This window comes from Haliotis cracherodii, unplaced genomic scaffold (genome assembly GCF_022045235.1).
Source record: "Haliotis cracherodii isolate W230 unplaced genomic scaffold, xgHalCrac1.p SCAF_14, whole genome shotgun sequence".
Taxonomy (NCBI): Eukaryota; Metazoa; Mollusca; class Gastropoda; order Lepetellida; family Haliotidae; genus Haliotis; species Haliotis cracherodii.
In genome coordinates, this window is record NW_027266269.1 from 38,107,028 (window position 1) to 38,158,741 (window position 51,714).

The window sequence follows — 51,714 nt, forward strand, 5'->3', positions numbered from 1 at the left end:
ATGGAAAACGTGTTTTGTTCCATGGGAAGCATGCAGAATAGGGCTATAAAAGACAGACTTTTAAAAGCCACATCACTTGTTGCTGCAGACGTAAAGGGTACTGACACAATAAATGCCAAGATTAACAGCAGAGGAACGTGAACGTGCCTTGGGCATGCTTTAAGTTGGTACGTCAAGTAGAGTCGTTGCACAATGGTTTCAATGCCATCATTCAACAGTACTCAGGCTACTGAGCAGATACCAGCAGACAAGAACCACCAGAGATCGACCACATCCGGGCCAGCGCCGTTTAACTACACCACGTCAGGATCGCCATATTGTTCGTCGGCATCTTCGTGATCGTACACTTTCGGCTACCAGGACTGCAGCAACCATACAAGGCCGACGGAATTGATCAGTGCTGACACCGTACGTCGACGTCTCCGCTCAGCAGGGCTACGTGCTCGACGTCCATATGTTGGACCCATACTCACTGATCGACATCGAAATGAACGTCTGCGTTGGGCCAAAAGGCATCGTCATTGGAGATTGCGGCAGTGGCATGGTGTGCTCTTCTCTGATGAGTCCGTTTTCATTTACGGAATGCTGACGGTTGACTGCGAGTGTGGCGTCGACTTGGAGAACGTTATCACAATGACTGCGCTGTACAGACAGATCGATGGGGGGGGGGGGGGAGGGAGTGTCATGGTGTGGGGCGGCATTAGTCATAACCATCGAACAGAGCTCCATGTTTGTCGTGGGAGAGTTAATGCCCTTTACTGCAGGAATAACATATTGGCAAATACGTCATCCCATTCTTTCATCAGCACCAGGATATGCACACCATCCAGCAAGATAATGCAAGAGCGCACACAGCACGTGTTTCAACACAGTACCTAGCGAACAATGTGCCTCTGCTTCCATGGCCAGCCCTGTCACCCGATCTATCGCCAATTGAACATCTATGGGATTACCTGGGTCAACGCCTCTCACGTCGTCCGCAAGTACAGAACCTGAGAGAACTTGAAGATACACTACGTCAAGAGTGGAATGCCCCAGAACACTATTCGCAGACTTATTCGATCAATGAGAAGACGTTGCATGGCCTGTGTTGCTGTCAATGGCGGACATACCAGATATTGACTTTTCATTTTAACCCTATGTGTCTTCCTTACACTGATGACGTAATTGTAATTACTGTGTGGTATTACTGTTTCCTTTGTCGTCTTTCTTAATAATCCATCTATGTCTGTTCTAATCAAAATCGGTCATTGCTCAAGTTGTTTTTGTAATATTTCAAGATTTATTGCTGGTGCGTTTTCAATGCTGTTCAGTATATTTAATGACATTAACCTTAGACATTGTTTACACAACTATGACCTCTCTCGTTTCCATAGCTTTGACGAGATGAAATGGGGTTTAACGCCCAAGATAATTGCACTCATTAAGCGGCATGCATGCATGTGTGTGCGGGCGTGTGTGTGTGGCTGATTGTACTAGTCCGGACTAATTTTATAAGGCCGATTTTATAAGGCTAACCCACTGAAATACCATGCCGCAGTTTAACATGAATACTCCACTCAGACACAGTACACTGACTCCGACCCGAACAGTCCTTGTTTTACTCCCTTAATGCCGAGCGCCAGACAAGTTAGCAAGAAGTACCATCTTTTAACGTCTTTTGGTACGACGCGGGTGGGGATCGAACCCCGGACCTTCCGCTGTCCCGCTGGACGCACTGCCACCACTAGACCACGGAGGCGGTTCGATCCAATATATGTCAACGATACCTATTCAAAAGTGGAAGTGCAATTTTAGAGTGTTTACTGCAGTGTCCATAACATGAGGTTTTATTTAAAACACACGCCCTTTTCCAACAGAGAAATCCTTATTAAAATTCCGAGATGGGACGACAAAACACGCCATGAAATATTCATGACCTTTTTCTTAAAATTATTCTCTTAAAATACATTTCTATTTATAGTGGTTCGTTCAGTTCACAGCGAAAAAGTTAAGGAGAATATTTAACGGTCAGATTAAGGCAAGCGGTAGATAAAAAGGTTAAGAGTGCAATATACATGAATATTTCACACACATTCATAACAATGTATGGAAGAGTAATGATGTAGACGCCCACGTTATAGGAACGTTATCTTGGATTAGTACCACACAATTCTAACTTCAAATCACCTGTACTTTACTTATTAACTTTCCTTCACGAAAGATAACGTGGCTCAAACTATCTAGATTAATGTTTTCCATTTAAAAACGGTCCTTTCATAAATGCCAATATCTGCGTGAGAACGTCGTTGTGGCTTCATGAGTAGGCGGCATCAGGTCATGTCCTGTTCGGGGAGACCCGTGAACATCCGGGGTAGAATTGGTCTTCAGCAACCCATGCTTGCCGTAAAAGGCGACTAACGGGATCGGGTGGTCAGGCTTGGTGACTTGGTTGACGACGCATGCCATCGTATCCAAATTAAGTGAATCGATGCTCATGATTTCAATCACTGGATTGTCTGGTCCAGACTCGATTTTTTACAGATCGCCGTCATATAGCTGGAATATTGCTGAGTGTGGCGTTACACAACAAACAAACAAAATCATGTTCGAGGACAGTGCCACAGATGGTAGATGTTCACATGAGTACGGTTTAGAACCCATGACCATCAGATCCTTTCCGGTCAGGGGACGCAACTCGTGTAAACAAACGGCTGCAATCAATATGAATGCCACTGACCAAAAATAGGTATGCGGAAAAATGGCCTCAAAACTTATCTCGCCCGTCGAACCTTTCATTCGATATAAAAAACATGTAACATAGACACTTTTTTACGATACTTTGCAGTCTAAAATGACTCGGTGTTATTCCATGACATTATTCTTTGATGACCCTGGTAGAGTATCCGGGGACTGTATTATTCCGTGTTAGTCGTAAGTGGCAACTGTTGATGATCTGGTTTTAGGGCTGGGTGATATGGCTCGGTGTGTGTCACCGTGACCTGGTGGCGTTGATCAGTCACTGGTTTATCTGGTTCAGACTGGGTACACACTAAGTGACACAGATGGAACAGAACGTGATAAATGTGAAGCTACATTCAACCACACACTCATCAGTAACTGGTGGATGGGCTGTGTAGTTGTGAGAATTTGACAGTAAATGAATACAAATATGATTGAATGTAACGTGCACATGCACGCACGCACGCACGCACGCATGCACGCACGCACGCACACAAACACACGTGGACTTTGTGCACGCGTAAGTACATTTCAGGTAATTGTTCCAAAATGCACGATAAATAATATAATGAAAAGTAACGCTAATCGTTTCCTCAAACATACGTGCCATATACGCATACAACATAACAATATTGTAAGAAAAAGAAAAGCGCAACTCATTTAGCCGAATCAACTTTTCTGGTGTTGAAAAGGTAACAACAAACACGTCACGTTAAGGTTTCATAAGGGCAGTTTATTTACACAAGACAACACACATGTATATAATTAATACAGGAAAAGACATATGGAATTCTTGTAGCGTTGACACCAACTCCTTGACACACGGTCAGGTCATGTGACGGCTAGTCCACGTAGACCTCCTCGGGGCTGAAACAAGACAGATAACGTCAGCCTGTCGTAAATATCGCACTTTGTCTTGCAACTCCGACAATTACCAGTACTGCGGTATTCCTTTGCTTGTTTGTTGTTTAACGCTGCACTCAGCAACATTCCTGCTATATGACGGCGGTGTGTATATATTCGCGTCTGGACCAGACAAGCCAGTGATTGACATCATGAGCATCGATCTTCGCAGTTGGGGATATCACAGCATACATCTGCGAGCCTGACCACCCGAACCCGTTAATCGCCTCTAACAACAAGCAAAGTCGCCTTTTACGGCAAGCATGTGTTGCTGAGGACCTATTCCGCCCCGGATCTTCACGGGCCGACACGCCTGTGGTCTTGAGTTCACTCAAGCGACTGTCTCCATTGGCTTTTATTTCGCATCAAAATCGACATAATATTAAACCGAAAATTGCTAAGATGGACATGGAACCTTTAACTGTTTTTTCTTCCGCTTGCTGACATTGTGGGCTTTCACGTAGATTGCATTATGGGGACTTACGGGACTTAAATGATCTGCATGTAAATTGATCTTCCTATCTCGACAGGGGCGGTCTGGTAGCCTAGTGGTTAAAGCGTTTGCTCGTCACGCCGAAGACCCGGGTTCTATACCCATCAAGGCCTTCTAAGGTTACCGTTATATACTATAAATTAGGTCGGTCTGTTGGAGAATTACCCAGATTTGAAAACATTACGAAAATGTACCATTCGTGAGTCTAGCTCGGTGAAAAAAGATCACGACGGCTTACAAATATCAGCCCCTGTGCCTGGTAAATATGTGATCCATTTCCTCACAAACGACCCAAGCAGCCGGGGTAGGATGTCACGTGACAAGGCAGATCACACATGGTGGCCAACCGCTTCTTTCACGAGAGGCACGAGGTGCTTGAGCTGCACCTTGACCCGGAATCTCCAATGGGATTTTTCGTTCAGAAACTGCTTGCCTCATTCATGTGCGAATGTCGGCAATTACTTTTCTGTATGACGGTCAATATGTCTATTTAGTGAATGAAGGCAATGTATTTTCTATTGATACTTGCATCAAAACTTCCCATGATATGTCTCAGCTATTTTGACCTATATCAGCGGATAATCAAGACTAGTTATTCTTCATAAGCTCTGTAGCATGTACATGTATCTATGCTGAATCAATAACAATAGAACTGTTTGGGCCGAGACATTAAAACTGCCACCCACTGTGTTGCAAAACGAATATATTTCTAAAACCCTTTTTTCTTTACTTATAAGCAACCGAATCTCAGCAGACATAGACATATCGTTTTCATTAGACTCAACAAAACCAGTAAATGCACCATCATGTCATATTTTCTGGTTCATCAATCACTTGATTGTCTGATTTGTTTACAGGCTGCCGTCACATGGGAGGGGTACTGTTGTGAAGCCTCAGGACACAAATACTCACCTTTGAGGCAAACTCTGTGACTGGCGGGTGCTACCGATACGGAGCGACATGCCGACCCTTTTCGCGAACACCTGGAGTCATCACTGATTTTCAGTCAATTCATATGATTCTAACAGCTATTTAGCTCTTAACACCAAATGGAATGTGTTTCGGCGGATATTCAAGACTGCTCCTTCTGTTGCATTTAAATTGTTTATATCTGAAATGATGACACACCTACTGAAAGTTATGTCAGCAGTGCCTCACTTCCTACTTACTAAGCCTCGCAGATGAAGTTGAGCTGAGCCTGACAGTTGTGGTCGTTCCACATGAAGTTCCTTTCAGGTTTGGCGTTGATGTGGGCGCAGTTCTCAGCCTGGTCGTAGTTGTTGGGCTGACCTTGGATCCAGGGTGTGAAGGTCGTGTTTTGGTTGAACGTCATCAGACGCCAGTCACCCTCAGTTGACATATCGCTCAGGTCAATCCAGAACTGCTCGTAGTAATCTGGAACAAGAACATTACACACTATGTGGCAACACGCACCTGTCAGCTCAATGTGCGAGGAAAATCTGAAGGAAGCAGTAGAGACGGGTATCATTTTATCACTGACCACCCGATCCCTTTAGTCGCCTCTTACGACAAGTATAGTCGCCTTTTAGGGCAAACACAAGTTGCTGAAGACCAAAAATAGCCCGGATCTTCACGGGTACCACTTTGTTAAGCTCAGCACAATAGGCTTTGAGAGTCAATCTTTCATTTGGAGCTACACTATCGGATTTGGCCAGGAAGTCCAGGAACAGCCACATCTGACTTCTCACATATACCGCTTCATTATTATGCGTTAAAAAGGTTCCTCATGTGCTTTTAATGCTGTCCGAGAATATGTATTTAACATTATTTAGCCTCTACGTTATTGGAAAGGTATGGGAAGGAATTTCAAATCGTGAAACATTACAACCAAACGAATATGAAAGGAAGGAACAAGATGTAAACTGTTTGGATGGGGCAGGTATGGAGGCGTCAGGGACCCTGAGCGTGGGCTTCACTTACCACTGTACTTCGTCTTGAGGATGTCGGCCACTGAGTCCTGTTCAAACTGGCTGGTGATGTCGGCCAGGTGGGACCTCAGCACCGTGCACCACATCTGTAGCGGAACGTGTTGGCATTAGGGGCCGGCCATCTGACATTCCTGGGTGGATGGTTGGGTGAGGGACTGGGGTATATATACTTTAGGAGTAAGTCACAGCGGTAGCGGAATATGTTGGCATTAGGGGCCGGCCATCTGACATTCCTGGGTGGATGGTTGGGTGAGGGACTGGGGTATATATACTTTAGGAGTAAGTCACAGCGGTAGCGGAATATGTTGGCATTAGGGGCCGGCCATCTGACATTCCTGGGTGGATGGTGGGGTGGGATGTATGTACCAAAGAACTTTGTGAGTCTCCTCTGGAGAACGACCGCAATATTGAGACATCCCACGTAAACATTTCGAAAAAGTACAGTAAAATAACCAATGACGTATAATCACGGATGTGCGTTTGAAGAATATTTTAATAACGCGACTACAACATAACGTAACAATAAACAATCAAGAACCTCGGAATGAATATGGACTCCTGGTTAATATTTATGTGTGTCTTACATATGTGTCTTTGTTTGTTCTTACATACGTGGGTCGGTGAGGTAGCGGAGTGGTTAAAGTGTTGCCTCGCCACCTAGATACCCAGGTTCAATTCCCACCCTAGTGTTATGTGTGGAGACCATTTCTGGCGTAATATTGCTGAGAGCGGCGTAAGTCCCACCCACTCACTCTAACATAAGCGATCATTCGTTCTCTCACAGTGTCAGTACACGGCATCATCTGCGGGGATATAATTCAAGAAACTATCACACATCATTCATGTCAGTTGTTTCTTTAAAGTGCAGTGTATACATGTATACTATTGTCCTAACAAATAAGAGAACACTTTGATTCTTTATTGCGAGAATTTTACAAAGCAATAACTCTGCTACAAACAGACCAATGGGGAATGAACCCTGGCGTGACCCACTGTGCTAACCCTGTAAAATGTTAAGAACGATGAAACACGAGACTTACGTAGGCCTGGGCCCAAGACGTCTGCAGCTTGACGACTTTGTAGCAGGACTTCTCGCCATTACCCAGCTCCCAGTCCTGGCGACACTGGCGGACTGCAGACATACAATGTTGCGACAATAGGAAGGTAGAATACAGGTGTTTTTTTGTGAGAACATCGTCGCATGTACATTCGTGGTTAGAATAGGAAGCAAGCAGCATGCGCTTGTCGTGAAAATTATGATCCAAACGGATATGCATGTCTCCTTGACAGATGGCGTGTAATCGTTGCTTATGAAAGCGTTCACTGGATTGTCTGGTCCTGGCTCGATTATGTACAGGTCGTCACACAGGTGGAATATTACTGTGTGTGGCGTTAAACACCGACCAACAACAAAAAACAAAGGAACTGAGCTTCAACTTTTCTGGATAACTTGTATATTGATGCCACTCACACAGTTTTTTACAGTCTCTCTATGTCCACGACATTGCCGATGCGATATAGCGCAGTGCATGCACGTAGTTCGGCTGCTTTTACTCATGCCGGTTTTATAGTGCTAGACCTCTGCTGTACCATGTCACAGTTTAACATGGTTCCCCTACCATACGGACTCCGCACCAACAAATCATTGTTGTGTCCCCATAATGTTTGTTTGTTTGTTGTCTAACGCCGCACTCAGTAATATTCCAGCTATATGACGGCGTTCTGTAAGTAAACGAGTCTGGACCAGACAATCAAGTGATTGACACCTTGAGCATCGATCCATACAATCGGGTTGCTGAAGACCTATTCTATCCTGGATCTTCATGGGTCGACCCCATAATGGCGAGCGCCATGCAGGGTAACAACAAGTACCATCTTTTAACGTCGTTTGTTATGACGCGGCCGGGGATCGAACCACCGACCTACCGATGTGAGAGCAGACGCCTTACCCACTGCACAACGGAGGCGACGACACTGTTATGGTTTTGTTTGTTTGTGTGTTGTTTAACGCCTCACTCAGCAATATTCCTGCTATATGACGGCGGTCTGTAAATAATCAAGTCTGGACCAGACAATACAGTGAATGACACCATGAACATCGATCAACGTAATTGGGATATGATAACATGTATCAACCAAGTAAGGGAGCCTGACCACCCGATCCCGTTAGTCGCCTCTTACGACAAATATAGTCGACTTTTACGGCAAACATAGTCGGCTTTTACGGCAAACATAGTCGGCTTTTACGGCAAACATAGTCGACTTTTACGGCAAACATAGTCGGCTTTTACGGCAAACATAGTCGGCTTTTACAGCAAACATAGTCGGCTTTTACGGCAAACATAGTCGGCTTTTACGGCAAACATAGTCGGCTTTTACGGCAAACATAGTCGGCTTTTACGGCAAACATAGTCGACTTTTACGGCAAACATAGTCGACTTTTACGGCAAACATAGTCGGCTTTTACGGCAAACATAGTCGGCTTTTACGGCAAACATAGTCAACTTTTACGGCAAACATAGTCGACTTTTACGGCAAACATAGTCGGCTTTTACGGCAAACATAGTCGGCTTTTACGGCAAACATAGTCGACTTTTACGGCAAACATAGTCGACTTTTACGGCAAACATAGTCGGCTTTTACGGCAAACATAGTCGGCTTTTACGGCAAACATAGTCGGCTTTTACGCAAAACACAGTTGGCTTTTACGGCACGCATGGGCTGCTGAAGTATGGTACAACAGGAGTACCATGAGATTCGAGTTGTAATAATGACTCACCGAGGGAGTCACAGAGACCGAGGCTGAACAGAGCGCAGAGAATCACGGCAGTCTTCATGTTGGATGATCACAAGTCGGGAACCGGCAATGTGGAGACGCGGGTCTCTGTTGTTTATATACCCGGCACATGCGGGATATTAGCTGATTATATAAACAGTAAAATGCACAGTTGGCGTAATCAGAATACATAGATATCGCATTTCCTTATCCTCTTATAAAAATGATCGTTTGCCTTAAACCTGAACATAAATCATTTTTCATGCAATGGCAGATTAAACTGTTAGCACAGGTATTTTATATGGGTCGTGAAGCCGGGGCGATTTCCTTCCACAGCAAATCATCAGGGTTAAATATTTGATTGAGTGCTGAATAAACTGAAAAAAGGAGCGGAAGATCAAACTATAAGAATATAACAAATATAAGTTTTTTTCAAAAATAACGTGAAAAATGCAACATATCAAGAGTGAGGGGAAACACAATCAAGTGCATGACTTTTGCGTGGTAAGATTTCAGTCGGGGAATACCTTGACCCTTGTAAAATGTCCACGTCTCTGTGTGTTTGGTTGAATCCTAAGTTAGTCATGTTTTGTTTTGTTTTGTTTTTTTGTTTAACCGCACATTGTAGCTATATGACAGGGGTCTGTAAATAATTGAGTCTTGAACGCACAATCCAGTGATTGATATCATGAGCATCGATTCACGCATTTGGTATACGATGTCATGCATCAACCACATCAGCGAGCCTGACCACCCAAACCCGTTAGTCGCCTAACGACAAGCATGGGTTGCTGAAGACCTATTCTAAACCCCTTCCTTCACGGGTCTTGTCCACAAGTTGACGAATGAATGTTGATTGTTATCGAATTAATGTAGGCAAGTGTTACCAAACAAAGGTAACAAAAGCACCGAGACGTTACATTGAAAGAAACTGAAACCCACATTCTTTGCTTTTACTCCTTAATGCCGGGCGCCGGACAGGGTAACATCTTTTAACGTCTTTTGCTATGACTCGGCCAGGGGTCGACCCCCGGACCTTCCGCTCATCGGGCGGACGCTCTGCCACTAGACCACAGAGCTGGTCGCATAGTCAAGAGAGAGAGGACCGATGCACCTTGAGGCGACAAATTCCCATACAAGCCCTGGGTGTATCCAAATAAGCAGGGAATCAGGTTATGTTTGGTAGTAGAGACGTGAGGTGATGATTCTCGCCATGTAAGCCTTGAGTACAAGTATATAGAAATAGTCATATGAAAAATGATATAAATTATCTATAGACCACCGTTACGAAACTGGAATATTGCCGGCAAAAGCTTAGAAAATCAGACAAGGGGGTGTCTAGACGTAATGAACTTTCGGGTCTAGACGGTTATGCATGGGCTGGATGCTCCTGACTGAGATGCACAACAACATGCGTCCGAAGAACGTGATAATACGTGAGACCTGGGAAGATCATTGTAAGAATAGGTCTTCATCAACCATGCTTGTCGTAAGAGTCGACTAACGGGATCGGATGGTCAGGCTTGCTGACTTGGTTGATGCATGTCATCGTATCCCAATTGCGTGCATCGATTCTTATGATATCAATCACTAGATTGTCTGGTCCAGACTCGATTATTCACAGACAACTGTCATGTTGGTGGAATATTGCTTTGTGCGGCCTTCAACAACAAACAACTCAACAAACATAAACGACAGCGCAAAAGAAAGTATGCAGCTCTGTTTGATGTGGCTAAACGTGAAACAAAGCATCAATAGTAATCCAAAGGTGGTGCATTTAAACGTGAATCATTAGGTTTGCAGTGTTTCGGTGACTACTTTCAGCCCAGTAACGTTTGGTAACGTTTGTAATTGTTTGGTCAAATCCAGTTTTAAAGTGTCTACATTCTTTTACCCGGCAAATTGAAATTGACACTCAACATATTAAACAGACTATCTTACATTTTAGACAGCGTTAACGAATCATGAGGACTTTTACTCCAGACTTATGTCCCTGATGGCGGAAAGCAGCGTTAACTCAGCCACTTATTCCTCGGATAGTCGTATGGGTTGTTAGCACGTGAACTGAGCAGATCAGTAAGTCGTGGCCCAAGTCTTAGTGCTGAGCGACACAAAAAGCCAATCAGACTAACGTGACACTCCGAGGCAGTTCACACCGAGTGTATAAATCTGCTTAACCGTCATCCATACCGCAGACATCTTGTGCAAACACTGGGCTGCAGTTTGGCTCATTTTAATCACTGATCCTCGTTCGTTGTACGCTTCCATTACCGGCAATTTGTATAATGTGAACGAGTGAATCTGGTAGCGTCCGGACAGGTGATTGTGGAAGTAGGGTTTATCACTAACGCGAAGTCAAGTACAAAATAAATGCTTGGGCTGAGATATCATGAAATAGATTTAAAAATAAAATAAGTGATTATATTGCTAGGTTTGTGAAGGAGTTGTTAGGCTTGTGTACGTGTTGTTAGACTTGTGTACGCGTTGTTAGGCTGGCGTATGTTTGGCTAGGCTGGTGTATGAGTTGCTAGGCTGGTGTACGTGTTGCTAGGCTGGTGTACGTGTTGCTAGGCTGGTGTATGAGTTGCTAGGCAGGTGTATGAGTTGCTAGGCTAGTGTATGTGTGGCTAGGCAGGTGTATGTGTGGCTAGGCTGGTGTTAAGGTTGCTAGGCTAGTGTATGTGTTGCTAGGCGTGGTCGTGTTGCTAGGCTGGTGTATGAGTTGCTAGGCTGGTGTATGAGTTGCTAGGCTGGTGTATGAGTTGCTAGGCTAGTGTATGAGTTGCTAGGCTGGTGTATGAGTTGCTAGGCTGGTGTATGAGTTGCTAGGCTGGTGTATGAGTTGCTAGGCTGGTGTATGAGTTGCTAGGCTAGTGTATGAGTTGCTAGGCTGGTGTATGAGTTGCTAGGCTGGTGTATGAGTTGCTAGGCTAGTGTATGAGTTGCTAGGCTGGTGTAGGTGTGGGTAGGCTGGTGTACGTGCTGCGAGGCTGGTGTATGAGTTGCTAGGCTGGTGTATGAGTTGCTAGGCTAGTGTATGAGTTGCTAGGCTGGTGTAGGTGTGGGTAGGCTGGTGTACGTGCTGCGAGGCTGGTGTATGAGTTGCTAGGCTGGTGTATGAGTTGCTAGGCTGGTGTATGAGTTGCTAGGCTGGTGTATGAGTTGCTAGGCTAGTGTATGAGTTGCTAGGCTGGTGTATGAGTTGCTAGGCTGGTGTATGAGTTGCTAGGCTGGTGTATGAGTTGCTAGGTTGGTGTATGAGTTGCTAGGCTAGTGTATGAGTTGCAAGGCTGGTGTAGGTGTGGCTAGACTGGTGTATGAGTTGCTAGGCTGGTGTATGAGTTGCTAGGCTGGTGTATGAGTTGCTAGGCTAGTGTATGAGTTGCAAGGCTGGTGTAGGTGTGGCTAGACTGGTGTATGAGTTGCTAGGCTGGTGTATGAGTTGCTAGGCCAGTGTATGTGTGGCTAGGCTGGTGTACATGTTGCTAGGCTGGTGTAGGAGTTTCTAGGCTGGTGTATGAGTTGCAAGGCTAGTGTAGGTGTGGCTAGACTGGTGTATGAGTTGCTAGGCTAGTGTATGTGTGACTAGGCTGGTGTATGAGTTGCTAGGCTGGTGTATGAGTTGCTAGGCCAGTGTATGTGTGGCTAGGCTGGTGTACATGTTGCTAGGCTGGTGTAGGAGTTTCTAGGCTGGTGTATGAGTTGCTAGGTTGGTGTATGAGTTGCTAGGCTAGTGTATGAGTTGCAAGGCTGGTGTAGGTGTGGCTAGACTGGTGTATGAGTTGCTAGGCTGGTGTATGAGTTGCTAGGCTGGTGTATGAGTTGCTAGGCTAGTGTATGAGTTGCAAGGCTGGTGTAGGTGTGGCTAGACTGGTGTATGAGTTGCTAGGCTGGTGTATGAGTTGCTAGGCCAGTGTATGTGTGGCTAGGCTGGTGTACATGTTGCTAGGCTGGTGTAGGAGTTTCTAGGCTGGTGTATGAGTTGCAAGGCTAGTGTAGGTGTGGCTAGACTGGTGTATGAGTTGCTAGGCTAGTGTATGTGTGACTAGGCTGGTGTATGAGTTGCTAGGCTGGTGTAAGAGTTGCTAGGCTGGTGTATGAGTTGCTAGGCTGGTGTATGAGTTGCTTGGCTAGTGTAGGTGTGGCTAGGCTGGTGGACGTGTTGATAGGCTGGTGTATATGTAGCAAGGCTGGTGTATGAGTTGCTGGGCTGTTGTAGCTGTTTCTATACTGGTGTACGTGTTATTATGCTTGTGTACCTGTTGCTAGGCTGTTGTATGTGTGGCTAGGCTAGCGTACGTGCTGCTTGGCTGGTGTACGTGTTGTTAGGCTTGTGCACGTGTTGCCAGGCTCGTACACGTATTGCTCGGCTGGTGTACGTGTTGCTAGGCTGGTGTTGCAATACGTGTTGCTAGGCTGGTGTATATGTTTATACATTGTGCACATGTTGCAAGGTTTATATTATTTAACATTTGGTTCGTGTTCAAGCATGCACCATCCGTCAGGATAGTTGGATAGTTTACTGTAGGGCCAAGAAAAATATCAAAATGTTTTAATTAGAATAAGGGTATATATTATTCATTTTTCAAACGTATTTTCAGGATTATGTGAAAGAGGTTAACACGTTTCTATACAAATGAAACATTGTTTTTATTTTTCCTAAAAGTTGAAATTAAAAACCCTCAGACGATAGGCCCCGCGCAAAGCCCCACATAATGATTTGAAACATGAGTTTGTTCTCGGCCTTCCCCCATTCCGTTTGGAGGGCAGAATTGAGACCAGCAACACAGTCAGTGGCATCTGATGTCCCCTGATCCATGTCCTTGATCCACTCCCGAGCATGGATGTGACAGCAGCATAATGACAGCACATTGTTCTGGTTGAGGTGATATTTTTTACTGGTTAAACGACAGAATTTCGGAAGAGTGAGAAGAACTAATCATGGGATGGCCTTCAGCTGTATCAACTGGGCTCTCTCCTCGAGCCTTAGCCACTAAAAAAACAAATACAATCTACTGACATGACAAGGAATTTAATTACAATATAAAAAAATTTGGGACCCTCTAGCAAAAAATAAAATTGGATGTCAAAACATATTCTGTCATTAATAAAAATATTAGCACAAACACCGCCAACATCCCACCCTCATTACGTCCTCGGATCATGGGAAGATAATATTTTAACATTATAATGAATTAAATTAAAAAATTAAAAATATATATTTTAATTCTAGAAGACGTTTGCATTATTATTGCATCGTGTATATCTTTCTTCTGGGAACAGTGTTTGGAACCACCACTCCTGTCAGTGCTGTACTTCAAGCAAATATGCTATCACAATACTGTAAACATAACCTGCATGAAACACGGAAACCACCAAGCATCTCAACTCCAAATAACCCAATATCGATAAATCCCATTTCCTAACATCATGGTCTCACCGGCGTCCGCAGTTTGAGTGAGTGAGTGAGTTGGGTTTATCGCCGCTTCTAACAGTATTCCAGTTATATCGCGGCGTGTCAGCTTAATGTGGGAGGAAAGCCCGAAGTGATGCAGGTCTCAGACGTTTACCACTTCGGTGAAACCCACGAACATGGGTATGGTGCTGACAAACCTAGAAACATAATCGGGGCGAACCGGGATTCGAACCCATGATCATAGGTTTCTGGCGTACCCGAGGGACGCAAATCTGCACAGCGAAACGCGGCGCCTTAGACGACTGGGCCACCTGTGCCCCCGTCCGCAGTTTGAGGAACACAACAACGTTTGACTAAGTTGTCCCCTCACACCATCCCCACCCCCTCGACCAGCTATATGACACTGACAAACGCGAATTCCTTTGACTACCATAATGATACATTTCGTGAGCCATCAGTGTGACGACTGTAGGACATATTCAACTCATGGAGTTGATGAAGGCGGTGTTCTCAACTTCTAGAAATAATTTCTCAAGCTGGTATTTCTGAATGAATAATGGTTGTTTTTGTTTTCGGGTGCTGTTTGAAAATAAATTTGAACATAATAAACACATTGATTAAATACTTCCCGTTGTGTTCTAGGATAACTACTCGATGACCGAGTTTGTGCTCGTGTCGCGTCGTCTTCTCCAAGAAAGGCGCCAAAAATCATAGTGCCCTCTAGGATAAGTTGTCAATTTACAGTTGCGTCCCTTGAATAAAATGTCCGACATGTTACCCGACGCTGTAACAGCGTTGGGCCAACGTTTGAAATCCGACGCGACTCTGAAAAAGATTGCCAACGTCGGAAGTGGTTATCCTGATCGGTCGTGTGATCATCGCTGTGTATTCAAGTCCATCCAATGGATCAGTACTTGGAGATTAACAATATCAAAACAGAAGTTCCTTATTTATTGTTTGTTTGTTTGTTTGTTTGTTGTTTAACGCCGCGCTCAGCAATATTCCAGCTATATGACGGCGGTCTGTAAAATAATCGAGTTTGGACCAGACAATCCAGTGATTAACATCATGAGCATCGATCCACGCAATTGGGATCGATGACATGTATCAACAAAGTCAGCGAGCCTGACCACCCGATTGCCTTTAACGACAAGCATAGTCGCCTTTTACGGCAAGTATGGGCTGCTGAAGACCTATTCTACCCCGGAATCTTCACGGGTCCCTTATTTATTGATTAAAAGATTAAAAAAAGATAGAGTTTGGATGTCAGTACTGTTTTACTCACGACAAGAGAATAGTTTAAATCATAGATCTCATGAACACAATAAATTGGTGTCTTTAAAAGAATACCTGAAAAAGATGTTGACATAATAATTCTCAAAATCAAAGGTACAAAGAAAACAAATGGTGATATGTGTCAAAATATTTGTAAAAAACATTGACTAATATAAGTGTTGTGAACAGGTGATGTGTGTTATATTACAGAGGGTATTGAATGCAAAAGAAGAAATAGTACAGTGTCTACAAAGATTAAGTACATTGGGTCACCTAAACCACCCCTTCCCTTTGGCCCAATACCCCTGACAAAATATATACATAGGTCACGAGAGGCTGCCTTGCCAGGTTAACCGATTCGACCAATGGGGATGGAATACACTCGAGCGTTTTAATACCGATCAGATCAACTTCATCCTATAAATTCGACCGATCAGTATGTAACTGTTGGAATGCTTGCCTGACCTGCTTTGGTCTGTTTCCGGCACGTTATTACGTCTCTTTGTTATATAGCTGGGAATAAGCGAGTTTATAAAATCGATGGACTTGTACGCATATCACTTACACGCGCACGAGTGTATTGTTTACGTCATCCGTATGAAATTGATGACGTCATTCGAATCTTATTCTGACGTACAGTCGGAATGACGTCACACTAGAAAAGACATCATAGATGAAGATTGTTGACATCATTCGAAAATTGTGGTTTTCTATGACAGCAGACCTGATCAGTGCATTTTTCTAACTGGGAGCTCAACATTATTAAAAAATAAAGGTATATAGATGATCTGATATCGTTCAATAATCATCAAATAGCCACTGATGTTTCCCTCCTGATCTAGAAATATAGGAGACCAGTGAGACCGCCTCTTCTGTTGCATGTTTAGATCTATGCACAAGACTGTATGATAAGAGGGATGACTTTAACATTCCAACTTCCAAAACACTTGAGGTACAACCGAGCATGCTTTTTCTATCAAACTTCAGAGAGCGTCATACGACTCTTCCTGAAAAGCTCCTTGATCACGGTAACAACATTCAAGGCCTCAGTAAAGTTTAAAAAAAATTATGGTAGACATGTGGACGACGCATCAGTGACAAAAACGATGTCCGATGTAATTCACTATTTTGACCAGTACCATATACTCCAGTACTTTGTACAATTGACTTCCCTTTGTATGTGTTTGTGACGGTGATCACCGGTGGGTAGGATACGCTCACCTTTTCGCGAACACCTAATTTGATAGTGATTCATAAACACATGCTCAAGATAAAGTCGGAATCGTTCAATCGACTCTGCTTTTGGAGATAAGATTTTAGATGAATATGGGACGGGTTTTGTCGTTTTCATTGAATTAACATATATTTTACTTTATCTGGAGCCGTTATTCCTTATTGCTAAAAGAACGGGCATTTATTTTTGATGAAGTCTATATCATTTCACAATGTACAGAAAGGGTATTTCGACAGTTGGGTTCTTTAATTACAAAGACCCATTTCAAATAAATATTTTGTGTAGCGAACCAATAGCACGGCAAGAATCATCATGCGTCCCTTGAAGTGTCCATGCATCTCTAGAACTGTCATGGCTCGGAGCCACTGACCAGAGTCTTATGCACACACGCATCACACATGCGACAAATCCCTTTCACTGACACTGGTTAGTCATGCTTCCTGTGGGTCATCTGAATAGAGAAACCTCCCAGACAAGCCCACCTGCTTCGATTGACTATTCTGTAGCAGCGGCGTGTTTTCAGAGATGCTGGCAAAGGATCGGGCCTTCTTTAGCTTTTGTCTCCTCTTGGCCTCCCTGATCCTGTGCTCATCCCGCCGTAGGGTCTGGATGGCCTCCCAATCGTCGTTGGTCTCAGTGTCGTGCAGGCGGGTGGCGCCTCCGAACGACCAGGAGGTTTTCATGGGTGCGCCATATTTGAAGGGGGCTCTGGCCAGGAAGTGAATGAGTGTTGAGATGCGGTGGATGATCATGGCCAGGAACTGGACCAGCAGCAGGGTGCCGAATATGAACAGAAAACTCAAACCTGGAAATCATATTTATGTAAAGTTGATACAACATCGGAGATATAGATACATGGTTTAGATACAGCTTTGACCACTACAGTGAGAAAGGTGAAATAGGGTTTAACGTTGCGTCCAATATTATTGCACTTATATAGCCACGTGCATGAATTTTTGTGAGGCTGATTTTACTAGTCCGGACTGATGCCGATTTATAGTGCTAGCATACTGAGATACCATGCCTCAGTTTAACATGAATACCCCACTCAGACCCAGTGTACTGACACAAGTCTTGAGTACGGACATACGGACTTTCGTTTTTCGTGTTTTAATAACCCTCCCAATCGCTTCCTCGTTCTCAAATAGTCTTATGGGTTTATGTGCCCTGTCTAGTTCAAATGTTTCTCCGATTATAGATTTTCGTCGGAAATGTAATATGGCCTCCAATATGTCAACGGGCACTATGGGGCAACATGTCGCCTGGGGAACATCAAATTAATTTAGTAGACACTACGAGGAATACGAAATATGTAAGGCAGATATTTTATTTGTGCATGGGGACCCTATCTTCCTTCTAGACTAAACAGAGAGCTCATATAGGTGGACTACTGCTGATTGTGACTTTCAAAACTCAGTCACAAACTAACTCGTTTCAAATGAAGTGCCTAAGATGTAATATGTCTCACTCCCACACCAGTCATAGTGAAGGGTCACGGCGTAGTTCTACATACCTGGTGGGTTTGTTCCTAGGATAGTGAGAGTTATGTTGTACATACCAAGTGGGTTTGTTCCTAGGATAGTGAGAGTTATGTTGTACATACCAAGTGGGTTTGTTCCTAGGATAGTGAGAGTTATGTTGTACATACCATGTGGGTTTGTTCCTAGGATAGTGAGAGTTATGTTGTACATACCATGTGGGTTTGTTCCTAGGATAGTGAGAGTTATGTTGTACATACCAAGTGAGAATCACGTTGTACATACCAAGTGGGTTTGTTCCTAGGATAGTGAGAGTTATGTTGTACATACCAAGTGGGTTTGTTCCTAGGATAGTGAGAGTTATGTTGTACATACCAAGTGGGTTATGTTGTACATACCAAGTGAGAATCACGTTGTACATACCAAGTGGGTTTGTTCCTAGGATAGTGAGAGTTATGTTGTACATACCAAGTGGGTTTGTTCCTAGGAGAGTGAGAGTTACGTTGTACATACCAAGTGGGTTTGTTCCTAGGATAGTGAGAGTTACGTTGAACATACCAAGTGGGTTTGTTCCTAGGAAAGTAAGAGTCACGTTGTACATACCAAGTGGGTTTGCCCCAAGGACAGTGAGGTTTCCTTTAGAAGCCAGTGTGGTTATGAGTATCAACCACAGCGAGTTGCTGACGGCCACAATCATGAGCCAGGAGTTCCTCAGATCGCTCAGTCTCGCTATGGAGAAAAATGAAGCAATTGAACCAAGCAATTGTTTTATCATGTTTGTTTTATGCTCCCCTCGTCCGATTTCCACCACGTCTGAAAGCAAGGGAAAAACATGCAGGGGCAAGCAGGGCATGCCATTATTGCTGTACGGGCTGACCGAGATCAGTGAGTTGGCTGCTCGTTAGAGTGAGTGAGTGAATATGGTTTTACGCCGCTTTTAGCAATATTCCAGCAATATCACGGCGGGGGGACACCAGAAATGGGCTTCACACATTGTACCCATGTCGGGAATCGAACCCGGGTCTTCGGCGTGACGAGCGAACGCTTGAACCACTAAGCTACCCGACCGCCCCGTGCTCGTTAGATTTGATATAAAGCATACATAGAAGCATACTGGGAGATAATAATAGGAGGTGGTTACATGGCTGCTCTTGACTGCCAACGATAAAGTTTAACAAAAACATTTTCTCAATGTTAGTAAGTGCGTGGTTAGGATGGAATGACGCCAATACGAGAAATAGAGCATAAAGCATATAAGGACTGACGAGAAGCTGATGTCTCGGTCGGACAATACGGTGGGTCGCAGGATTTCCACCCAGTCGAATATTCACATTGAGCATTTAGTGGTAGATTAGAACTGGAGCAAACCCTTCTTGTCATGCACCCGCAAAGGTCCCAGTAAAAGTGGGTCTTCAGCAACCTCATATGAAGGATTTATGGTCAGACTCGCTGACGTCAATCACTGGACAGTGGCGGAAGAAAGCACCATGCTTGTTACTAGATGATGAAATGGATAACTTAATTGCGAATTCAGCAATGGTCCATCAATGTGAATACGACCTGTACACAATTGAGCCTGCCAACCGATCCAATTAGTCCTGCATACAGTTACCAAAGGTTGCTGGGGACCTATTTCAACCCAGAATCTCAATAGGATGCATGTTGTGTAGTTGATACCTTTCAGCTCTCCTTCAATACCAAATGCCTTGTTGCCAGGTTTCAGTGAATCCTCGATCAACTGTTTCCAGAAATCGTACTCTCCAACGTTAGACTTCCTGAGCAGGTGCTTGGGAGATCTGTCGACACGTGCTTTCATGACTATGGCCTTCTTCTCAGCTGCAACAGTCATCAGGTTCTATAAGTGTGCAGCCAGAAGCCTCAGCTTTTGCGTGGCATCTGAGTATACAATGCCAGGCACAGAGCCGCCACGGGAGGCTGGGGGTAACTAGCACTGATAGTTGAAAGAAAGGACATAGCAAAGGACAAATGGAAGCCAGCTAGGCGATCTTTATACTCCTTATTGACTTGACAGATTTCAGTTCTACCCGTATACTTCATCTTAAACATAAAATATAAACATTATTTTAAATATTTTTTTATAATAATTATTTTTATCTCATAAATCAATCTACATTTCTTTTAGAAACATCTGCAAACAGTGTAGCTGGAAAACAATGTGTGATAATTTGGGAGGAAATCATCTGAGCTTTTGGATGTTGATCATGATGTGCTCCCTGCACACACTGGTTTGGTGGTGCACGTACACAACTGATTCTTGCCAGGTATGAACAAACAAAACAACTTGCTGGATGACCTGATAAATATGTGGTGTGAAGATTATAATTATTCGACTATTATTTTCAAAATAATTCAACACGTTTGTACATTCCCAGTGCCTTGCTTCCCATAATATGACATGGTTGTCTCCTTAAGAGTATAGTATGAATTTTGGAAAATACTTAAATATGGTTTGTCAGTTAGAGGTATCAAACCACAATTAACCCCCTCTGATAGAAACAGCCGATTTGACGGCCACATATATTGAGCGCCATATTTTGTTTCAGGGCTGTTGTCGGCGGTCTCAATCCATGCCGCTTCATTCAATATATTTGCTAGCACCACAGAGTTCGGATTTAATTAAGTTATGATGAAATGGAGATAAACATTACAAATATAGTATGTTTATCTCCTGATTAACCTACTGAGCTAGTATTGTGTTAGGTGAGAAGCATAGCTTACCTTCCGTTGGCTCCCTCAACTTCCGTATGGCGTACAGAAGCCTCTTGATGTGCCCTGCAATAGAAACCCAGGCCTTGGAATAATCACTGTCCATATCACAGTGTGCCCTCCCAGCTCTCCACCCCGTAGATTGTCTGATCCAGACTTGCACAATCCCGTCATTATAACTGGACCAGTTTCCGATTGCGGCGTTAAACATCAAGCACACAAACAACATACAAGCAAAAGAGCAAACACCATAAGTCTGGAGTAATGCAAAAATATGTTGACCAACATTAACTCTAATCTCCCGATATGTCTGGAACAACGCAATAAGTCGTGTAGCATCAAACCTACCTATTCTCCTTCCCTGTACAACCTCCATGTTGAATTGATACCTGATTATATTATTATATTAGAACATTTTTTTGATATCCATAACATTATTTCAGCAAATAAACTCAGTCCTGTAACATCCAAGTATGGATCCCCTAAAATGAATCAAATGCGAGTGTATGCTATTACATGTTATTATATGCTAGAATATGTTATTAAATGTCATTATATATCTTATATTATGTTATGATATATATACCGGAAGTGACCCAGTACAAACCACACGTTTCCTTCCCCTTGTTGAATTCATACCCACTTTGCTCTCATTACAGGACACTGGAACATGACATACTTTTGATGAAATATAAAAACACCGTTGTTCATAAAAAGGATTCAAAATAGCAGTTAAATATGGTATAATAATAACATCTTACCAGCTTTGATGATCTTCAGCTCCCTCTCGATCTCCTTCCTTCCAAAGCCCTTCAACACACTCAGATCTACTGGCCTCTTGATCTGGTTCCTCTTGAAGTTGTTCTTGTACTCAGAGAGACCGATCGTCTCCAACCATTCTGTCACACTGGTCTGAAACAAACACATGGGTGAGCGAAAGAGAGGGAGTTTAGTTAAGCGCTTCTTTTAGCAGTGCGCCAGCTAAAACCTGGAAATCCTGAAGCGAGGCATATCGTGGACATTTACTAATGTGTTGACACTTATGAGCATAGGGTTGCTCGAACGCCCTCGTGTGGTTCCGGGTTAGCGAAACCTAGGAAACTTATTCGATCGGGTTCCAGGCTTGGTGTCATCCTGTACCTATATCGTGGCTCGTAATATCAATCACTGGATTGTTTGATCTCATTCGACCCAGGATCATACTATTCTTTTGGGGCGTTTTGGAAGCATCGCTGCGCAAAAAAAAGTTTAGCTTTTATACACATGATATGACACAGTAGTATTCGTTTATGTCAAAGTGAGTGAGTGAGTGAGTGAGTTGGGTTTAACGCCACTTTTAACAGTATTCCAGTAATATTATGGCGTATCAGCTTAATGTAGGGGGAAGGCCCGAAGTGATGCAGGTCTAGGACGTTTACCACTTTGGTGAAACCCACGAGCACGGGTACGGTGCTGACAAACCTAGGAACATAATCGGGGCGAACCGGTATTCGAACCCACAATCATAGGTTTCTGGCATGCCAAAGGGACGCAACTCTGCACAGCGAATCTCGGCGCCTTAGACGACTGGGCCACCCGTGCCCCCATTGAGTCAAAGTGATTTACACACACACACACACGTTAATATCCGGGGTAGTATAGGTCTTCAGCAACCCACGCTTGCAGTAAAAGGTGACTATGCTTGTCTTAAGAGGCGGCTTACGGGATCGGGTGGTCTGGCTCGATCACTTTGTTGATGCATGTCATCGTATCCTTATTGCGTAGATCGATAATCATAGACGTGATTATTTACAGACCGCCCTCAAAGAGCTGGAATATTTCTGAGTGCGGCGTTAAAACAACAAACAAACAAACACTTAGGACCATTCTGCTTACCGGTACTTCGTACTCGATCTCAAAGGCAGGCAGTAACTCGATCATCTGCAGCAGGCTCTGTAGAGGACCCTGGCCCTTGATGCCGATGTTCTTTAATTCCTTCTCGGTCATGCCGGTTATGAAGAGGGTGTTGTCAAACCCATGCCTCCTGAATACTGCACCATAAGCCTTATGGACAGATACAGAAATAATATAGCTGTAGATTACTTGGAAGCAATCACATTTAGAAGAGGAGCTCAGTTTCGAAAGTGAACTGTTTCATAATTAGGAGATGGCTTATGATGTGGCTTATCATAGCTAGTTTGCGTTTACGGCATATTTAATCTGTTTCGGTGGATAATCTACACTGTTTATTCTCTAGCATTGGCAATGTATAAATATTACTCATAACAACTGAGATACAGGAGTGTTACTCTTCTCGCACTGTAAGGATAGAGATATGCAGATACGAAATTGTGTTTCTGTGCTTGGAAGGAGGTGATCATGTACTCAATTACTGGGACAAAAAGTTCAAATGTATATATCTGAAATATTTATGTTCATCCCAGCTTTCTGACCGACTGAGTGCCGCTCCTTGTGATAATGGGAGAAATAAAGTACATATATACAAAACTGAATGTTTCTGATGGGGGAGCCATCTATGAGAGTACTCCTATGTGTAACTGTTCATACCCTGAGTTCAGGCGGGAGCCACTCTTCGACAGGGATGGGCATATACTGGTCCAGGTCGTCCTCATCCTCCACAGGGCGCCTGTAGTACACAATAGAATCTGAAAGCATAAACAGTCAATAACGATGAGCTACTCTGTTTAAGGGGAGTGTATGCCTGAGATGTAGTGCGGGTAACTTTATGCAACCGGAGAGCAGAAGGTCGGGGTTCGATCCCCGGATACGTCATTACAAATGACGTTAAAAGATGGTACTTGTTGTTACCCTGTCTGACGCTTGGCGTTTAAGGGGCTAAAACAAGGACTGGTCGGCTCGGAGTCAGTATACTGTGGCTGAGTGGGGTATTCATGTTAAACTGCGGCATGGTATCTCAGTGGGTTAGCACTTTAAATCGGAATCAGTCCGGACTAGTTCAAGCAACCACACACACACACACACACACACACACACACACACACACACGTGCAAGTACGTCACTATATAAGTGCAATATACTTGGACGCGACGTTAAACCCCATTTCACCTCACCATCTTAAGGGGTTTCTGGAGATGCAAGTAATCGTTCCGTCCGCTGACAGAGGGGATTAACCACGATGTGATCTCGTGGGTCTCCGCCTCATCATGTGACAGTTACCTTCCTGTGTTACCGTGTCATATTTTGACTGAGTGAGTGAGTGAGTCAGTCGGATTTAATGTGATTTATGTGGTCATATGATGTGACCAGTACTTTGTCCTGCAGAAGTCTCAGGTACTTGAGCATCAGCAAATATTTTGAAAAAATACTGATTGTTATAAAATGCGAAAACTTTATCAATAAATAAAGTAGTAAACAACCATCTGCATGCTGGCAAGAACACTTTGTAAGCTATATTGATGCTACATATTGCCTAAAGATGCATCAAATGCAGATATTCTGTCACAATGTACACGTGACAATTAGTACTCATCTGACAGCTAAACTATGTGGGCTAATACCTCCTCCTCCTCCTTCATCAAACACTTGTAAAGATGGCTGATCGGGGATGTCGCCGCCCAATGACGTCCTGAGATCGTCAGTTGACATCCATCTATGAGTCTGAGGCGCGTCACGTGGGTGTGGCAGATCCTCAGGTTGTTGCCGAGGCGCGCAACAACTTCAAGAAAATAATACAGCCATAAAAACAAATAATAGTAATAATATAAGCGCCGTATCATATTCCGAGAATATGTTCATATAACTATTTAATTATTAGATTTAAATAAATCCTAATCCGAGTTGAATCAAACTGCATTTTCAGCTCCCTGGGGAGTATGCAAACAAAGCCGATAAATATTGTTATCATCATGGAGCCATTTTGAAAACAACTTTTATCAGCCATGCATATCCATAATACAATGAAACTCGAATATGTATCGTTTGTAGTTGAGCTCAGCAAGTAAGTTCCGTTTCTTGCCATCATTTAAGCTGCTTCTTTGATACGACCTTCTTAATCGTGAACTCAGATTAGCTCAAAATGCACTTTAGGTCTCTGTAAGGGTCTCTGAGATTACCGATCCGAGAGAGGTGAACGTTGGCATGTATGTTTCACCCCATGGCGATATATTCTGTTTAAATCAATATGGCCAGTTTAGTTTTTTCCTCATAATCACTAAATGGACTCGTACATTGGATATTTGTTATGATTATGGACATGGTTACATGACAATGACTTCAAGAAGATGTCAGGCATCATGCCAGGCAACCTTCCATGTCACAAGCGATGTTTCGATTTTAACTTCAGAATCAATCTTCAGAACATACTGAACCCAATTGTCTGAAAATCAGCATCAATGTTTGTCTCCATTATTAAATCAAACTTCCCTTTTCATTAAACTCAATAAAACAAAATTGGTGTGAACGCCATGAACATATCTCCGTTTATGGTTTTGTGCATCCTTTGGATTTAATCAAATGGGAGAAGAGGTGACGTGTTAATGAACAGACGGAGACACAGTCCTGGGAGACATACACTGGTTATCCTGAATTTAATACACGGTCATACAGGATGATGGTACAGCATGGTGAGTCTCGCTGTCTTGGTTGATGCATGCCATTGTATCCCAAATCCATGCTCATGATGTCAATCACTGGTTTGTCTGATACAGACTCGGTTATGTACAGACCGCCGTCACATAGCTGGAATATTGGTGGGTGCGGGGTTAAACAACAAACAAACAAACATGGACTTACAAGAATATGTTCTCCAGTACCCTCCTAATGCTGCTGTACCAGGGCTCCCCCTTGACGGATGTCTCAGTTGTCTTTTCCTCCCGTGTTCCTGATGTGACATGAACCGTCAGTATAAAATAGCCCCCGACTCTAATATTTGTCATTAACATGGATAAGAATCAATCTTGTCAACTCGTTCATCAATTTCCAACATTCTCCCATTCAAAGTCGTTGTCTCCATGGATAGTTTGTGTCAAAAGTGGTCCAACGAAATCTCTGCTCGACCAAATGGATCGGATGGTCAGGCTCGGTGATTTAGTCGATTATGTCATCGTCCCCAAAGACGCCATTAAAAAACGACTGGTTTGTTATCAATACTCGGTTATCTATTGAATATATATGAATATTGAAAATCTGATATTTATTTGTAATCTATACACGGGTAATATAATGTCTACACTCTCGAATACAAAACACAGCGTCAAGTGTCCCTGTCAGACTGTATAGTATCTCAGTGGACAAGCACTACAAAACCGGGATAATTGCGAAGAAGTATAAGCAGCCACACACACGTGTGCATAGTTATGTGAGTAAAATAACCTTTAACGCGATGGTGTTTATTGTGAATTGAAATCTCTGATTGACAATCAGAATAAATTATTTAAAATATTTTTTGCACTGTAATTTTCGGTGCCTTTTGGACCAAATATTCTTGGGGACCTTGGTTTGTTATTGTTGTTTTATGCGTCAAAAGAAGCCGAATACTTATTGTCTCTTTTACACTTTCATCAGAACATCCAGCAAATCCTTTTTTTTGGTAAACTCTGAGCCAAATTAATGTTTTGCACTATAAATTGCAGTGTTTTGGGGCCCAACAATTAAGTATTCTTGGGGTCCTGGCGTCAAGAGAAGACGAATTATTTTCTTTGTCACACTTTTATCAGAACATACATACACCAGCAATTTTTTTGTTTGTAAACACTGAGCCAAATTACTTTTTTAGTATTTTCTGGAACACAATACATTAAAACATCCCAGCGTACCCACAATATAAAATTGTGCCTCTTCTTCAAGTGTTTGCTTACACAGGTGCAGCAGCTGTAACCTACCCCAGCTTCTGTCTGTGATGTTGCACACGCTGTAGAGCATCAGTACCAGGTACCCGGATGGAAGACACAGAAGGTACCAGATACCGTTGACGAGACAATAGCATTCCCTGGGGTGCAGCATTGCAGCAAGGACAAAAATACCCACGATTGACCCAAAATAGATCGTCGTCACCGACACGGGAATCTCAATACCGACATCTGTGAATAAAGCATTTTTTACATGAACACCTGTATGTCTGAAGAGATATTGAAAATAAATGCTTTCCTTAAAAACTCATGAACTTCTATGAGATACAATCGAGCATGCTCTTTCTACTAGGGGCTGTCGGGTAGCCTAGTGGTTAAAGCGTTCCCTCGTCACGCCGAAGACCCGGGTTCGATTCCCGACATGGGTACAATGTGTGAAGCCCATTTCTGGTGTCCCCCGCCGTGATATTGCTGGAATATTGCTAAAAGCGGCGTAAAACCAAACTCACTCACTCACTCTTTCTACTAGCATTTCAAAGAGCGTCATAAGATTCTTGCTGAGAAGTTGTTTGATCAAGCTTACAACATTCAAGGCCTCAGTAAATCTTTCAAATCTCTTCTGGTAGACATGGGGACGACATTTCCAAATTTGAGACAAAGTCAAATCAGTGACAAAAATTATGTCCGATGCACTTCCCTATCTTAATTTTTTTTCAGTGTCATTTAGAAGTTGGTGTGATGAAGTAAGACAAGCTCTATGGTACACGCCCCTGAGGTTTTAAAGCATACTTTAACGCGGGAAACCCCAGTGGTGATCTGAATGCACATCCCCAGAAGGGGTACAGGGACGTATACCCTAAGGTTTTAAAGCATACTTTAACGCGGGAAACCCCAGGGATGGTTGTTTGAAAGGAGTGTACATACATTATAAGAGTAACCTTATGACGTTCAGCGGACCCTATGTATACTGCTCTGTTATATTCTGAGATATTGAGTAAGTACTTGTGATCACAAAAGCATCCCTTCATGTGTAAAAAGCTGCGTGTTTGAGGTTCATTACCCCCAATCACAAAACAGACGTTACTGATTCCAACTCAGCTTTTTTATCCCTCTGCAAGTAGTTGTTTCAATGACCCAAAACATGTGTCGGAAATTCTGACCTGATGGTCTGACAGGATTGATGGTCGTGCTGCCGTTGGTGTCGGGGTTGTTCTCGGACCTGTCCAAGTCATCCACAATCTGTTCCGCCGTCCCAACAGTTACAGCCGTCATGACTATCGCGTAGAAGAACGTCAGCAGCTTCGCCGCCTGCAATGTACGAACCTTTCAGAGAATGATCTAGAGGATACACGTATAATGTCTTCAGTTTAAAGCTAGGTTAACTACACTACATTGAGGTTTCAAATCTACAGGTAGCCGCGTTCTAAATTGTAAACACTGAACGCTTGGGGTTAGCGAAAATACTGAATGAAGGCTCACGGATTTAGTTAACTGTTTTGAATGGTGAGTGAGTGAGCGAGTTGGGTTTAACATCGCTTTCAACAGTATTCAAGTTATATCGCGGCGTGTCAGCTTAATGTGGGAGGAAAGCCCGAAGTGATGCAGGTCTCAGACATTTACCACTTCGGTGAAAACCACGAGCACGGGTATGGTGCTGACAAACCTAAAAACATCCTGTAAACAGCTTTATTTCTGCGCCGTTAAAATACTGCGAATACCACACCAAAGACAATACTGCGACGAGATATTTTCGCGAGTTGCCGTGTTGAGATGACCCCTAGATTACCAAACAAAAGACAGATTCTCTCCAAACCTGAAGGGATTGCGACCAATTATCAAATACGATAATTGACTCAACTCAGTGTCATGACTGAGTTTGAATGCAAACTATATAAGAAGACACTAATTGGTCTGTTTACACTGTCATTTGTGATGTAATGTGTGACCATTTTGCATTCATTTGTGTTTTTAACTTATTGAGTAACTTGTGGTTCTGGTTGATGATTTCTACATTTGATGACGTGTTGCAATGAATAAAGTATGTATGTATTATTTATACTTATTTTTGCGTTTTTAATTTTTGCGATTGAGTCTCGTTCGCAAAACTCGCAATAATAAAAAGGTCGCAAAAAAAATCCTGTTTACAGTAATCGGGGCGAACCGGGATTCGAACCCACAAGCATAGGTTTCTGACGTGCCCAAGGGACGCAACTCTGCACAGCGAATCTCGGCGCCTTAGACGACTGGGCCACCCGTGCCCCTATTTTGAGTGGGAATTCAGGAATCACGGACAATAATCTCTATACAATGAAATGCGCTGCATGTGCCTGCGCATTGTTTTACATCGATATGCCATACTCTCATATATGGCAGGCGTAGACAGTGTAAGCTATTTTGTCAGCAAGCATGTCGTGGGCACCCTTAAAGAAAAGTAGATAAGTTTTAGTTCTACACCGCACGTCATAATTATGACGTCTCACTGATCATTGTGACGCAGACAATACGTAGTCACAGTCGGCTACAGTAAGCTCTTTTTGTCCCACAACTTAAAATGTCTCTCAGTCCATATCTATCCTATGTTCTGCAGAAAGTGTATAAACACACATACTCTGAGTGAGTGAGTGAACATGGTTTTACGCCACTTTTAGCAATATTCCAGCAATATCACGGCGGGGGACCCAGAAATGGGCTTCATACATTGTACCCATGTCAAGAATAGAAACCGGGTCTTCGGCGTGACGAGGGGACGCTTTAACCAGTAGGCTACCCGACCACCCCACACTTTCTTTGAATATTGTAGTTAGGGTAAATCTGCATTTTATAAGACATGTATATAATTGTACATTTCATCATTCACAAATACCTACCGACAATGACTGACAAAGAAGTGTTTTCCATTAATATTATATTTAACGGTGATATTGTCATCACATCTGATGTTTCACTGAGAGGTGGTTATTGTGATTTGATACCTCAGTAATTTTCAACTCATGGTAGACTGTATGCTAATTACATGTAGATCGGAATTAAGGTCAACTAAAAAATATCTTTATACTTCATTTATAATTGTGTTTTTATCTTCTAAATATTGTTTCTTTGGCCCTAAAATATATTGTTTAAATAAGAACACGAAAGCATCAAGATCCAACAATGAAGTACATTATTCCTCTTTGTTTCGGTTCCGACTAATCTGACAAATAGGACAGTGGTGTACCAGCATCTGTGTCTTGTCTGATGTGTAGAGACAGATGAGGGCAAAGCTGACACATATCAGCAGCTGTATGACCACCGACACCACGGAGTCCACCTCCCAGGCAAATGTCAAACCACCTGGAACACAACATCACCAACATATCAGCAGCTGTATGACGACTGACACCCACGGAGTCCACCTCCCAGGCAAATGTCAAACCACCTGGAAACACAACATCACCAACATATCAGCAGCTGTATGACGACTGACACCCACGGAGTCCACCTCCCAGGCAAATGTCAAACCACCTGGAACACAACATCACCAACATATCAGCAGCTGTATGACGACTGACACCCACGGAGTCCACCTCCCAGGCAAATGTCAAACCACCTGGAAACACAACATCACCAACATATCAGCAGCTGTATGACGACTGACACCCACGGAGTCCACCTCCCAGGCAAATGTCAAACCACCTGGAAACACAACATCACCAACATATCAGCAGCTGTATGACGACTGACACCCACGGAGTCCACCTCCCAGGCAAATGTCAAACCACCTGGAAACACAACATCACCAACATATCAGCAGCTGTATGACGACTGACACCCACGGAGTCCACCTCCCAGGCAAATGTCAAACCACCTGGAACACAACATCACCAACATATCAGCAGCTGTATGACGACTGACACCCACGGAGTCCACCTCCCAGGCAAATGTCAAACCACCTGGAACACAACATCACCAACATATCAGCAGCTGTATGACGACTGACCCCCACGGAGTCCACCTCCCAGGCAAATGTCAAACCACCTGGAAACACAACATCACCAACATATCAGCAGCTGTATGACGACTGACACCCACGGAGTCCACCTCCCAGGCAAATGTCAAACCACCTGGAACACAACATCACCAACATATCAGCAGCTGTATGACGACTGACACCCACGTAGTCCACCTCCCAGGCAAATGTCAAACCACCTGGAAACACAACATCACCAACATATCAGCAGCTGTATGACGACTGACACCCACGTAGTCCACCTCCCAGGCAAATGTCAAACCACCTGGAAACACAACATCACCAACATATCAGCAGCTGTATGACGACTGACACCCACGGAGTCCACCTCCCAGGCAAATGTCAAACCACCTGGAAACACAACATCACCAACAAGGCATTAACAAATGTTATATTTGGGGTAACACATTCTTAGTACAGCACAGATTCTCGTATTTTTTTGGGTTGAGCCCCGTCCGATATTCGAACCCACACTGCCAGACTGAGGCACCTAATTGCCAGCACACAAAGACGGCGATCTAACCCACTCACCCACCCAGCCACAGATACTTCCTCAACCCCCAAAAGTACCAGAATCTGTACTTTACTAAGAAGGTGTTATCCCAAATATAACATTTGTTACTTCTGACCACTTTCTAAATCGCATTTTGTTCATGACAATGCATTAATTACACAATGTGGCTGTTTGTATTTAAAATCTGAATATTCAACAACAATACTTTCATCATTGTTCATAAACTGTTGAGCAAAGGAAAACATCCCCCTATGCTTGATGATGGCTACAAGTGAAACAAACAAGAAATAGTGATGTATTTGAAACTGATATCATGGTTGTGTTTTGGGACTCAGGTTTTCAGTGTTTCGGCGATCGTTGTCAGCCTTGTAACGCTTTGATAACATTTTGTAAATGTTTGGTCAAATCCAATTTTCAAGTGAATACAAAATTATTTCGCGAGGCAGTTACTTCAAGCATGTCTTGATGTTGACGTCGATACTCAATCCTGGTTGCCACAAAAAGGTAAACGATTGACAACATCTATAGACACCAGTATCAATTATTAATTAAATAAAGTCATTAAACAGCAGATGTGAGACGAGTCTTACAATCCTTTCATTACATTGATGACGACCATACATGTTACTGTACGTTTGTACTGGATTCCAAAGCTCCATAAAAATCCGTACAAAAAGAGATATATTGCTAGGTCCCGTAAATGTACCACCATATCCCTGTCTCAAAGACTAACCATCATCCTTAACACCTTCAAGGAAGGACTTTCTTTATATTCACAGAAAGTATTTGAGACAAGTGGAATATCATGTGGATTCTCAAAAACTCAAAGGACTTGACTTTTTGCAATCTCAGAAAAGAACCAGGTTCCATTCTGTCAAAACATTTGATTTTCCAACTTAGTACATCACTATTCCACATGACAAACTTAAAGAAAAAGTCATTTCCTTGACCCATGGGGCTTTTGTTACAAAACGTGATGACCACAGAGGCAGTAATGTAGCTATCTGCAATGGTTCAGGGCAATTTGTCAAAAATGAAAGCAAATGCCATTTGAAGTTTACTGAGTAAACAATATGGGAGATGCTGGACTTCCTCATCTATAGCATCAATGTAAAATTTGTGGGTAAGACATTTAGGCAATGGACAATAATTAGGCTACCCTTCTTGTTGATATTTACACATATGAATAGGAATTTCCCTACGGACTGGAAAATCAAGAAATGGTTATTTTCAAAGAAGTTCAACTTTAGCTTCAAGTATGATCCGGCAATAACCATCAAATAGCCAATTTACTTCAACTGATTAACCTCCATGATGGATTAGTTTACCAATTTAGCATTTCTTCGAAACGTAGACATGAGAACAATTGGCATGGTAAAGAGACCCCCCGCCTCCGTTTCTGTGGGTCAAATTCAGGCAACTGGGCCAAGAAGTTTAACTTAATCTTCAGGTTTATCGATGATCTGATATCGTTCATTAACCATCAAATAGCCAATTAACTTCCTCTGATTTACCCACTGAACTAGAAATAAGGGCGACCAGAAGGACCGCCTCATCTGTTTATTATTTCAATCTGTGTATACAGATCCAGAGTGACACAACACTCTCCACAAGACTGTATGACAAGAGGGATAACTTCAACTTTCCAATGGTCAACTTTCCCTTCATATTCCAGCAGCTCCAGCCATTGTTGTTTACATTTAACAATTTTGTGATACGATGGAGCATACTCTTTATACCACGATTTCAAAGAGCGTCACACGACTCTTGCTCAGAAGTTGTTGCAACATTCAAGGCACCAGTAAATCTTTCTAATCCCTTGTGGCAGACATTTCCATATTAGAAGCATCAGTGACAAACACGATGTCGAATGCAATTGCCTATTTTCACATGTACCATATGTTCCTGTGGGTTTTTTTCAAGTCAACATTTGACTTGCCTGTGCATGTGTTTGTGACGGGTGCCACCCGTGGGGCAGGTTACGCCCACCTCTTCGCGAACACCTGGTATCATCACTGTTTGATAGTGATTCCTAAACACAAGCTCATGATATAGTCGGAATCGTACAATCTACTCTGCTTTTGGCAGACCATATAATAAGAATATGGAAAGGTTTTGTCGCTTTTATTTACCTGAAACAATCAAGATTACCGTGCTCGGACCAATCAGAGTGGAGAAGAGCAGCGCCCCCTGGTAGACAATGAACAGCAGTGACACTCGGTAGTTGAACAGTCGGATGATCTGCCACTGTTTGATCAGGAGCATGAGGTTGGCAATGGTGGAGGCCACCCAACGTCGCCTCTGTTTGTAGAACTCCTCAAACTCACTGGGGCAGTGTGTGGAGTTCTCAGCGGCTGCGCAGTACTCAATTCTCCAACCGCTCTGAACCTGAAAAAAGGAAGGTTCTCTTTGAGAATATGTTGATAAATATTAATATGAAACAAAGTATAGATAGAACACTATTTTATAGGTTAAACAAAATAGTAATTTTAGGAGATAAAGTTTCGGTCTCTGATTTTCTTGGTTCAACAACACATTATATTTTAGAAAGGAAAATCAACATTTCTTTTAGGTACAGAGGCCTTTTTATATTTCAGTAATGTTTCCTGTCGTAATCTCACAACTGAAACTATTATGGTGAGCTTGCCAATGCTTTCATAAACTGAGTGTATTATGGATAACAACTTCTGGTTTGTTACAGTTTGACGATGTTAAGAACTAGATTCTGAGACAAACCTTGGATGACTACAACCACTTAATGAGAGGTATATATGATATGTTGTGAGAAGCAGTAAATTAACATTAACAATAACAACAACAGGTTCAACTTGCATCTCGCAGGTCATTTTCTTCAACATTAAGTTGATAAGTGTTCCAAAGAGGCTAACAAGGCTCAGAGACAGTCAACACAACGCACTGCTCACCATGAGTGTACACAGCCAGCGGTCCTCTCCCATGTCATGCATTTGGTCCTACATTCAACACAACGCACTGCTCACCATGAGTGTACACAGCCAGCGGTCCTCTCCCATGTCATGCACTTGTCCTACATTCAACACAACGCACTGCTCACCATGAGTGTACACAGCCAGCGATCCTCTCCCATGTCATGCACTTGTCCTACATTCAACACAACGCACTGCTCACCATGAGTGTACACAGCCAGCGGTCCTCTCCCATGTCATGCACTTGTCCTACATTCAACACAACGCACTGCTCACCATGAGTGTACACAGCCAGCGATCCTCTCCCATGTCATGCACTTGTCCTACATTCAACACAACGCACTGCTCACCATGAGTGTACACAGCCAGCGATCCTCTCCCATGTCATGCACTTGTCCTACATTCAACACAACGCACTGCTCACCATGAGTGTACACAGCCAGCGGTCCTCTCCCATGTCATGCACTTGTCCTACATTCAACACAACGCACTGCTCACCATGAGTGTACACAGCCAGCGATCCTCTCCCATGTCCTTTGTCAGGAAGTCAAACGCATGTTCCACATTGGTGGAGTATACTGTGAGGATCTCCTTGAGGGCGACACAGCGGTACACACTGAAACACCCTGGAGCACAGAGCACCGACCCCAGAACATGTTCTGCTGCCTGGAAATAAAGGAAGAACATGAGAAGGCTCATTTCAAAAGATCTATGAAACCGTTATATAAGATGTGTGGGAATGTATCCATGTTGAACTAGGATATTTTCAATTTCAGGGGAGAACAATGGTCATGAATCTTGATTTATGAAGTTAATTTGATATGATGCCTCTCCTAGAGACATGCATTGTGAAGTCACGGGTGGCCCAGTCGTCTAAGGCGCCGCGATTCGCTGTGCAGAGTTGCGTCCCTTGGGCACGCCAGAAACCTATGACTGAGGTTTCGAATCCCGGTTCTCCTCCAATTATGTTTCTAGGTTTGTCAGCACCATACCCGTGGTCGTGGGTTCACCGAAGTCGTAAACGTCTCTTCGGGTTTTCCACATCAGGCTGACACGCCATAATATAACTGGAATACTGTTAAAAGCGGCGTTAAACCCAACTTACTCACTCAATCGAGGTATGGCAGCATAGTACCATGGTCATGTATTTTGAAGTTAATTTGATCGTAACCGACTCCTCGAGGTATCGAAACATAGAACCATGAGCATGAATTCAAAAGTTAATTTGATTGCAATGATGGTGCTGTGTAAATCATGCTCGTCTTGGTCAATTTAAATCCACGTAGGTGTCAGCTTGTCAGTGTGTATTCCACTGTTAAGAATGTAACAAGTGGACAGGACCAACCTTTTGGAACCAGTGGCCAACAGCATACTCGAACACTTGATACCATACAATAGGTCCACTTCCCATAGGGTGGGTGCGTGCGCACACAGCGCCAACTGAGCGGTCACGTGTCATGAGGTCAAGGAGGGCTTCAACCGAGTCAGGAGTAAATCTGACGTCCGCATCAGTAGTCAGGATGTAGCAGTCTTCATCATTCGCTGATGACATAAAGCAAAGGTAAAGCAAAACTGGCCTCTGAAAACACTTTCCAATGAACATCGTTTTTCTTTTACTATTCATTTCGTTCGTGAATTGATACCATCCTTATAAATTCGTCTTATTTAAGTCTTGTCCAGAGAACTATTGTAAACTTTCACCAGTCCTCAGAGTGTGTCGCTAATTGCAGGAAAAAGACGAAATGTTTGCTATGGTTATATTTTCTGTCAGTTTAATTCAATTTCAATTTGTAAAATAATTGAATCATTTAAATATGGTTAATAAATTGTTGCCCTAAAATGCTACTAGTTAACGAGGACTACCATCATTGGGGTTTTTCCGCTACACAATTTATTAGCATCGGGCTAGCGGACAAGCGCGAATTTCAAAGGCTGCAATAATCGGTTTAGTCGGCTTATACGGCAACAGTGAGGTTCTAATAATAGCTTACGATTACCTCATAAGTCTAAGTGAACATAGTTTAAAAATGTCCGAAATCAATAACAGTATAGTATTGTACAACAATATTTCATATTTCCAAATGGACAACCACAAGTCTGCCATACACCATCAGCTCCTTCCCATCATGACCTATAATGCAATGAAACATGCACACTTCGAAGGATTTTGCTGCAAGGGAAACATCTCTGGTTTTGATTTCTTGAAAGCGCCACACTCAGCAACATTCAAGCTGCATGACGGCACAATCCAATGATTGACATCATGAGTATCGATCGAGAGCCTAACCACCTGATCTCGTCAATCGCCTCTCACAACATGCACTGGTTGCTGAAGACCAGTTCTAACCTGGATCCTCACGGGCGAAACTTCCGTATTATATTTATTAATGCGAATTTCTGATGAGTCCTTCTAATACAATGTTATTGTTTGTTTGTTTTTCATCGCCACACTCAGCACTATTTCAGCTATATAACGGCGTTTTGTAAACAATCGAGTCTGGACTAGACAATCCAGTGATTAACATCATCGATCTACGCAATTCGGATACGATGACATGCATCACCCAAATCAGCGAGCCTGACCACCTGATACCGTTAGGGGCAGACCATTTGATATTCTGGAGGGTGGGAAACCTGGGATTTTGATTATCGAAAAATATAAATCGTCCCCGAAAGATCTTGACAAAATTAATAATTCTTCAGACTGTCGAACAAAAAAGAAATTGAATGCCACAAAAAATACATGGTATTAAATACCTAATCTCGATACAATATCCCCTCCACACACACCCCAGAATGTAAAATGGACGGTCCCTGAGTCACCTCTTAATAAAAGCATCGTCGCGTCTTACGACAAGCAAGAGGAGTATGACTTGCCTATTATGACTCATCTGATGTTAGCTACTTACACGTCATCAGGAAGTCGATCACGTAGGACATGTACATGATTTGACTCCATCGTTTCTTATTTCGAACCTGCAAAGTAGCAGCAATAACATAGGACCAAATTCCCGGAATATAAAAATAAAAGAAACATCAAATATTGCAATAAGAAGTTTTTGGTTTTTTCTTGTCAACGCCAAGAATAAATAGTATCGGTTATCGGCCGAAATAGATTCCAGAGGACGAAACAGTGATAAACATTATCTGAATGGATCACGAAAAATTTGTAATTAGTCGACCAAGTTAACCTACAAATGCTTCAAAAATAAATACCACAGCTATGGCAGACACAGCAAACAAGCATAGCAAAACAAGGCTTTTAAATATTAAACTACACTGATGGTTTTAATCGTAAAACCTACCTGCTGTTTATGTCCCTTGACACCACCATCACTCAAATATTTAAAAGAAAGAAATGTCTTTGTACATGAAACGAACATTTGTACCAATCAAGGTATGGGGCTGGCATAGTTAGCATACCTGAATGTGGGAACTTGAGAACCATTATCACAACAAGACTGATTGAGGTTAAACCGCTTTTAGCAATATTCCAGTAGTATCACGTCGGAAGACACTAGAGATGTTTTAACCAAACATTCCCCTAACCTTCCCCATTGACGAGCGAACGCTGTAACAACTAAGCGCCTCCACAGTCCCTGCAACAACTGTATCCTTTATGTTTGGACACATTGGAGGCTGGCAGTGTAACCCATCAGTTGTAGGAAAACGTGTGAGTTGATATTATTTTGCGATGCAGGTAATTTTGCTTACCTTCAGTCCGTCCTTAAGATGTATGTTAAACGTCATTGGTCTGACTTTGGATGAAGGCTGCGGCAGGTTCCAGCTCAACTTCATTCCGTATGGCGTCTCCACCTTCGTGCAGTTGTCTGTCAGGATTCCTGAAGGGGTGGAGGAGTGAGGTTAGACACACGGAAAACACTCACTCACTCACTCCAGATACAAATGAACATGCATACACTCCATGCATCGAGGCAAGGGACAGAAAGAATTTGTTTTTATACTTTGTAGTGCTGGGTAACTCAGGTTCTCAGAATCACGAGAAAAATGTTCAGGCTCCAGGATCATGCACAGGACAACGTCCAATGTTGGCTTAACTGTAAGAGTTGGACTTCAATGGGGATTCGGGGGAGTACAGTTAGCTTAGCATTGGTAGTTCGCACATATACAAGATTATACGTTAATACATCTACGAGGCACACGATTAATTTAAAACAATTGATATAAAATTCCTACCCAGAGTTTCCTTCAGCAAGGTCAGGAGTTGTAAGGCAAACTCAGAGATGTTTTTGTTCCGTATACCGCCGTCGAAGATGACGTGAGACTCAAAGAACCTGTCATCATTAGCCCGTGCCAAGTTGATTTTGTTGATGGACTGGAGAAGTTGTCGCATCTCCACTTCATTCTGGCGAGAGATAGGCACACATTGCAAACAATACATTTAAAAACGACATCAAGAACAATTGTTGATATTTTTGAGTGGATCATTTGATCTGTTCCCATTTTAATTTCTGTGTCTGATGACGTCACTCCAAGAACGGTTTTAAACAAATTAATTACAAATACGCATAAGATGATAATTAAAAAACGAAAAGATATGAAATATTTCCGCTTTGTTTACAAAAGTTCAACTGACAGTTATGAAACAGTCACTTCATGAATTAAACATATATGTACGAGGTCACCTCTCTGTACATGGTGGTGCAGATATACACTTGACTCTTGGTGGAGGATCTGTGTGGTCCTGGTCTCAGCTGGTCAGGTGGTCTTGTCTGCATGTTTAGCATCAACCACTGTTCCAGCAAGACTCCATTGTAAGACGGCAGCCAGAATATCTGGAAATAAAAATATGATAAACATATGTATGCTTAATAAACAAGATCATTTCAAAGTGATATTTGATATATTCAAGGAGCAGTCGGGTGTTGGTTAAAGCGTTCGCTTGTCACACCGAAGACCCGGGTTCGAATCCTTAAATTGGTACAGTATGTGAAGCCCATGTCTGGTGTCCCCCGCCGCGATATTGCTGGAATATCGCTATAAGCGGTGTAAAACCATACTCACTCTCTGACATATTTTAACTTGTGTCGTCCCATAAGATGAAATCAACAGATAAACGGTAAAGTAATTAGTTTGTGATCATCCTAGTTATTGAAGTGTACAGTAGTTCATACATCTTCCTTGGGACAACAAACACCAACTTGCAAACCTATGGCAACTTTGAAAAGATGTGCTCAGCACATGCAGATGTAACTGTCCGTACCACCATGGCCCCTTTCCGTCAAACTTATATAGAAGATTGATTTCACATACTGCTTGTTTTTACTGTTGATACTGACTTAAGGGAAGCATATATCCTAAAGAAATGCCTGCGTTTACCAAATTTGTATTCATGTAAATCTCGGTTGAACCTTAATGATGGAAAAACAATTTTAAGGTTAGCACTAGTTGTTCACGATGTGCTTTTTCGGCGCAGGTATTTTGTAGTATCGTGACGTCACTTCGTAAAATAACAGTGTACACCCACTTTGTAACATTATCCTCACAGATGTAGAGTATGCAGCACATCTCTGCAGCTGTGTTGTACTCACGGATATTACCTCTTTGTACCCTAGTTTTGTATATGGACCGGAGGCCTTTAGTGAAATAAAACATCTTGATCTTTGGGGCAGTTGGGTATCCTAGTGGTTAAAGCACTTTTCGTCACACTGAAGACCCGGGTTCGATTCATGAGATGGGTACAATGTGTGAAGCCCATTTCTGGTGTCCCCTTCCGTGATATTACTGGAATATTGCTAAAAGCGGCGTTAAACCAAACTCACTCTCTCACTCACAATCTTGATCTTCATGTCTGACTGAAATTAGGTACATTAGGTACACCATAAAAACATACTTACTGATGACTCCTTCTGGAGGACGATAGACCTGCTTCTGAAAATCGGTACTGTTGCCGAAAGAAGATGAGCCAGGAAAAAACACACTAGGGCTACAATCGCAGCCCATAGATGTCCGTTGACGTCAACGCAGGCCCCCGGAGAGAATGGCATGACAAAAGTACACCAGTCTTTCACCAACATCACCACCAGGAAGAGAGGACCGGTCAAACAAATAGGGATAGCGAAGGCCCATTTCTGAGTGGCAATTTGACATGCGAAGAATGAAAGGGCATAGCCTACCATTGTTGTGAGTATGTTTATCAGGAAGTAGTCAAAATCACTATCCACCTTAAAGCTCCATGCTTCAAGAAATTCCTGATGAGTATGGGCTGAAAAGCGGGTTTGACTGCTGTAGTTGGTGCTATCAACATAGAAAAAAATATAGCTAAAAATCAGCACCCCGACAACTTTGACAAAGTTGGAAATAACTGCCATCTTCCATGTCGTACTTAGGCTTTTGGGGATAACAAAAGACGTTTGGTCACTGGTTTCATCATCATCTGCATCCTCTATTGTGCTAGGGTTGGTGGAACTGCTGGACTGGGCGGGTCTCTCATACGTGTTATACCCGGAAGTCGTGTCGGGTGTTGAATAGTCAGTGACTTCATCTTCTACTTCAGTTTCCAGTTTCGGTGTCACCGTCAGTTGTTGTATGTGGGGATCCCAGGCTACAGTGAGACAGGCAAGGGCAACTAGAACATGCCACAATTCACCAGTTTTGTTGTCTGAAGCAAGGTACAGAACAAACCCAAGCCCTGTGACCTGAAGCAAGGCGGCCACCAGAGACACCAGGATCAACAGATTGCCCTGTGGACGTTCTTGTCTTTGTCTTATGTTAAATACGGTGGTGCTTATGAATGGTAAAACAAACACAGCATTCATGAGAAGTATCACCACAAAGCCATCAAAGTTCACCAAAATCTTCCAAGCAAACAAACACACTCCAAATGACTCCAGCACTGCAACAGCAACTCCCTGAAAGAAGAAACATAGTTAATGGAATTGATCTGATACTAACCCTGTGATATTCCGTTCAAGAAACAATGACTTACGTCGGTCTAATGCGTGTAATGTCAACCGCTGTTTTCTGACCAAAATAGAATAATTACATACCTCCCAGATATAAGGAAGAGAAAATATGGATGTCAACTTCTTTATTATGAGGAACACAACGTTTCGGAGTATATGCTTACTCCTTCATCGGGTAAATCCATCATTCATCCGATGAAGGAGTAAGCATATACTCCGAAACGTTGTGTTCGTCATAATAAAGAAGTTGACATCCATATATTCTCTTCCTCATGTGAATCACTTCTAAATGCCTTTCAAAGACCTCCTAGATATAATTCGAATATTAACCTTAAAACAACATTCACTCATTCATTCTTACCTATGAAATACCATAGGAATGTGTTAATTATACATATCCAAATAAGCTGCATGGCAAAAGAAAGTATACAATTGGAAATTGCATTGCATATACCATTTTTGCTTGTTTCGGTTTCAGCCACCATCCACTAAACAAGGGTGTATGCGTTCCGTCGCCCGAAGGTTTAGATCACAGTGAGTAATTGAGGTATACCAACTGTGAAGGCACTAAGATCTGGTTAAGAGTGCTAATTGTTGCGGCAGCTGGGGAGCTCTGGTTTGACCCGACATATAAAGCAGCAACTGCCCACCTCCTGTTTTCATGATGTAAAATGGACTGGGGGCCCCTTTTGCTTTGCTCCTGAATCACCACAGGACTAAAGGAATAATCATTCCGTGTTTGGGGCATTTTAGCCTTATCATGCTTGGGTGTCTATTGAAGGTCTATGTCAAAGTCGATTAAATAAAAATGGGATTTGGTAAATCCCTGTGTACAGGATCACTAGGGCGGGGTCACCATAGCTTTTGGAGAATTTCAGTTTTAGGTTAAGTTGAGAAACAGGGTTCAAATTTCAGTAAAGTTTGAAAACTCGAAACAGTTTCCAATCACTTATGATAAACTGTCAATGATTCAGTAGGCATGCTTGTGTCATATGACTGCATGAGGTTCAAAGTTACTTTGTGTGTAGACCTCCCAAAAGCTTGAGCACAGAATATAATGAGCATTTATGACTGGAATTTGACAAAACATTATGTTTATGATTTTTATGTAGGTTGACATTGAAGGAGATTGTAATTAAACCGGAAGCGATCATCCGGTGTTAAGGTAACTGGTGGACGTATTGTGTCAACGTTGAGCGCTTGTGAGATCAGCTGTCCCTGTCACAATGCTTCATGATGCATGTTTCTGATTGGAGTGAGGGAGTGAGTGAGTTTGGTTTAACGCCGCTTTTAACAGTATTCCAGTTATATCACGGCGTGTCAGCTTAATGTGGGAGGAAAGCCCGAAGTGATGCAGGTCTCAGACGTTTACCACTTCGGTGAAACCCACGAGCACGGGTATGGTGCTGACAAACCCAGAAAGATAATCGGGGCGAACCGGGATTCGAACCCACAATCATAGGTTTCTGGCGTGCCCAAGGGACGCAACTCTGCACAGCGAATCGCGGCGCCTTAATCTCCGTGCGGGGGGTATATACATGTAGTTATACCAAGTAATTCCGTCTGTCTGTCCGTCCGTCCATCCTTCGAAGGACATTTCTTTGTGCGGCCTGAAAACTTGAAAACTTCTGTCTTTATTGGTTACAAACCTGAGCATTTTCTATACCAATAGGAGAGGTGTAGAGACAAGTTTGATCTCAATATTTGTATTTTCTTAACAAATACAGCTATTATTCATTTTTTTCCTAGTAACGTTTTTATTTAAATATTTGTGCTACCTATAACCTGAAAACTACTTCATTGATGTTTGTCCAACCGGGTGTACATTTTCTACACGAATAGGAGAGGTGCAGTGCAAAGGTTGATCTTGTAAAGTGGACGTTCTGAGAAAATAATGCTGTTTTCATGTTTTGAACTTAGAAATATGTTGGGGTCGATGTTGGGGTAATAGTGAGCCCTGTCTACTTTTTGCCTTGTCTGAATTGGCTATATGTGTTGGCTTGAACCACCGGTCGTGGTTTGACTGCCCAACACACACCAACATTCATCCGGTAACTGGAGTGTTGTTGACTCAGTCACTCATTATTCATGAACAGCATGTACAAATACTCACTATTATCATAGACTTTCCGTTTGGCCATGGCATGTCCTTCCGGCAGGAAGCAAAGAACCCAGCTCTTAGAAAATTGAAACAGTATGGCACCAACAAGCTGAGTGATATCATGATAAAAATACGGGTGGCCTCAACCCTCTCACTTCTGGCAACATTGTCTGCCTTTCCCGTTGTGTTAACATTCAGCTTGGCTGCTAGGCTGATGATCGACAACTTGCTTGCTGAAACACACGCGAGGATAGCCAGTCCCAGAAGGAATGTACATATCCACTTTACTATCGGAACCAGTATTGTTGGTTTGTTAGAAGCAAGCATCTTCTCGTGAAGCTTCTCATCCACTTTCCATTTCTTGTTCACTGTCAAGTCAATGTTAGCGTCGGTCCCAGGGTCTCCTCCTGACGTCACAGAATCAACAGAGCCCATGGAACCGCCGTGCTGCCTCGGGGAACTGGCGGGTATATCTCCAAGTGGCCGTGAGAGGACGTAGGTCTGGTCCTTGTCATCAGCTCGAGGATCGTCCTGTGTCCCCTTGGCTGCGGCCTCCTCATCCTGCATGGTGTTCATGGGAGACTCCTGGCTGTTACGCTCGTCAATAAAACTTTGCTTGTACATTCTGTCGGCCTTGTGCTTCAGTCGTGCTCTCGTGTTGCTGGCGTGAAGTTTTTCATCCTAGAAAGAATTGAATGTTGCATGTTAATAATGATCGTATGTTATAGTATATCAGATTCAAATCCAATTAAACAATAAGGTATGGTTGGCCAAGTTGCTGAACCGCTGCCTTATCCAAGGTTGGAATCTCATAATAACCACATATGCTTGCGTACACTCTTAGCTGAAAATAAGCCGACACACTTTGGTGTAGGTGAAATGATTTTCAACGGCAGAGATTTAGCTCCTTCACTACATGCTATGCTATGTGTGTGACACCTAACAATATCTGATCATGCAGAGCAGTGGGGAATCCCAGCGGTTATCGCGTAAGACCCAGGTGCGATTTTCCACATTGGTACAATGAATGAAGCCCACATCTCATTTAACGCCTTTTTGAATGGTATGTCAGTTAGATTGCGACGTATCCGGGTATGTTAGTGCTATCAAAACGACCTTAGGTTTGTTAGTTATATAATAGCATGCATGGATATTGTGGTTCTATCATAGCGTATCCGGGTATGTTAGTGCTACCCCCAACGTTGGCCTATTTGTCAGTTACATTACTAAACAATGCAGAGACTTGTTTATCAATAGATACACGTGATGATATTGAATCATTTAATACAGGGATCAGTAAATGTATGATTGATGCCAGTAGACAGTCTATACCAGTAGGTAGTTTCAAGGCTCATCTGAAGCCTTACTGGAAACAGGATGGACTACACCAAGACCATTATAACTTGCGAGTTGCAAGGAGGAGATGGTTATCCGAGGATAAACCAAGGGGGGATAATTTCCATTCTTATACATCATACAAGCAAGCTAAGCGAGAATTCCGACGTCGTCACAGACAGTCAAAGCAGGCCTATTCAAAGAAATTTTGCTTGGAGTTAGAAAAACACTTGTGATACTGATGTGAATACGTTTTATAAATCTGTGAGAAAACTACGTCAGCAGAACATCGGAGTTGAAAAACTTACATATGATGACCGTAATGTAACAACCCCCACTGACCATATGACTCCGACCAGTTCGATCAAGACTTTAAAGATGATATTGACTATGAAATTGAGAAATTAGCCTCCAGTAATGAATCTAATTCATGTGTTTATAATGAATTATGTGCTGAAACATCGGTTCAGGAAGTGACATTTGTACATCGGAGCGTGGTCGGGTATGTTTGTGCTGCCTCAGCGTTCTTATGTTTGATAGTTATAGCGTAGCGTGGTCGTGTATCTCTGTGGCATCACAACGTTCCTATGTTTGATAGTTATAGCGTAGCGTGGTCGTGTATCTCTGTGGCATCACAACGTTCCTATGTTTGATAGTTATAGCGTAGCGTGGTCGTGTATCTCTGTGGCATCACAACGTTCCTATGTTTGATAGTTATAGCGTAGCGTGGTCGTGTATCTCTGTGGCATCACAACGTTCCTATGTTTGATAGTTATAGCGTAGCGTGGTCGTGTATCTCTGTGGCATCACAACGTTCCTATGTTTGATAGTTATAGCGTAGCGTGGTCGTGTATCTCTGTGGCATCACAACGTTCCTATGTTTGATAGTTATAGCGTAGCGTGGTCGTGTATCTCTGTCGCATCACAACGTTCTGTACGTACATGTTTGTATCCACGACACGGATCTGTGTGAGCAGTGGGTTGTGACTCGGAACGTGACTGCAGTTCACAAGCGGTAATGTGATCAGATATCATGAATGACGTTGTTCTACTGAAAAAGTCGCCCCACTAATGTCTGAATGACATGCAGGTTTTTAACTATATTTTCTAAGGATGTGACGGGCACTGTTTATCCTGCACAGCTGGCATGCGCTGCTCCACTGGCGCTCGGTCATTGTGTGTGTGTGTGGGTGGGGGGGGGGGGGGGGGGGGGGAGGCATTGCCTTTTTGTTCAAGCGTTTGTTCGCCGCGCCGAACATACTTTTGAATTTAATTCTTTACGTGATATCAGGGGACCATGTTCTGAATTAGGGGCAGTGGGGTTGCCACATGGCTAAAGCGTTCACTCGTCACGCCGATGACCCGGGTTCGATTCCCGACATGGGTACAATGTGTGAAGCCCATTTCTGGTTTCCGCCACCGCGATATTGCTGGAATATTGCTAAAAGCGGCGTAAAACCATACACACTCATTATTATTAATAACAAGCGACCAAAACCAAGCATAAGACTTACATACTTGCGATGACAACAACTGCTTGCAGAGTGGTAGAATGTCTCCCTTTGTTTCCTGTCTCGTTATCGCGCCTTACCTGACTCATGCACAGGTCTACCTGTCTGTCACATGCCGTCTGATTGGAATGTAGAAAGAGAGGGAAGATCCTGTTCGATTTGAGTCAATATATCGTCTTTCAGGAGGCTGTAAACAAGGGGAGAAAATAGGTCCAACGCAGAGTCTCGTGATTGAAGATTTTGGGAAACCTCGTGCACATATAAACTCCACCCATACTGCGCCATGTCAACGTGACAAAACAGGACGTAATGTGATTGCGTGTAACCTATTTGTACATGGCCTAGGGGTTTCTATGCGGGTAGAGGGGAGGGGGGAGAATTTACATTGAAGAGCGGATCTCACAACACATAGCTTGGGCGGAGACATGGCAGAGAGCTGGGATGGTTGTCCGGGCTTGCGTGATCGGCACTATTGTTTTAGAGTGCTATACTCCACTACTAAACAGATGAGGTGTGTTATTTGTTGGTATAAGCGAGTGTAAGCGAATTTAGCACAATGACGTCATTATTGTTTGGGTTGAACTTGTCACTGTTATAGTGGTCACGTGACTCAGTTGCACCTTTTACGGTCAGTATGAGTTGTAACTCGGTACTCTCACAGTGTCAGTCAACAGATTGGGAGGTACCAGACTTAAGGCACCGAGAACAATGGGGAGTCCGATTTCATCATCTCCACATCATCATAATCATCGTCGTCGTCGTCGTCGTCGTCGTCGTCATCATCATCATCACCATCTCAACATCATCATCTCAACATCATCACCATAATCATCGTCGTCGTCGTCGTCATCATCATCTCCACATCATCACCATAATCATCATCGTCGTCATCATCATCATCACCACCATCATCACCACCATCATCATCATCATCACCATCACCATCACCATCATCATCATCATCATCATCATCATCATCACATCACCATCATCAGCACCCTCATCATCATCACCACCACAACTACCACCATCATCATCATCGTCATTAGTATAATCATTATCTTTATCATTATTGCCATTATAAACAGTAACAGTTGTGTTACCACATACATGAACACAGTGGTACATGTTATCCTTGTTGCACACAGAATGTAAACACACAATACCAGCAGGACGAGCAGAGCCTTGCCCCGGAGATCGCTGTCAGTATTTGTGTGGGTGTCACCGAACTGAAAGTTGACAAGTAGCGTGTGACTGGCTGGTCTGACAGAGAAGGATATGATACGGGTGAACAGATATTAAAGATTTGCTGCATTTTGACACAAATACCGCACGGTGTCCTATAACATAGCTAAATATGCGTAGCAGTGAAATTGTCACAGGGTCCACATTAAGAGCGTCCTTCTCCTCAGGTTTAACAGTACAGGGGGAGGAGAGGGGGGTGTCGTTTGTAACGACTGAAGTCACACAAGGTGACAGTGACAGTGTTTTCTGACCTGCTCGCTACCAGCTGATAGCATCATATACAACTGCGTAATAAACTCTTATCACCCACTATCATCCTCGTCGCTTGTCTAACATAAAACTGTGTGAGAGCAATCAACGTGTGTCTGTGTCTGAATGTGTATCTGTCTGTCTGTCTGTACTAGTCAGGGCTAATGCCTATTTTATAGTGATACCATGAGATACCATGCTGCGGTTTAACATGAATACTGTTTAACACAGTAAACTGACTCCGAGCTGACCAGTCCTTTCTTTAGCCCCTTAATTCCGACCTTTACTTCTACTAATGTCTCTCTGTGAGTTATGAGATCAAGATCATAATTTAGCATTGTTTCACGACATTGCTGCTTTAAGGTGACATTTGCTCTTCGCTGATTGAAAATGTTAACCACAAAGGGTGTGCTCTTCCCATTCTCCAATCTATACACGCTCAAGCAGAAACAAATAAATGTCCGAATGCTTCGTTCAAAAATCTGAAAACTCTTAATTGCTATTTCTCCAACGAGTTTTACTTTGCATTTCAACCTTAAGGAAGTGGTTCACAACTAATGCATGCACGAGACCTGCGTCAAACGTAGACCAGAACCTTCTGCTATCTGTTCGGGCGAAGGTTATCTCAACCAAAACACGTGTTTTATGCTTAACCTTAAGCTTGGTATCTCCGCAATGTAAGTCTTAAAACATTTCATTTCATTCATGTTTCAGCCACAAAACCGGGATTTGCAAATAATTGAATTTGAACCAGACAAACCAGTGATTGACGTAAAGAGAACCTAGCCATGGAGCACGCTGACTCGCCATCAGCCAAGTCACCTGACCACCGGATTCGATATGCGGCCTATGACGACAAACATAGGTTTCCCAGGTACAAACTCCACAAAGTGATATTCAATGTAAAGTAGTCTTCAGTGTAAACATATCCTCGACACCCGTTGAGATCCGGTTTAGAATAGGTCTTCAGCAACCATCCCATGCCTGACGTTAAAGGCGACTATGCTTGTCGTAAGAGGCGACTAACGGGATCGGGTGGTCAGGTTCGCTGACTTGGTTAATGCATGCCATCGTATCTCAGTTGTGTAGATCGATGCTCATGATGTCAATCACTGGGTTGTCTGGCCCAGGCTCGATTATTTACAGACCGCCGTCATACAGCGGGATTATTGCCGATTGGCGTTAATCAACAAACACACACGAACGCACACCAAACACACGCACGCGCGCACACGTACACACGTCCATGGACGTCGCAATGTGAGTGAAATAAGGTAAAACGCGACGTTAATCCCTATTTCATCTTGCTAAACCACTTTTTAACGTTTAACAATGAACGCACATTTTGAAATAGACCACACATTCTGTTGCAAGATACTCTACAACTGTCCACAATGTGACACGTGAAATAACATCGTGTAGTGAGTGCGTTAGTAAGGTTTTACGCCGCATTTAGCAATATCCCAGCAATATCTCACCAGAAATGGGCTTCATACAGTGTCCGAGCTTATGTAGGAAATCGAACCCGGGCCTACGGCGTGAGGAGCGAGCGGTTTAACCATTAGGCTACCCCACTGTCCGCAGGTTTAAGTATATAGATATATCTTTATTGTCAAGGAGTTGTTTGGGGTTTAACAAGCTTGTACGTCGGTCACATTACGATGGTCACCCCTGTTGTGGCATCACAGGCATACGTATCCTGGCAACAAGAAGCACCGGTGGTTTCAGGGTGGGGGAGCGGGGCAGGTGGACATCAGGTTGGATCTTCTTACCCTTCCCGGTTTTTTAAGAATAATGCCTCCATGTTACTGAAATACACGTGCACCCCACCCATGTGAAGACACATGTGACCTTAACAATGTACAGTTAGTCTAGCAGAGCCATGTTTAGCCATAACAATGTTCAGTTAGTCTAGCAGAGCCATGTTTAGCCATAACAATGTACAGTTAGTCTAGGAGAGCCATGTTTAGCCATAACAATGTTCAGTTAGTGTAGCAGAGCCATGTTTAGCCATAACAATGTTCAGTTAGTCTAGCAGAGCCATGTTTAGCCATAACAATGTTCAGTTAGTCTAGCAGAGCCATGTTTAGACATAACAATGTTCAGTTAGTCTAGCAGAGCCATATTTAGCCTTAACAATGTTCAGTTAGTCTAGCAGAGCCATGTTTAGACATAAAAATGTTCAGTTAGTCTAGCAGAGTCATGTTTGGCCTTAACAATGTTCAGTTAGTCTAGCAGAGCCATGTTTAGCCATAACAATGTTCAGTTAGTCTAGCAGAGCCATGTTTAGCCATGACAATGTTCAGTTAGTCTAGCAGAGCCATGTTTAGCCATAACAACGTTCAGTTAGTCTAGCAGAGCCATGTTTAGCCTTAACAATGTTCAGTTAGTCTAGCAGAGCCATGTTTAGCCATAACAATGTTCAGTTAGTCTAGCAGAGCCATGTTTATCATTAACAATGTTCAGTTAGTTTAGCAGAGCCATGTTTAGCCTTAACAATGTTCAGTTAGTCTAGCAGAGCCATGTTTAGCCATAACAATGTTCAGTTAGTCTAGCAGAGCCATGTTTAGACATAACAATGTTCAGTTAGTCTAGCAGAGCCATATTTAGCCTTAACAATGTTCAGTTAGTCTAGCAGAGCCATGTTTAGACATAAAAATGTTCAGTTAGTCTAGCAGAGTCATGTTTGGCCTTAACAATGTTCAGTTAGTGTAGCAGAGCCATGTTTGGCCTTAACAATGTTCAGTTAGTCTAGCAGAGCCATGTTTAGCCATAACAATGTTCAGTTAGTCTAGCAGAGCCATGTTTAGCCATGACAATGTTCAGTTAGTCTAGCAGAGCCATGTTTAGACATAAAAATGTTCAGTTAGTCTAGCAGAGTCATGTTTGGCCTTAACAATGTTCAGTTAGTGTAGGAGAGCCATGTTTGGCCTTAACAATGTTCAGTTAGTCTAGCAGAGCCATGTTTAGCCATAACAATGTTCAGTTAGTCTAGCAGAGCCATGTTTATCATTAACAATGTTCAGTTAGTCTAGCAGAGCCATGTTTAGCCTTAACAATGTTCAGTTAGTCTAGCAGAGCCATATTTAGCCTTAACAATGTTCAGTTAGTCTAGCAGAGCCATGTTTAGCCATGACAATGTTCAGTTAGTCTAGCAGAGCCATATTTAGCCTTAACAATGTTCAGTTAGTCTAGCAGAGCCATGTTTAGCCATAACAATGTTCAGTTAGTCTAGCAGAGCCATGTTTATCATTAACAATGTTCAGTTAGTCTAGCAGAGCCATGTTTAGCCTTAACAATGTTCAGTTAGTGTAGCAGAGCCATGTTTAGCCTTAACAATGTTCAGTTAGTCTAGCAGAGCCATGTTTAGCCATAACAATGTTCAGTTAGTCTAGCAGAGCCATGTTTATCATTAACAATGTTCAGTTAGTCTAGCAGAGCCATGTTTAGCCTTAACAATGTTCAGTTAGTCTAGCAGAGCCATATTTAGCCTTAACAATGTTCAGTTAGTCTAGCAGAGCCATGTTTAGCCATAACAATGTTCAGTTAGTCTAGCAGAGCCATGTTTATCATTAACAATGTTCAGTTAGTCTAGCAGAGCCATGTTTAGCCTTAACAATGTTCAGTTAGTGTAGCAGAGCCATGTTTAGCCATAACAATGTTCAGTTAGTCTAGCAGAGCCATGTTTATCATTAACAATGTTCAGTTAGTCTAGCAGAGCCATGTTTAGCCTTAACAATGCTCAGTTAGTCTAGCAGAGCCATGTTTATCATTAACAATGTTCAGTTAGTTTAGCAGAGCCATGTTTAGCCTTAACAATGTTCAGTTAGTCTAGCAGAGCCATGTTTAGCCATAACAATGTTCAGTTAGTCTAGCAGGGACATGTTTAGCCCTAACAATGTACAGTTAGTCTAGCAGAGCCATGTTTAGCCCTAACAATGTTCAGTTAGTCTAGCAGGGACATGTTTAGCCCTAACAATGTACAGTTAGTCTAGCAGAGCCATGTTTAGCCCTAACAATGTTCAGTTAGTCTAATCATGTTTTTGACGCACAAGGTTGACACAGACTAACTCTGTTTTGACATCACCACGTTCACCACGTT

At 42.9% G+C, this 51,714-nt stretch overlaps 2 protein-coding genes across 7 annotated transcripts; both read right to left on the reverse strand.

Moving 5' to 3' along the window:
• Positions 1–3,448: 3,448 nt before the first annotated feature.
• Positions 3,449–8,983, reverse strand: LOC139461233 (perlucin-like). Its single transcript, XM_071242871.1, has 5 exons — positions 8,846–8,983; positions 7,107–7,198; positions 6,059–6,152; positions 5,287–5,512; positions 3,449–3,588 (listed from the first exon to the last, which is right to left on the reverse strand). The coding sequence occupies exons 1-5, from the start codon at positions 8,901–8,903 to the stop codon at positions 3,564–3,566; spliced, it is 495 nt and encodes a 164-aa protein (XP_071098972.1). The 5' UTR covers positions 8,904–8,983; the 3' UTR covers positions 3,449–3,563.
• Positions 8,895–46,403, reverse strand: LOC139461230 (chitin synthase chs-2-like). Of its 6 annotated transcripts, none has more exons than XM_071242869.1 (22): positions 46,199–46,403; positions 43,285–43,953; positions 40,104–41,117; positions 38,892–39,041; positions 38,443–38,611; positions 37,960–38,087; positions 37,155–37,221; positions 35,591–35,787; positions 34,744–34,911; positions 33,433–33,688; positions 29,995–30,110; positions 27,941–28,088; positions 26,814–27,011; positions 25,726–25,813; positions 24,492–24,649; positions 23,520–23,617; positions 22,848–23,015; positions 21,734–21,884; positions 20,985–21,038; positions 19,923–20,081; positions 18,849–18,974; positions 8,895–8,986 (listed from the first exon to the last, which is right to left on the reverse strand). In XM_071242869.1, exons 1-22 carry the CDS (start codon positions 46,205–46,207, stop codon positions 8,958–8,960), a joined length of 4,320 nt encoding a protein of 1,439 aa, XP_071098970.1. In that variant the 5' UTR covers positions 46,208–46,403; the 3' UTR covers positions 8,895–8,957. The 6 variants fall into 6 exon arrangements, with proteins under 6 accessions (XP_071098970.1, XP_071098965.1, XP_071098967.1 ...); XM_071242864.1 differs by lacking the exon at positions 8,895–8,986 and adding an exon at positions 15,532–17,572; XM_071242866.1 differs by lacking the exon at positions 8,895–8,986 and adding an exon at positions 15,532–17,572 and having other exon boundaries at positions 46,126–46,403.
• Positions 46,404–51,714: the final 5,311 nt, after the last annotated feature.

What these genes read in the sequence shown, in the direction of transcription:
- LOC139461230 (XM_071242864.1), bottom strand. An exon ending in GATCGACTTCCTGATGACGT is followed by an intron (nt 35,788 to 37,154) that starts GTAAGTAGCTAA and finishes TTATGTCATCAG; the next exon opens with CGAATGATGAAGACTGCTAC. An exon ending in GTACTGGAGAACATATTCTT is followed by an intron (nt 24,650 to 25,725) that starts GTAAGTCCATGT and finishes ATTTTCTTGAAG; the next exon opens with TTGTTGCGCGCCTCGGCAAC.
- LOC139461233 (XM_071242871.1), bottom strand. Translation starts at nt 8,903, where the DNA reads ATGAAGACTGCCGTGATTCTCTGCGCTCTGTTCAGCCTCGGTCTCTGT. An exon ending in CGTCTTGGGCCCAGGCCTAC is followed by an intron (nt 6,153 to 7,106) that starts GTAAGTCTCGTG and finishes GTTCCGCTACAG; the next exon opens with ATGTGGTGCACGGTGCTGAG. An exon ending in AACTTCATCTGCGAGGCTTA is followed by an intron (nt 3,589 to 5,286) that starts GTAAGTAGGAAG and finishes GTCTTGTTTCAG; the next exon opens with CCCCGAGGAGGTCTACGTGG.